We start from the raw sequence: 72,089 nt of genomic DNA on the forward strand, positions 1-72,089 counted from the left end.
AACAGAACAAAACAAAACAAAAACCCTGGGCAGTATCCTGGTTTGGATGAACTCAGAGACATTCTCTAGAGCTCTAAACATGATTGAAAACCAGCATGGGTAAGACAGAGTGTTTTAAACTTTCTACTGAAAGGCATCATGAATTGCTTGACTAAGCAGAGACCTCTCTGAGATTGCATAAATCAGAGTTAAAAATGGTTAAAACTGTCAAAAATGAGTCAAAGGGGTATAAAATGACATCCTTAATAGGAAGGAGTGGGAGTCAACATTACAAGAATGCGCATATTTAAACAATCTTTAGTGACTGTGTGAGGAAATCGATCAGGTGTTTAAACATGAGGCCGCGTAGTGAATTAATGATGGACAGAAAGATGCCGAATGGAAATGTCTGCTTTGCAGTTTTTGTCTGATTCTTTCTCAGACTTTGAGTAATTTGCTCATTCTTAAAAGATTATTCATGTTCCTAATTTATCCCAGGACTAGGCAAATGTAAATTGGTCAGGATCTTTGTAAGGTTTAAGGATTAGCAGGGGGGATAGACAGATAATTACAGTGTGGTTAAGTGCTATAAGAGTCGTTTGCATAAGGATTATCGGAGTCTACAAGATAACTCACACAGGGTCTCAAAGATTTCTCCAAGGATGAACAGGATATAGAAGAGACTTCCAGAATTCCCCAACCTAGTTCTTTCTTTGGTTTTCACTCAGTTATACCACCTTTTCTAACTACCCTTCCTTAACTCATCTGTATCAAAGTGACATATAGAATTGAGTTCTGGCCAATTCAATGAGGGTAAGAAACACGGGACTCCAAGGCCTGAGATGAACAGTTGGAAAACTACATACAGTCTGGAAACCAAATCTATCCCATGTCTCTTGTTTTGTAAATAAATTTTTATTCATACACAGCTGTATCCATTTGCTTACATGTTGTTTTTGGCTGCCTGAGTGCTGCAGTGGTAGAGGAGTTGTAACAGACCCCATGGTTTGGAAAGTCCCCAATACTTACCACCTGGCCCTTCAAAGAGGAGAGTTTGTGAAACCTGCCTAAGAAGATGGTAGATCCAGAAAGAGGAGGGATCTGGATAGACAGTGATCCAGAAGAGCAGCTTGACTGATAACAGATGTTTTCTCACATTAAACTTGGCAAAAAAGAAAAAAACTTCTAGCGTGCTATGCAATTGTTATACTCACATTTTAAATAGCAGCTAGCATTGCTTGCTTTAGTAAAAGAAAGCAATTTAATTAAGGCATGAGGAAGGAAAGGACTTTCCACGTAGGTGATTAGCATGATCAATATGACACATGTCTTTGAAACTAGTGTGAATGGAAGCCCATAAACAAAGTGGTATCACCGATCTTAAGTGGAACAGTGGGGGCTGGCGGCAGCTGAGCCTAGAGAGGGAGGAAGAGGCCAGGGCTACTGTAGAAGCAGCCAAAGACGGCATCGAACACATCTCTCCTAACACGGCATTCCAAGGTCAATGCTGGAGACCAGCAGCCAAAGAGCTAAAGTACCTGTGCTTCTGTAACTAAGGATTTGCACACTTAAGAGTTTGAATCATGTACTGGTATTGATAGGAATTATTCTGTTAGGCAACAAATGTTAGAAAACTATGTTCAGAACAACACAAGAAGAAGTCTAGCACTCCTCTTTTAAGTGTAAATTATCAACTTTTTGCATTCAACTTTGATTCCTTTTTATATGTAAAAATCAGTCTCTAAGTTTCTGCAATTCAGTTTCGTTTGTAGTCTTCAGCATCTAGGACATGTGTCAATAATTTTGGAGAAAGTTGATAGATTTGGGTCCACTCGTATTCATGATTGGATTATTAGTCAAATTTAGTCTCAGTAGCCCAAGCAATCAGTAAAGATTTTTGAGCACCCAGTGAACACACTTAAATATTGTTTTAAGTGTATGAGGAATAAAAATGTTGAGTCAGGTTTGTATCCTGTTATTGATAAATTTCCAAACCACTTGGAAGTAGCCATGAAATTCAAAGAAAACAATGTCAGACAGTATAACTTAAGGATTTATTTATTTATTTATTCTGTATGGAGTTTTAAATACTCATGTAGTTTGGAGAAAGAAACATTCAAGATATCCTAATTGGGTTACTGTGTTAGCTTCCTATTTGGTGTTGTAACAAATTACCACAAACTTGGTTTAAACACAAATGTATTATTCTAGTTCCTTAGGTAAGAAGTCTGACTTAGGTCTCACTGGGCAAAAATCAAGATGTTAACAGGGCTGTGTTCCTTTATGGAGACCCTGAGGGGAAGCTGTGTCCTTACCTTTCCCTATTTCTAGTTGCCATCTTGGCTTACGGCCCCTTTTCTCCATCTTCACCAATGTCAAGGTCTAGACCTTATATCACTCTAACCACCTTTTCTGGCTCCCTCTTTGCTTTTAAGAACCTTTGTGAATACGTGGGGTCAGGGGATCATCCAGATAATCCAGGATAATCTCTATATTCTATGATCAATTGATTAGCAAGCGTGATGCCTTCTACAGCTTTAAATCCATGTTTCCATGTAAATCGGCATGTTTATGGTTCCAGGGATTAACATGTAGGCATCTTTGAGGGCATGAATCGCTCTTAAGCAATTAAGGTTCATAGCTATGTTTACTGCAGGTGGGAAAGAAAGTGTCATTCTTAAATTACTTGAAACCGTCTGTGAACTCTCTGACTGTAAAAACCAGAACAGAAAATGCTAGCATTCTTTTAGTATGGGCTAGACAGTCAATTTTCCACTCCATGCTTGTCTGCTTCCTTTTAAGAATATTATTTAACCTCCTAATAAAAGGAAAGAGAAACATGCTATTTCCTTAGATTTGGTGGCTTTTGGCTTCTCTTTGGAACGAAGATTTAGATTATTTACAAAAGTATAGATTTAGATTATTTTAATAACAGGGTCAGTAGGCTTGGATATAGACCCTTTTTTATTTAGAAGAAATAAAGCCTTATTGCATGGGGGTCATATCTTTTTGAAGCAGAAGAATTTGGTCACATAGGAGATGAAAAAGTAATCAGATAAAATATTTTCACATTAGGGGAAGATTAATGCCATTCTTTCTATTAATAGTAGGTGGAAAGTAAGATGAATTTTGAGGAAGCCTCCAAATTTTGTGTAGCTATCTTCTGGAATACTTTACACCTGTTCTATATTGGATTACTGAGCCATGGCTTTGATAGCTTTTTGGCTAGGAGAGACTTCAATAATTAAATAGATGATTACTCTAATATGGGCCTAATCTTTATGTCTACTTCTGGATCCTACTTAACAGCAATAGAAAGTCCTACTACTCTGGGCAAAATATATTTTCTTTCTGTTTAACAAAATATTTTCTAATTATTTCTCTGGAAATTATGCGTTTACAGTCTCCTTGGTGATGGAATGCCTATTACATTAAATATGACTTTGCTTTTCACCTTATGCAGTTCATCTACCCTGCCGAGGCCCATCCTCTATTGCTTTACTTTTCGTTATTGTTTTTCATAGAGTCCCCATTTGTATTCTTGAAGGACAATATTATTTGAAACAATTGAAGCAGATATCATTGCAGTCTGAAAGATCACTTTGATCTTTCAATTCCTGCCTAACTAATTCTGTGGCAGGTAATTTAGGGATCCAGAATAGGCATGGAAACCACGATGAGGCTTCCTCTGCTACCTCTCCAGATCTGAAACAGCCCCTGCACATGCTGATTACTTGCAAATGCAACTGTCTAGGTTACGTACAAAATGAACATAATAAGTTTTTATTTCCCTTGGTGATACACCAACAGCTACATTCGGCTTCTAATAGCCTGCAATTCAGTAATAATAGCTTGGTTCAGTTTAGTTTATTGAAGACATAAAAATACTTGGCAGCCAGAGGCTAGACTGCGTGGTTCAAAAGAATAAGATTCCAGCAGGGACCACAGGACCTGAACGTGGAACATGGGTATACATAGCATTTAGCAACTATGATTTATTCATTTCGTGAAAAGCAGCATCCCGTCAACATGATTTATGTAATTACCAAGGGGGAACTTCAATCTCTAGATATGGAGGAAGGTACCTCCGAATTTTGTTGCACACATTTCACCTTTTTAATAACATTTCTTTTGGCAGAAAACATCTCAGCTTCTTTCTTTTCTCAGGAGAAAACTCTTCATTTTTATCCTCTCAAAAAAAAAAAAAAAAAAAAAAAAGAAATAGAAAAACACCAACTCACTAACTGGCTCAGGAGCTTGGGCATTACAGCTGTCTGCTGTGGAAATGAAGAATTTTCCTGAATTCAGTTCAAATATCTTAAAACAAGCAGAGCTACTAGGGAATGATTTTTTTTAAAATCAAAAAAATGTTTTTTCTAGAAGTAACAATTGAAAACTTCACATTGAATGATATTCATTGAACATGAGATTCCATTATTAGGCATTAGGAAGTTTAGATAATGTTGGCAAGGAAATTATATTTTTATTCATCCTTCATATCAGTGGAGTAAAATAACTCAGATTTTATAAGAAGAAGACCTAGGCACCATTAGCACTATCTTCCAACTAAACTGTAGCCACACTTGACTATATGAACTTTGGAAATTTGTTGGTTTCTCTCAGCTTAGTTTTCTCCATCTACCAAATAAATGACCCTGTTAACGTTTGCTCATCTGTTACAGCACAGGTACAATTTAAAGGATCAAATGGGGTGATGCACGTAAAAGTGTTAGCTATGATGTAGAAAACTCTGTGACCCTTTAGTGTGTGCAATGTATGCCAATGGCCACCAGTGAAACACGTTCCTCTATTGTTAATGGTGGAATTGCACAATTCCTTATGCTTGTTCTGTCAGCCTGGTTGTAAAAAGAGATAACTGGAGATTAAGGTTCAAAGCTATGGGAGAGAGTGTCAGGGTGGTATGAAGAATCCTGGCTCAAGATGGAGGTCCTTTAGTGTAAGATCCTGGGTAATACGTTGCAATTCTTTAAATCTCCGTGATGTCATCTGTAAAATATAAGAATGAAGTCCACTGATATTATGTTACAGGGTTGCCTTCAACAAAAGATTGAATGCATATAGAAACTTTGGAGACTTAAAACCTACAAATAAATATTAGCATCACTCTGAGACATTGTAACCTTTAGCATTGTCTCCTACATAACTTCATTTATCAATTATTTCTTGATAAATGTCTAATGCTGTACTGGCAAAGGAAACAATCCTGTTTATTTTCTGTGAGAAATAGTTTTTAATTTTGTTGTAGTAAATCAAATTTGTAATGCTTTTATAAATCGTTAGTCAGAACCATGACTATTTCATATAGTGACCTTTTCTTTTCAAAATGATGACTTCCTTGTGAATAGAGTTTACAAACTGACAATTAAATCCTCACTTTTAAGAAATCTCAAACAAGATGTTTTAGTAACACAGGTGCTTATTTAAGAAAATTTGTATTTGCAAAATAGTTGGGTTAGGAGGTAATGGGATAATGACTATACTAAGTATTCATTGCTTCTTCCTAACTTTAAGTATGTTTAAAAATAGCTACATTATGCAATAAAATATGAAATTAACACATTGATATAATATAGAATTAAGACAAAAAGGAAAGGGAGTAGATTTTTGTAAGTTCTTATTTTAGTAAGATTGAGTTTTTACATCATACGAAGTTAAAGTCTACATAGATAAATTTTTAATATTCAAGATTTCAATATATCATTTAACCATCTTTAAGTATACAGTTTAGTGGCATTTAGTACGTTTATATCATTTTGTAATATTACCATTTTTCATCTCGAGCATTTTATCATTAGAGACTAAAACTCTGTACCCATTAATTTTATATATATACATAAAAATTATAAATATATATATATATATATTTATAATTTTTATTTATTGTTGTTTGTTCAAAACATTACATAGTTCTTGATATATCATATTTCACATTTTGATTCAAGTGGGTTTTGAACTCCCATTTTTACCCTGTATACAGATTGCAGAATCACATGGGTCACACATCTACTGATTTACATATTGCCATACTAGTGTCTGTTGTATTCTGCTGCCTTTCCTATCCTCTACTATCCCCCCTCCCCTCCCCTCCCCTCCCCTCCCCTCCCCTCTTCTCTCTCTACCCCATCTACTGTAATTCATTTCTCCCCCTTGTTTTTTTTCCCTTTCCCCTCACTTTCTCTTGTATGTAATTTTGTATAACCCTGAGGGTCTCCTTCCATTTCCATGTAATTTCCTTTCTCTCTCCCTTTCCCTCCCACCTCTCATCCCTGTTTAATGTTAATCTTCTTCTCATGCTCTTCTTCCGTACTCTGTTCTTAGTTACTTTCCTTATATCAAAGAAGATATTTGGCATTTGTTTTTTGGGATTGGCTAGCTTCACTTAGCATAATCTGCTCTAATGCCATCCATTTCCCTGCAAATTCTATGATTTTGTCATTTTAAATGCAGAGTAATACTCCATTGTGTATGAATGCCACATTTTTTTTTTAATCTATTCGTCTATTGAAGGGCATCTAGGTTGGTTCCACAGTCTTGCTATTGTGAATTGTGCTGCTATGAACATCCATGTAGCAGTGTCCCTGTAGTATGCTCTTTTTAGGTCTTTAGGGAATAGAATGAGAAGGGGAATAGCTGGGTCAAATGGTGGTTCCATTCCCAGCTTTCCAAGAAATCTCCATACTGCTTTCCAAATTGGCTGCACCAATTTGCAGTCCCACCAGCAATGTACAAGTGTACTCTTTTCCCCACATCCTCACCAGCACTTGTTGTTATTTGACTTCATAATGGCTGCGAATCTTACTGGAGTGAGATGGTATCTGAGGGTGGTTTTCATTTGCATTTCTCTGACTGCTAGAGATGGTGAGCATTTTTTCATGTACTTGTTGATTGATTGTATGTCCTCCTCTGAGAAGTGTCTGTTCAGGTCCTTGGCCCATTTGTTGATTGGGTTGTTTGTTTTCTTATTGTTTAATTTTTTGAGTTCTTTGTATACTCTGGATATTAGGGCTCTATCTGAAGTGTGAGGAGTAAAAATTTGTTCCCATGATGTAGGCTCCCTTATTGTTTCTTTTGCTGAGAAAAAAACTTTTTAGTTTGAGTAAGTCCCATTTGTTGATTCTAGTTATTAACTCTTGTGCTATGGGTGTCCTATTGAGGAATTTGGAGCCCGACCCCACAGTATGTATATCGTAGCCAAATTTTTCTTGTATCAGACGCCGTGTCTCTGATTTGATATCTAGCTCCTTGATCCACTTTGAGTTAACTTTTGTGCATGGCGAGAGAAAGGGATTCAGTTTCATTTTGTGGCATATGGATTTCCAGTTTTCCCAGCACCATTTGTTGAAGATGCTATCCTTCCTCCATTGCATGCTTTTAACCCCTTTATCAAATATAAGATAGTTGTAATATTGTGGATTGGTGTCTGTGTCCTCTATTCTGTACCATTGGTCCACCCGCCTGTTTTGGTACCAGTACCATGCTGTTTTTGTTACTATTGCTCTGTAGTATAGTTTGAAATCTGGTATCGCTATACTGCCTGATTCACACTTCCTGCTTAGCGTTGTTTTTGCTATTCTGGGTCTTTTATTTTTCCATATGAATTTCATGATTGCTTTCTCTATTTCTACAAGAAATGCCGTTGGGATTTTGATTGGCATTGCATTAAACCTATAGAGAACTTTTGGTAATATCGCCATTTTGATGATGTTAGTTCTGCCTATCCATGAACAGGGTATATTTTTCCATCTTCTAAGATCTTCTTCTATTTCTCTCTTTAGGGTTCTGTAGTTTGCATTGTATAAGTCTTTCACCTCTTTTGTTAGGTTGATTCCCAAGTATTTTATTTTTTTTGAAGATATTGTGAATGGAGTGGTTGTCCTCATTTCCATTTCAGAGGATTTGTCGCTGATATACAGGAATGCCTTTGATTTATGCGTGTTGATTTTATATCCTGCCACTTTGCTGAATTCATTTATTAGCTCTAATAGTTTCTTTGTAGACCCTTTTGGGTCTGCTAGGTATAGAATCATGTCATCTGCAAATAGTAATAATTTAAGTTCTTTTACTATTTTTATGCCTTTAATTTCTTTCATCTGTCTAATTGCTCTGGCCAGTGTTTCGAGAACTATGTTGAACAGAAGTGGTGAGAGAGGGCATCCCTGTCTTGTTCCCGATTTTAGAGGGAATACCTTCAATTTGTCTCCGTTCAGAATGATGCTTGCCTGAGGCTTAGCATAGATAGCTTTTACAATATTGAGGTATGTTCCTGTTATCCCTAGTTTTTCTAGAGTTTTGAACATAAAGGGATGCTGTACTTTGTCGAATGCTTTTTCTGCATCTATCGAGATGATCATATGGTTCTTATCTTTAAGTCTATTGATGTGGTGAATAACATTTATTGATTTCCGTATATTGAACCAGCCTTGCATCCCAGGGATGGATCCTACTTGATCATGGTGCACAATTTTTTTGATATGTTTTTGTATCTGATTCACCAGAATGTTATTGAGGATTTTTGCATCTAGATTCATTAGAGATATTGGTCTGTAGTTTTCTTTCTTTGAAGTATCTTTGTTTGGTTTAGGAATCAGGGTGATTTTGGCCTCGTAGAATGAATTCGGAAGTTTTCCCTCTTTTTCTATTTCCTGAAATAGCTTGAAAAGTATTGGTATTAGTTCTTCTTTAAAGGTTTTGTAAAACTCTGCTGTATACCCATCCAGTCCTGGGCTTTTCTTAGTTGGTAGTCTTTTGATGGCTTCTTCTATTTCCTCAATTGATATTGGTCTGTTTATGTTGTCTATATCCTCCTGACTCAATCTGGGTAGATTATATAACTTAAGAAATTTATCGATGCCTTCACTATCTTCTATTTTATTGGAGTATAAGGATTCAAAATAATTTCTAATTATCTTCTGTATTTCTGAAGTGTCTGTTGTGATATTGCCTTTTTCATCCCGTATGCTAGTAATTTGAGTTCTCTCTCTTCTTCTCTTCGTTAGCATGGCTAAGGGTCTGTTGATCTTATTTTTTTCAAAGAACCAACTTTTAGTTTTGTCAATTTTTTCAAAGGTTCTTTTGTTTCGATTTCATTAATTTCAGCTCTGATTTTATTTATTTCTTGCCTTCTACTTCTTTTGCTCTTCTTTTTCTAGGATTTGGAGATGAAGTGTGAGATCATTTATTTTTTGGTTTTTTCTTTTTTTAAGGAATGAACTCCAGGCAATGAATTTTCCTCTTAGAACTGCTTTCATTGTGTCCCATAGATTCTGATATGTTGTGTCTGTGTTTTCATTTATCTCTAAGAATTTTTTAATTTCCTCCTTGATGTCTTCTATAATCCATTGATCATTCAGTAACCTATTGTTCATTCTCCAAGTGATGCATGATTTTTCCTTCCTTCTTTTATCGTTGATTTCTAGTTTCATTCCATTATGATCAGATAAGATGCATGGTATTATCTCTACTCCTTTATAATGTCTAAGAGTTGCCCTGTGACATAATATATGATCTACTTTTGAGAAGGATCCATGTGCTGCTGAGAAAAAAGTATAACTGCTTGATGTTGGGTGGTATATTCTATATATGTCAATTAAGTCTAGGTTATTAATTGTATTATTGAGTTCTATAGTTTCTTTATTCAACTTTTGTTTGGAAGATCTGTCCAGTGGTGAGAGAGGTGTGTTGAAGTCTCCCATAATTATTGTATGGTGGTCTATTAGACTCTGGAACTTGAGAAGAGTTTGTTTGATGAACATAGCTGCACCATTTTTTGGAGCATATGTATTTATGATTGTTATGTCTTGTTAGTGTATGGTTCCCTTGAGCAGTATGTAGTGTCCCTCTTTATCCCTTTTGATTAACTTTGGCTTGAAATGTATTTTATTTGACTATGGACACTCCTGCTTGTTTCCGAAGTCCATATGAGTGATATGATTTTTCCCAACTTTTCACCTTCAGTCTATGTATGTCTTTTCCTATCAAATGCATCTCTTGTAGGCAGCATATTGTTGGATCTTGTTTTTTTTTTTTTTTTTTTGATCCACTCTACTAGCCTGTGTCTCTTAATTGGTGAGTTTAAGCCATTAACATTTAGGGTTATTATTGAGATATGGATTGTTCTTCCAGCCATATTTGTTACTAAGCATGGTTTGTTTTTCCTCTTTGATTATTTTTTTCCCGTTTACTGTCCTACCTCACACTGTTGGTTTTCATTATTTTCTATTTCCTCTTCCTGTAACATTTTGCCGAGGATGTTTTGAAGAGATGGTTTTCTAGCTGCAAATTCTTTTAGCTTTTGTTTATCGTGGAAGGTTTTAATTTCATCTTCCATCCTGAAGCTTAATTTTGCTGGATACACAATTCTTGGTTGGAATCCATTTTCTTTCAGCATTTGAAATATGTTGTTCCAGGATCTTCTAGCTTTTAGAGTCTGTGTTGAAAGATCAGCTGTTATCCTGATTGGTTTACCCCTAAATGTAATCTGCTTCCTTTCTCTTGAAGCTTTTAAAATTCTCTCCTTATTCTGTATGTTGGGCATCTTCATTATAATGTGTCTAGGTGTGGATCTCTTATGATTTTGCACGTTTGGTGTCCTTTAGGCTTCTAGGATTTGGGATTCTGTCTCATTCTTCAAGTCTGGGAAGTTTTCTCCTATTATATCATTGAACAGATTGCTCATTCCTTTGGTTTTGACCTCTTTACCTTCCTGTATCCCAATGATTCTTAAGTTTGGTCTCTTTATGTTATCCCATATTTCTTGGATGTTCTGCTCATGGTTTCTTAACAGTCTCGCTGAGCTGTCTGTTTTTTTCAAGTTGAAATACTTTGTCTTCATTGTCTGATGTTCTATCTTCTAAGTGTTCTACTCTGCTGGTAGTATTCTCAATTGAGTTTTTAAGTTGGTTTATTGCTTCCTGCATTTCTAGGATTTCTGTTTGTTTGTTTTTTATAACCTCTATCTCCCTGTATAGTTGATCCTTTGCTTCTTAGATTTGTTTATGTAATTCATTGTCGAAGTGATCTTTCATTGTCTGATTTTGCTGTCTAATGTTTTCCTTGAGACTCCGGATCATCTGAAGCATGTAAATCCTGAATTCTTTATCTGACATTCCATCTGCTGCAGCTATTACCTCTTCTAATGTTGAGTTGACCTGCATTGCTTGTGGTCCTTTCTTTCCTTGTCTTTTCATACTGCTCGCGTTTCTTTCTGCTTGGTGAAACTGTTGTGTTATTGAATTTTGCCCCTATATATTTATATTGCTCTTGTATAGTTGCAAAGTCTCCCTTGCAAGGGTGGGCGGCGGCTGTGCTCCTCCTCCAATTGGGGTGATCTGTCTTTGACGCCGGCGGGCCGCTGGCCCCTTCTCCAGGACGCACGGTCTGCCTACGTTGCGGGCGGCAGTTGGGCCCTTCCTCCAATTGGGGTGATGTGTCTACCATGCCGGCGGGCCGCTGGGCCTGTCCTACCGGTCGGTCACAGGTCTGCCTACCTTGCAGCACGGGCAGTGGCTCTGCTCTGCCCCTCCTCCAATTGGGCTGTTGTGTCTACCATGATGGCAGGCAGCTGGGCCTGTTCTGCCGGTCGGTCGCAGGTCTGCCTACCTTGCAGGTGCGGGCAGCAGCTCTGCCCTGCCCCTCCTCCAAATGGGGTGACGTGTCTGCCACGCCGGCGGTCCGCTGGGTCTGTTCTGCCGGTCAGTCGCAGGTCTCTTAATTATATTTTTAATAACACTATCATGTTGATCTATTTTCTATTTACCCTTGGTGTTCATAGACATGCTTCTTTTTTTCCCCAAATATTTATTGTTTAGTTTTAGGTGGACAAAATATCTTTATTTTACATTTATATGGTGCTGAGGATTGAACCCAGTGCCTTGTACATGCTAGGCAAGCACTCTACCACTGAGCCACAATCCCAGACCCCACAGACATGCTTCTTAAATACTTTTAGAAACATTTTGAAGGAGGAGGAGTTTTCACAAATAATATAATGTTAATTAGGTAAGCTGAATACATACACTTGGATGTGAAGATCCTGGATTAGTCAGCTTTCTATCACTATGACAAAATACCTGAAATAATCAGCCTACAAAGAGGAAAGGTTTATTTTGGTTCATGGTTTCAGATGTTTCAGTCCATAACTGGTTGGTCTCATTATTTTTTGGCCTGTGGTAAGGTAGCATATTATCGTAGGGAGTATGTGGTAGTGTGAGCTGCTCATCTCATGACAGTAGAGCATCAAAGGGAGAAAAGAAGACCAGGGTCCCAATACCCCCCCTTCAAGGGTTCACCTCCAGTGGCCTAACTACCTTCTACTAGGCCCCACCAGCTCCCAACAGCACCATAGGATGGGGACCAACCCTTTGACATACAGGCCTTTAGGGAATACTTACCCAAACCAGAGCAGACATGTTATTGTTGTAAGCTCATAATTTTTGTTTTTGACTATTTCATACCAGAAACTTGCCAAAGCAATAATAGTTTCTTCATTAATTTTTTGTCCTGAAAAATGTTCCAGTAGCTTACTACATTTCTTCATTTCAACATAGATAAAATCACTGAAATAAAGAATGTGAGAGGAATCCTACTCCAAGTTTGTTGTATCTACATTTTTTAGAAACACAGCAAGTAGAGATAATATAATATTTAAAAAGTAACTTGATCTGTATAACATTGGTATTTTGCTGTCCTACAGTGTTAAGTAATTATATATTGGTACAGTCACTATAGAGACTAATAGAGGACTAATTAGTAATCTATCAAAAGTTTAAGTATATTCTTCAATCTGGCAACTATCGATGTAAGGATTTATCTTTTATTTATACAAATATAAACTCACCACAGTATGTATATGAAGAACCTGTAAAATGCAGTATTTAAAAAGGCATATAACCCAACAAGGTTGGGCAAAAATCATATAAAGATTTCAAAAAAGTGTGCAAATGACCAAAATGTCCAAGAAAAGATGCTCAACATCGTTACTTATCAGAGAAATTCAAATTAAAGCCATAATGAGATATACTACACACTCACCAAGAATGGTGACAGTTCTAATTGTTTATGAGGCTGTGGGGCAACTGGAACTTATGCTGATGGGCATAACAAATGTTATAGCTTCTTTGTAAAACAATTTGACACTGTCTTATAAAGTTTGATAAGCACTTACTGAACAAAACATAAGTATATACAACTTTATTCTAAGTAGCTTCCAAGTAGGACAATGTCCATCTACAGGAGAGTAGATAAATCACAGTAATCCATACTTAGAAATAGTAAGCAACCATGAAGAATGACAGATTGATGTATGCAATAACATGGGCAAATCTAAGAAATATTTTATGATTCTTCTTATAAAATTCTAGAAGGTACAAAATTAATGTATTTTGAAAGAAAACAGATCTCTGGTTAAGTAAGGCAAAGTTGACTGCAAATGAATACAAGAAAAACTTTTAAGGTGATGAAAACTATATCTTCATCGGAGTGGTACGCACATTCTTAAAAGTCCATCCACTGTATGTTTAAAATAACAACCTTTTATTATATGTAATTAGATCTTAATAAAATTGATATAAAATTATATCCATGCATAGCTCATGGAAACAAAGCCATGAAACCACACTTTGTGCTCTTTGGGCGGTTTATTTGGCACACTGATAGAAAAAAGACATCAACATTTAGGAGAGGAGTAGAAATCTTACAGAGTTTCAAAGCACTTCCACACAAAATGCTTATTAATTACCAAGGGGGAAAAGTACACTTTTTACCTTGGAAAAGCCTGACCAACACCACTTTAATCAACTGGTCAGGCAGGTGTGGGGGTGTATACCTGTAATCCTAGCTACTCCAAAGGCTGAGGCAGGAGGATTGCAAATCTGAGGCCAGCCTGGGCAACTTAGCAAGATCGTGTCTTAAAAATAAAATGAAAAAATAAAAAGGGTGTGGGATGGAGCTCAGGGGAAGAGTGTTCCTGGGTTCAACACTCAGAAACATCCTATTAATCAACTGACTAATGCAAACATCAGAAGTTAATGGAATAAATAAAAATCCTGATGAGATGCAATGAGGAAAACATCCTTTCTCTTATATCCCTGACAAAGATAGATTATGAGTGTTGAATCATGAGGAAACAACAAGCAAACATAAATTACATAACAGTACGCAAAACAATAAGTCTATGATTTTCTAGATGGTTATAAAATTTTTCATTGTCATGAAAACTTTCAGACTAATGGACTTAGTGTAAAGAGACGCTGTGGTAGACATAACACACACTCTGAACCCTACCCTTCTGTAATAAAGAACGCTATGGGAGTAACTGGTGAAATATTGAAATATGAATTACAGTAGATGGGGTAGAGAGAGAAGATGGGAGGGGAGGGGGGATAGTAGGGGATAGGAAAGGCAGCAAAATACAACAGACACTAGTATCGCAGTATGTATAAACATGGATGTGTAACCAATGTGATTCTGCAATCTGTACACGTGGTAAAAATGGGAGTTCATAACCCACTTGAAAAAAATGTATGAAATATGATATGTCAAGAGCATTGTAATGTTCTGAACAACCAATAAAAAAAGAAATATTGAAATATGAGTGGTCTCTGAGGATGAGATGTTCACATGGCATCGATGTTAACTTTTTGCTTTCCATTAGTTATGCTGTGGCTGGGAAGGGGCTGATTTTTGTTGGCAGGAACTTTGTGCTCTTTGGGCGGCTGATTTGGCATTAGGTTGACAATGCATTTTCAATTAGTTAAAGAAAAAAGCTCTCGGTACTGTTCTGGACAATTTTTCTATACATTTAAGATGATTTCAAAATAAAAACAAATGTAAAGAATAAAATAAAAATCTCCTTCATTTTTCTTAATGTTATAGAAAATACATGATGTGGTGAGTCAAATGATTTAAAATGCTTCTTGAAATCATTTGTTCTTGTAAAAAATTAAATACCTTTTCTTCCTTCCTAAGAATTTTTACATTTTGTCTGGACTTATGTTTTCTATTTGAGGGCCACAATGGTTTTTGTGACTTTTGTTGGTCAGAATTATACACTGCCACAATTTCAGCTATGTGTGTAAATTAACCAAAACCTGAAAAATTAGAGTATTTTCAAGTGTTGTAAGAAAGAGCATTGTCCGCTTCTAATCTATAATAGAAAACTGCCCTTTATACTATTAGTGAGCCAAAACTTCAAGAGTTATAAGATGATAGATATTATTAGTTCCTCAGGTTAGTACCTAAATGTCCAAGCACTTGTTAAAGCATTTGAAATTTGACTAAAAAGAAGAAAGCCAAGAATATATAAAGAGATATAGATGTAGATATGTATATGATTTATTTTAAGATTTCCAGTATAAGCCCCACAGTTTATATTTAATAGTATATTTGCAATTGTTTACTTGAGTGATGTACTAAAAAAATTGACTTGAATTTTTAGAACAATTCTAGATTTTAGAAAATTGCACAGTACAGAGTTGGCTTAAATACCTTCTTCCCTTACTCCCTATTTCCCTTATTAATGTTGCTGGGGCACACTAGTTATAGTTGATGAACCAACATGATATATTAACTAAAGTCCATAGTAGATATTAGGAATGAGTCAGTCTTTATATATTGTGGGTTTTGACAAATGTATAATGTCATGTATATCCACAATATTAATATAAAATAGAACTTGTCTACTGCCTTAAAAATCCCATCTTCCCCAACTTATCCCATCCTCCTTCTCCCCTTGGCTACACTGATCTCCATAGTTTTGCCTTTTCAAAATGTTATGTGGTCTTTTAAGATTAACTTCTTTGTCTTAGTAATGCCCTTTTAACATTTCTCCATGTGCCAGCACAGTGGCACATGCCTGTAATCCCAGTGGCTTGGGAGGCTGAGGCAGGAGGATCTTGAGTTCAAAGCCAGCCTCCAAAGTGAGCTGCTACTGTTTCTAAATAAAATAAAATAAAATAAAATAAATCTTCCATGTCTTTTTTGTGTGGCTTGGAAATCCAGTTTTTAAATATATTTCATTGTATGGATCTTTCACACATTGTTTTTCCCTTTGTCTATTGAAAGACATCTTGATTGCTTAGTCATTGGTAATTACAGAGGAAAAAAACAGTTTTGAGCATTTATGTGCAGGTTTCTGTGTGGACATAAAGTTTTCAGTGCATTTGGATGAATACCTAAAAGCATAATTGCTGGATCATATGGTAAGGTAGTTTAGTTTTATACAAACTGCCTTCTGAAGTAGATAGAACATTTTGTATCCATACCCACAATGAATGAGAGTTGCTTTCATTCTATGTCTAAGCCAGAATTTGATAATTCCAGTTTTATGGGGGTGTAGTGGGATCTCATTTAGTTTTAATTTGCATTTCCCTAGTAATTGAGAATGAACATCTTTGCCATCTGTATGATTTTCCATATGTATATCTTTGGTGAGGTATCTATTTAGATATGTGACCATATTTAAAATTGAGGGATTTCTTTCCTTACTTTTTAGTTCTTTGTAAATTTTGGCTATCTATCAGATATATGTTTTGCAAATATTTCTCCCACTCTGTTTCATATCTTTTCATCATCTCACCAATGTCTTGAGCGAGCAGAATTTTTTCATCTGAACGACGACCAAATTCTTAACTTTTCGTTTCATGGGTCACCTTTTCAATGTTGTATTTAAAAAATCATTGCCAAACCCAAGACCATCTAGATTTTCTTCTTTGTTATCTCCTAGGAGTTTGCATTTTATATTTAGGTCTACATTCTGACTTAATGTTTTGGGAAGTGTGTAAAGTCTGTGTCTGTATTTCTGCATATGCTGAGATTCTGGCACCAGTTGAAGAACCTTTATCTCCACCTCTATCAAACTTTGCTTCTTGTCAAAGATCTGTTGACTATACTTATGTGGGTCTATCTCTGGGTTCTCTATTTTATTCCATTGATTAATTTCTCTTTTCTTTCACCAATATCCTATTGTCTTGATTATTATAATTTTATAGTAAATCTTGAAGTTGAGTAGTGTTAGTCCTTTAACTTTGTAATTTGCTATGTGGTAGCTCTTCTGGTTCCTTTGCTCTCCCTTTAAAACTTTAGAATTATTCCATGCATGTCTATAAAATAATTTGCTAAGGTATTGATTGGAATTATGTTGATTTGAAAGATTAAGATAGAAAAGTTACAATAATATTTTGATACACAAATATGGAATAATTCTCCATTTGATTTAGAGATTCTCTGATTTTCTTCAATAAAGTTGTATAATTTTCCCATATAGATCTTGAATGTGCTTTGTTAGATTAATATTTTTGTTTTCATTTTGGTGCTAATGTAAGTAATGTTTGTTTTTTTTGAATGTCAAATTCCAATTGTTCACTGTCTATATATAGGAAAGCAACTTTGTATTCTGAAATTTTGCTATGTTCACATATTAGTTTCAGGAAATTTTTCTTGGGATTTTCTGGAGATAAAATTTTATTTCTTAATATGTGTAAGTTCTTAGATAGGACTTTCAGTAAGATGTTAAATAGGGGTTATAAAGGACACATTCTGGCCTTCTTTTCAACCTTAGGGGCAAACTTTTTCATCATTAAGTACTGATGTTAGCTGTAGGATTTTTTCCTTATTTTTTTTTTACTATTTTAAATAACTTCTATTTTTTATTTTATAAGCAAGGCATTACATTGTTAACATTTATGTAAATTTACTTTTAATGTAAACACATATTATTTATGTGAACAATTTTATGTTTTGATATGTATTTGTATATTTTCCTTATTGTTAAGAAATAATATTGTCCTTTCTCCTAATTTGCTGAAAGATTATCATTAATATTTGATTTTTCTATTAATTTTTAATTTGTCCTAATTAGTTACACATGTAACATTACACATGTAAAATAGCAGAATGCATTTCAATTCATTCACAAATGGAACTCGACTTTTCATTTCTCTGGTTGTACATGATACAGAATTGTACCACATGTGCAGTCTACCAGTACCTAGGGTAATGATGTTTGTCTCATTCCACCATTCTCCTGCCCCCCTACTCAATTCCCACCCACATATCATAATATGGGTCAGCATCCACTTATCAGAACATTTGGCCTTTGTTTTTTTGGGATTGGTTTACTTCACTTAGCCTGATATTCTGCAACTCCATCCACTTGCCTGCCAATGCCATGATTTTCTTCTCTTTTATTGCTGAGTAATATTCCCTTGTGTGTGTATGTACCACAGATTCTTTATCCATTCATCTATTGAAGGGCATCTAGGTTGCTTCGACAGTTTAGCAATTGTAAATTGTGTTGCTATAAACATTGAAGTGGCTATGTTACTGTAATATGCTGTTTTTTAAGTCTTTAGGGTGTAGACCGAGGAGTGGGATAGCTGGATCAAGTGGTGGGTCCATTCCAAGTTTTCTAAGGAGTTTCCAGACTGCTTTCCATATTGACTGCACCAATTTGCATTCCCACCAGCAATGTGTGTGTTTTCCTCCATATCCTCACTGACACTTATTGTTGCTTGTGTTCTTGACAATGGCCATTCTGACAGGAATGAGATGAAATCTTAGAGTAGTTTTGATTTGCATTTCTCTAATTACTGGAGCTGAACATTTTTTCATATATTTGTTGATGGATTGTTTCATCTTCTGAGAAGTGTCTGTTTAGCTTCTTAGCATATTTATTAATTGGATGGTTTGTTTTTTAGGTGTTTTGAGTTTTTTAAATATATCCCAGAGATTAGTGCTCTGATATGCATGTGACAGAAATTTGCTTTCAAAATGTAGGCCTTCTCTGGCTGGGGTTGTGGCTCAGCAGTAGAGAGCTCATCTAGCTCATGTGAGGCTCTGGGTTCCATCCTCAGCACCACATAAAAATAAAGGTATTGTGTCTAATTACAACTAAAAAAAATGAAATATTAAAAAATATATAGTCCTTCTCTCCACTTCATTGATTGTTTCTTATGCTGAGAAGCTTTTTAGTTTGAATCCATCCTATTTGTTAATTCTTGATTTATTTCTTGCACTTTAGGAGTCTCGTCAAGGAAGTTGGGGCCTAATCTGATGTGATGAAGATTTGGGCCTACTTCTTCCTCTATTAGGTGAAGGATCTGTGGTCTAATTCCTAGGTCCTTGATCCACTTTGAGTAGAGTTTTGTGCATGGTGACAGATAAGGGGTTAGTTTCATTTTGCTGTATATGTGTTTCTAGTTCTGCCAGCACCATTTGTTGAAGAGGCTATTTTTTCTCCAATGTGTGTTTTGGGCTCCTTTGTCTAGTATAAGATAACTGTATTTATGTGGGTTTGTCTCTTTGTCTTCTATTCTGTACCATTGGTCTACATGTCTATTTTGGTGACAATACCATGCCATTTTTGTTACTATAGCTTTGTAGTATAGTTTAAGGTCTGGTACTGTGATGCCTCCTGTTTTACTTTTCCTGCTAAGGATTGCTTTGACTCTTCAGGATCTCTTACTTTTCCAAGTGAATTTCATTTCTATTTCTATGAAGAATAACATTGGGATTTTGACTAGAATTGCATTAAATCTGTATAATGCTTTTGGTAGTATGGCCATTTTGATAATATTAATTCTGCCTATCCAAGAGCATGGGAGATCTTTCCATATTCTAAGGTCTTCTTCAATTTCTTTCTTTAGTGTACTTTAGTTTTCATTGTAGAGGTCTTTCACCTCTTTTGTTAATGCCCAAGTATTTTCTTTTGAGGCTATTGTGAATGAGGTAGTTTTCCTAATTCCTCTTCAGAGGATTCATGACTGATGTACACTGCATTTGATTTATGAGTATTGATTTTATATCCAGCTACTTTGCTGAATTAATTAATTCTAGAAGTTTTCTGGTGGAATTTTTTGGATCTTCCAAGTATAGAATAATGTTATCTCAATAATGGTAGTTTGAGTTCTTCTTTTCCTAGTTGTATTCCTTTAATTTCTTTAGTCTAATTGCTCTGGTTAGAGTGTCAAGGACTATGTTGAATAGAAGTGGTGAAAGAGGGCATCCCTGTCTTGTTTACATTTTTAGAAGCAATGCTTCTGATTTTTCTCCATTTAGAATGATGTTGGCCTTGGGTTTAGCATAGATTGCTTTTACAATGTTGAGGAATGTTCCTACTATCTCTAGTTTTTCTAGTATTTTGTCAAATGCTTTCTCTGTATCAATTGATACAATCATATGGTTTTTTAAGTATTGGCATGATGATTACATTTATTGATTTTAGTATGTTGAACCAACCTTGCATCCCTGGAATAAATCCCACTTGATCATGGCACACTATTTTTTAAATATATTTTTGTATGTGATTTGCCAAAATTTTATTGAATTTTCGCATCTGTGTTCATCAGGGATATTGGTCTGAAATTTTCTTTGTGTCTGTTTGGTTTCAGTCTTGTAGAATGAGTTTGGTTGTGTTCCTTCATTTTCTATTTCATGGAATAATTTGAGGAATATTGGTATTAATTCTTCTTTGTACATCTTGTAGAACTTGGCTGAGATTCCATCTGATCCTGCACTTTTCTTGGTGTCTTTTATTTCCTTGCTTGAAATTCATCTTTTTAAGTTGTATATGTCCTCCTAGTTCAGTTTGGGAAAGTGTCTTTGAGGTTTTCTATTTTACTGGAGCATAAATTTTCAAAATAGTTTCTAATTGTCTTCTGTATTTCAATAGTGTTTGTTGTGACATTTCCTTTTTCATCACGAATTTTAGTAATCTGAGTTTTCTCTCTCCTTTTCATTAGGGTAGCTAAGGGTTTGTCAATTTTATTTATTCAAAGAAATGGCTTTTTGTTTAGTCATTCTTTTTGAATTGTTTCTATTTCATTTTCACTGATTTTAGGCCTAATTTTAGGCCTAATTTATTTCCAGTCTTCTGCTTCTTTTGGTATTGGTTAGTTCTTTTTTTAGGGCTTTGAGATATAAAGTCAGGTTGTTTGTAGATTTTTCTTTTAATGAATGAGCTTAATGCAATGAACTTTCCTCTTAGCACTGCTGTCATAGTGTTCTAGAGATTTTGATAAGTTGTATCAGAGTTCTTATTTACCTCTAAGATTTTTTTTAATCTCCTCCCTAATGTCTTCTCTTATCCATCTGTTGTTCAATAGTGTTTAGTTTGCAGGTGCTGGAGTAGCTTCTACTTTTTATTTTATAATTTATTTCTAATTTTATTCCATTATTATCTGATAAAATGCAGGGTAGTATCTTTTTTTGTATTTGCTAAGATGAATATTTGATTTTCTTAAGAGTCTTCTATATTGATAAAATTAAATGGAATTTTTTTGTCCTTAACCTATTGATGTGACAGATTGCATTAATTGTCAAATGTTGAACCAGTCTAATATACCTGGATTTAAACCCACTTGGTTGCGGTATGTCCAATTTGCTAATATTATGCTGAGGATTTTTGTATCAATATTCATGAGAGATTGGCCTGTAGTTTTCATTTCATATAATATCTTTATCTGATTTTGATATTAGTGTTATTAGTGTTATTCTGAGCTCATAGAATGAGTTTGAAAGTGTTTCCTCTGACTTAATTTTTTCAAAGATTGTAGATAATTGGTAGAATTATTCATTCTTCTTCTAATTATTACTGCTTTCAAGGAATAGACCTTGAGTTTACAAGACACATTTATGCCTAATCCTCTTTCAATCAATACCATATCACTTCATGGGGAGTATAAATATAGCTTATAACATTACTGCTACTAATTTCACTACTATTATTTTGAACAACTCATTAGATCAAATAAAAATAAGTATTTTACCTTCATTCTTTTTTAACACTTTTAATTTCTTTATGTAGATTCAAGTTTCTGATCTGTAATTATCCTGCTATCTTTCTGAAAGCTGACTCAACACAGAATTTTGGATTGGTAGCTTTTTTTTTTTCTTTTAGCACTTTATTTTACTCCATTTCTTATTTGTATGGTTTCTGAGGAAAATTCTTATGGTCATTTTTCTATAAGTGAGGTTTCTCCTTTTACTTTGAAGAACTTTTTTAAAAAAAATACTTAATGTGATATACTTAGATGTAGATTTCTAGAAGTTGTGGTTTGGTGTCTGATTAAACCATTAATTTTGTGAAATTATCATTTCAAATATTTATTCTGGTGTTCTGTTATATATGTGTTATAACCTTTGTAGTTGTCTCAGTGCTTGGGTATTGTAACTTTTTAATTCATTTCTTCATTTCAATTTTAGAGGTTCCTATTGATGTTTCTTCAAACTCATAATTTCTTTGGGCATAACCAGTCTATGAAGTCACTATTGATTCTGTTGTAGTGCTTTATTTCCCTCCCCTTAGTCTTTCCTTTTGATTTAGTTTCTTTTATTGCATGATCCTTTTGTTCTTGCATGTTGTCCATACTTTCTATTAGCACATTAATGATAGTTTGAAGTTCTTGGTCCCTTCATACTTTTCTTCTTTTAGCATGATACATTTATGCCTAATCCTTGTAATTTTTTGTTAGAATTCTGATGTAGTATACTGGGTAAAAAGAACAGTAGTAAATAGGCCTTCAGCATTTCTGAGTGTTTTAAGCATGAATGGGTTTGTGTAATATAAATTTATCTGGCTAGGGGTTAATCTGTATTTACTGTTTGCTGTTGCTTTAGGTATTAGAAACTAAGATTGTCTGATGTTCTTGTTTTTCCTTACCTGCTAATCATTTTTGGATTCCCTAGAAACTTAAGGTCAGATATGCAGTTCTTCCATTATTATTGACATGTCATTACACAGAAGCCCTTTTGATGTGGTAAGGTGTGAAGGAAGAGAAGCATTCTTTAGTTTATGATGAGGTTTCTGGACTTACAGATACTTCTGTACTTGGTGGTGACCTACACAGGTGCTTCTCAGTTCCCACTCTTCCTTAGGTGAGACAGGAAGGGTAGACATGCTGAAGGTGGACATATTGCTTTCCCCAAGTGAGAGGCCAGGGTAGGCCAAGGCTAGATATTTCTCTTTAAGAGGCTCTCTTAAAAACAGGATAGGCTTATTCCTGACTTATTTCAAAGTGGCTATTTTCCCCTGTGCTTGTCAGAATCATGGGAATTTTTCTCGAATCATTACTTTAAAAGCCTGGTAGGACTCCTACAGGTAAAACTCACCGTGGGCTGTCCCCCACCCTCAGTGTTGGCACTAGTGGAGTTTTTAATTCAGACATCTCCATATTAATCCTTTAGCAATTTTTAAGTTGTAATTTAAATTTTCCCATTCCAGTACTGGTTGTCTCTACTCTAGAAAGTTGTGATTCTCTGAATCTACCTGTTGCATCAGTTATCTGAAGAGAAGTATACCTCATATCTCAATTCTCTGGATGTAAGAAGGGGTGTTGAATTTGTTTATTTAGGGGTTTTTTTTTTTGTGTGTGTGAATATGATGACATCTAAGCTTCTTGCATGTCAAATCAGAAGTTGGAAGTTGAGTTCCTGTATATTTTAAATACACATTACTTATTTCAAAATTCTTTCATATAACAGTCGTTGTAAATTATGAAGGATCCAGATGAAATTATAAACCAAAGAGGTCTCTCATATTCCTCTGATAGGCATGTAGGATTAGGAATTGTATTTGGTTTGAATGTCATGGAAACCTAATCCTCAGATTCGTATGTTAAAGGGGCATTGGAAAGTAATCAGGGTTAAATGATGTCAAGAAGGGGAGGCCCCTATGATATAGCATTAATGACTTATAAGAAAAGGGAGAGAGATGGTAGTTTAACCATGTGACACTCTTTGCCATCAAAACAAGATGGTACTCACCAGATGTTGGCATCATGCTCTGGTGTTACGAGAGCCAGGAATCAATTAAACCTCTGTTCTTCATATGTAGACTGTTGTCAGGTATTTTGTTACAGCAAAAGGAAAAAACCTAAGGAGTTCATAATTTTAAGCCTATCAAAAACTGAAGACAAGTAATGATTTCAGTAAGTAATTTTGAGTTTACCTCTATTTTTTAGAGGGAACTCCAGGCTTTTAATAAATTGCCTTAAAAATGTCTGCCTACTTAAAAGATCATTGAAAATTAATCTGAGTTCTGATTTTCATAAGCTCGAGCTCCAGATTTATACCCCAAGCACTTAAAATCTTGACATAGGAATGCGGAAGTCCCCCTCACCACCACCCCTTAGTCTTCTGTAATGGACCAAGTAAAATTGTAGGTAGAAAAATTGTTAGTATATGTTCAAAACCTTAATATCCTCCAGTGCTATGAGAGTATTATAGACTTGATAGGGTCTTTAAAAGCTTTTTTCCTAACACCCTGGACTCTAACACTGCTTTAAAATTTAGCAAATGTCCTTTGGAAAAATCAGACAGTCGAGGTCCCTAAAGTATGGAATTTATTATTCCAGTTCCACACAGCTTTTCAAATGTCTATGCTTTTCTCTCGCTGCCATCTATCCCACAGAGACTTTTGCCTGGGCTGAAGATGACACTCAGTTCACTTGCGGAATTGATAAATGCCCCTAGGTGATTGTAAGTTTACCTAAGGAAAGCTGTCTCTTTTCTAGTTTATCAGTGTTGTAGTTGTCTTTGCAAGGATACTAATAGGATCTGACTTCTGACATGGAACTAGCTGTGGAAATATCCAACCCCCTGGCATTAGGCTTGTGGAATATATTGGCCAAGATAAGATGTGTCCTTTTTGAACAATTCCATTTTTCTTACTACATCTTTTAGGGATAGTAATCTCTGAATCATGGCACTCCTACCAAAATTCCATACAATAGGAAGAGGTCTGTAAAGTTTCATAATTGGAAAAAAATTCAGTGTTTATAGACAAGGTGATGGAAGATGCATTATCAAAAACAAACAAAACACATTTCCACCATTTTGAAGTGGTCAGAGTACTATCATTTTAACATTTTGATTGCAGTGTGGTATTGTATATTTTACTGAATAATTTCAACTGTGTGTGCATACACATCTTAGATTGTTGATTATCAGTGTAACACAATAACGACCCATTACTCTGTTAGAATGCTATTTAATATATAGGCTCCTTCTGTAGATGATAACAGCTGACACAAGGTAAGAGATTTATTCTGGCTTTTTGTCTTAGTCCCTGCTAAGCAGCAGTGAGGTGGATGATAACTGTAAGAACAAAATAATCATACTCTTTTGGAAACTATCTGCTGCTGTGCTTTCAGTTATTTTGTGGACATACTTGCTAAATTTCATTGCCTACATTTTGGGTCATAGTATTCTGCTGTACAGTCTTCTTGACCTGAGTGTTGCACTTGATTACGTTGTGCACATCTGTATGTTTTGCATACACTGAGTATTTCTAAGAAACTCATTGTATTGGGGGACTATATTGTGGACTTGAAAATGGTGCTTGTAAAATTGTCTGCTATAGGGAAGACTCCTAGGTATTATTGACCCAAGTAAACATTATAACATTAGGTTTCTTTCCAAAGTATAATATTAAAAGCTGAGTCCCCAAAAGGTTGGATATTTTTGACTCAAAAGTTATAGGAAAGATGAAAATTTTCATTTTTTTAATTGTACCAGTGAGTCATTGCTATATTTAATGATACTTGCCTCCTCAATGATTTCAATCAGATTTATTGCAGGAAACAAATTGCTCCAATTTCATATACAGAAATAAAAAGATAGGTCATAGTTGTGTACCAAGTGGACAGAATTCTGTCAGCTACTGTTGCTTTCATGGTAACAGATGCAGTTGTCACAACTACCTTTCGTATTCATAAAACCAGTGGCTGGACATCAGTCACCTAAACTGCCTTGTCTATCATCGTGTTACAATTACCTTGCTTTCTGAGAGGAGCTTCTATTTTTCAGATCTCATCTGAAGACATCTAAACAGCAGAACATGATTTACATCCAGAAACGTAGCTGCAAGGGAGTCTAGGAATTGGAGTATACAGGTCCCTAGGCTTTCTTTCCTAAGGAGAAATGAAGAAATTTAAAAGAATAATCTTTGGTATTCCAAGGCCACTCTAGCCTACAAATACTTAAATAATTACTTAGATGGACTACAACCAGTTTTATCCAGCAATATGTGCAATAGCTAAGCCAGGTGGAAACACAAAGATGCAGTCTAATTCCTTTATGCAAAATGAAGGCCACATTTCTATCTTCAACTTTCTGTGCATACTACTCTCAAACCTCCCTGTAGGCCTCTCCTATAGGAAAGTGATTTTGTGACCTCTTTGTAAAAAGCAAGAACATAATTGTTTTGGCTCTTAGGGCTATAGATGGTTTTTCTCTTTTTACAAAAGCATTTTTAGCTTTGAGGATCATGCAAAAAGAGGTCACTGTCAGTAGCCTGTGAACTCTCAATCCAAAGTACATATTGCTTTACCTCTAATTCATAATTCATTGCTTAAATCTTTTCTCATCATAAAGTCCTTAAAAGAGGCTGGTGCTGTCACTGGGAGGACTAGGATTTAGGCTTCTATGGCTTTTGCAAGCTTCTTGTCATTAACTGTTCTTCCAACAGGACATAGAGAGATGCAATTATTTACTTGAATTCATATGGCTTTATACATTCTGTTTCCACAGATAGATCCTGATACATTTGTTTCAATACAAAATACTTTTTCTGAAATATAAGCCATTTAATATTGACCATTATCTTATACCCTAAATAACCAGTAATAGAAAGATTCATGAGTGGAGGTAAGATTATTGCTATAGATAGTGAAGCATCTGAACACTTAATTTGAAAGTGGATATATTAAAAAAGAGAAAATATGCACTTACTGTTAGTACAATTTTATAAATTAAGATAACATAATATTACAAAATATCTGGATTGTTATCTTCTTGAGTGTTGGAACATTACTGTCCGTGTTCAACAACAGAGTACAACGTGAAGGTTATCTAGAAAAAAAAAAAAAGCCTAGCTATAAATTAAACATTGAGATATTAGTGACTGTAAGCAGCACATAAATTCCTGAAAGTTTACAGACAAATCAATATAGCCAATTAAACCCTCATTTCTTGGCATATTGCATGCTTGTTCAAACTGACATCTTAAAGATCAATTCATACTCAGCATGATGAATCATCTTTAGGTTTAATAAGGCATTAAGACCTAGACCATCTTCAAGATGGTATCTTACCCAATATTTGAGAAACTTTTCTAATATCACAAAAAAAAATATTTACTTTTAGGCAACCCAGTCACTCTATTCTAGCGTCACATTTGCAAAACTGCAAACACTCCGTGGGAAGGGGTGTTGTTCAGTTTCTGCCTGGGGAGAGGATGGACCCCGCCCCCACACTGTGAGGAGTTTTTGTTCTCTCTAAACACTTTCAGAGGGTCCTTTGGGATAGCACACATCTCTCCTGTCTATCTTAGGTCTGAAATAAGTTTTCCTCTTAAAAATAACACACTAAACCAATTAGCTTTTCGAAATTGAATTAACCTAATAGCATTCAAAAGCTGACAAACATAATCTGCTTGTTTTAAGACAGAAGTGGATTAGTCAACGGAATCATATCTTTAGTCGGTTCCAAATCAAGTTATAAAATCTAACCAAATAGTGAGTGCTGGAATAAGTCATACATATTAGCATGCATAGTCATACTCATCTCAAATGTAAGCAACACTGGCCCTTTCAGCAGGGAGATGTAAGAGTTGAGAGTTGAAGAATGCTTTTTCATGATGGGGTGGATTGTTTGACGTACATGGCTCCCTCGAGCCTTAGCCTATTTTGTCACATTTGTTATGGTCACAGGAAGGAATAGCTCTTTATTTTTTTGTTGGATGGTACTGTTTAAGTTTTTTTTTTTTTTTTTTTTTTGGACTTCCTGCTGCTTGTTAGAATCTGCACCAAAGCAAAAGACTCAAAACTCAAGTACATTGAATTCCTTTTCTTAAACTTTTCAAAAAAATATGCAAATATATTACCTTCTTAATAGAAATATTTTTAAAATAATGAGTAGTAGTGCAAAAGGGTGTTTAAGCGAAATACACTTATTTTTAATATGAATTATCACTGAGACATTCTATAAAAATCACTCAATAGATCTTTCCATTTGTACTGTGCCAACCCTTCAAATACCACCCATTTGATATACTGTTTAAAATTAAATAAATGAAGGTGTCTCTATTGTTGAATACTATTAAAGATGAGACCATCTGTTATTCATATATAACCCAAAGTGAAGTCAGGCCTCTTATTAATGCCTTGGGTAGTTGGTCCTCTAGCATTGAATCTGAGGTGGCCCTGTTATTCTAGTCACTCTCTCCAGCTGAGGAAGGAAGATGCCTTCATGGACATTTAGGCATTTAAATGTTCAGATAGCTCCAGCCTTAGCAGTTATTGGACTGAAATCCAATGAAAGGGCCCAATGAGAGCTACCTTATTGACCAGAACATCACAGAACTGTGAAAGATGATAATAAAGTGATGGCTTAAGTCACTGAATTTTGGGGTGCTTCATTACACAGCAATATGCTACCAAAGCACAGATAAAGGATATTTGCTTTTTTCATTTTGCATGTAGAATTTTGTGAATTTGATATTCCTGCCATCTTTTGTGTGTGTATAATTCTCAGAAAATCTGAAGCAGAGTGTGTATTTCACTCATATTGGATCTTGAACAATTAGATGGACTTTCTAAGAGAAGGGGCAATGGTTCTAGATATTTTGAGTAAATATTTTCATTGGCAATAACTTGCTGTAAATTTGCTAATTGAACTGTACACTGAAAACAGTTGGTAACAAAGCTAGGCTTTCAAAGAGAAAACGAGGAAAATTTTTTTTTTCCCATGAGAAAAATATTTAAGGAGGGGAAATTCATTTAGTACTGATGTTTCTTTTGGCAACTGATGATTAATGTCACTCGAGTCAGCAGATTGTCAACTGCCATAAAATATCTATTTTATGGGAAAAAGGGGAGATACCCATGTGTCTGACAGAGGTGTGTTATAATAACATAAAGAGGTTTCTCTTTAGTTCTTTCCAGTTCTGTGAACTTTAAACATTTAACTTCAACCTCAAAAACAGTGTTCATCCAGGGGCCTGGCAGTATGCAGCAGCTATGGAGTGGGATGTATTAACTGGCTATACCGAGTTGTATCCTAGTAAATTGGAAAAAAGTTGTAGTACTTGTCAGATTTACTTTATCATTTCAAATATGTGGACACTGAATAGTGATAAAGTATCAGTACTCTCATTTCAGAGTACTTCCTTTAAAACAACCACAAAACAACAGACTTCATAATTGTGAAGCAGTGGGACTGTCGCATGGGACCCAGGGTACTAAATTTGCCTGGCGTGTGTAGCGAATGTGTCAGGAGCTCAGCATTGAGCTTAGTTCTTCAGAATTTTTAGGTTATTAGAACAACAGAGAAATATGGTAATAAAACTAGCCTTTCAAAGAGAAAAGGGGTGGAGAAGACATCTCAGAGGGAATAATCTAGACAAGGACCAAATATTTCTCCTAGTTGTTGGCATATATTGTATAGATAAGATTACATTATCTGTTTATATACCTATATATTATATGTCCAATTCACATTTTAGTCCTTATACCTAGTTTTTTTTTTTTTCCCACAAACAGGCACTGAAGAAATTTACATTAAGTGAAGAAGTTAACGAGTAAAAAATACAATACTTATTATAAATTTAGATATTTATGGACATGTTAGAGTTCCCCATTAGATTGTAAAATCTTTTAGGGAAGGGACCTTGCCTCATTTTTCTTTAAGTCGTACCCAATAGGTAGTTAGAACCCTATAAGTGCTTAGTGAGCGAATGGGAAGGAAACCAGAGTTCTTTACTTTAAAAAAAATCAACTGAAGGGCTTGAAGTATTGAAATCATTGCAATAAGTGATCCTGAAGAGAGCAGCACTTGGCAATACTCATGAGGTTGTCATAGTTCTGTCTTTCTAGTTGCCTAGAAACAAAAGTGTGAGGCTGTATGCAGCTGTGCGTTTGTACTGAGAAGATTATCTGTGCAAAGTCCAGCCTTCCTCTCTGGGTTTGGAAGTCATCAGCACTGAGTAACTTCAGGCAATAATATGGTCTTCGTAGTTTCGTTTGCTAAGTTTAATCTTGTTTCAGGGTATTATCAGCAGATACACTTACCTAAAGAGACTATTTCTTAACATAAAGTATCTGTAAGAAACTAATTATGTTGGATAACCACAATATTGGTCAATAAAAACTGTTCTGTGCTTATGCTTATAAAATGACAGAACACTGTAGTGTATGGAAACAGAAAAGAGGAAAAATTGATAATTGGTGTTTGACAAACCAGTATTTTCAAGATAAAGGCATTGAAATAATTTTGACCTCTGGATTAACAGTGTGGCAGTGCTGGATAGTGAGCTGTTTAATTTCTAGTTGGAAGTGCTCTTTTCTCCCTACTCTGGACAGATGTGGAGCAAGAGTAATGGCTGGGAGTGGGAATCCTCCCTCCTTAACTGTACCTCTGGGCTTTTCCTGGCCTCAGGCATTGATAAGCAAAAATAATTCTGTTCTCCTGGAAGGAAAGACCATTCTGCCGATTTGGTCTTGTTTTCAAGACTGCTGCAGCAGATGATGAGGCTCTAAGGAAGACTGAAGAGGGTTAAAATCAGCTTCTGAATGACAGCAGGGGAGCTGGAGGATCTGTTCTAGAGAAATCGTTGGGCATTTAGCAACATTTTGGACATAGCTGGGAGCAGTTTTTCAGCAACAGTCTGTTCTTCAAGAGCAATTTATCATGGGTCAACTTATTTTAACATTCACAACAGTGCTTGAGATTGTCAGGCCAGGTGGTATATTACTAGTGAATAATGACCTGAGGTTCAGACAGATGAAGTGACAATGTAACACAATCAGGTTTCTTGATGTCTATGCTAGGCCTGTTTCCATTGCAACATCCTCCTTTCTTGGTACTGGTGGAGAGCTTTATTCTAATTCTCATGGAGAACTTGAGTGCTGATGATCATCGTTTGGAACTTACCGTATACTGCCTGGTGTGCCTTTTGATGTATATTTCCACCGTATCATAAGAACTTGGAAACCACCATTTTCTATTTCCCAGAATGTAGTAAGCATTCATTCAAAGTACAATAATTATTTGATTATTAATGTGGGCAGTAATGCTACACAGTCATGGAGTCTATTAAATAGTAAACAAGGGTTGTTATGAAGCCACACATTTACAATGCCTTTGGTAAGCCAGGGTTGAGTTGTACATACTTTTTTTTTTTTTTTTAAGATGGACACAATACCTTTATTTTTATGTGGTGCTGAGGATCAAACCCAGGGCCTCACATTTACTAGGTGATATTTCTAACATTGAGCCACAGACTTTTTGTTGTCTTCACAAATTCTGTTTTTGGGCTAATGTAGATGAGTGAGCCTCAGGTTCTAGCTCTGTATTATCACTGAAGAAGACTATTGTTTGTTTGGATTTATGGTGCCAGAAACTATACATAAAAAGCCTAATATTCATTTAATTCTGACAATAGTGTCATATCGTGAAAATTATGCCTGATTTATTTTACTGTCTTTCCTATTGTCATCCCTTCTCCCTTCCCTTTATCTAAACCAATGAAATTCTATTCTCTGCCCCATTGTGTGTTAGCATCCACATATCATTATTTTGGTTTTGGGGGATTGGCTTACTTCACATAGCATTATATATTCCATCCACTTATGCCACGATTTTATTCTCTTTTTAATGCTGAGTAAAGTTCCATTGTGTATATATATCACAGTTTCTTTATCCATTCATCTAGTGAAGGGCATCTAGGTTGGTTCCCACAGTTTATCTATTGTGAGTTGTGCTGCGTCCCTATAGTATGCTGTTCTTAAGTCCTTTGGGTATATGCTGAGGATGGGATAGCCCGGACAAATGGTTGTTCCATTCCAAGTTTTCTGAGAAATCTCCACACTGCTTTTCAGAGTGGTTGCACCAATTTGCAGTTCAACCAGCAAAGTATGAGTGTGCCTTTCCCTCCACATCCTCACCAACATTTCTTATTTGTATTCTTGATAATTGCCATTCTCACAAGAGAGAGATGGAATCTATCTTCATAGCAGATAAAGTAGACTTCAAGCCAAAGTGAATTAGAAGATCAAACAAAATAAGTCTAAATTATTAATTTTCTATAGCTTAATGGACATATATAGAATATTTTATCCATCAATGACTGAATACACTTCTCAGCGGCACAGGGTTTCTTTTCAATAATAGGCCACAAAGTAACACCTAGCAAATACAAAAAAAAAAAAAAAAATGGAGATAAGACAGTATATACTATCAGACCCTAGAATAAAAAAATAGAAGCTACTGTAATAACTGGAGAATAGATAATATGCTATTGAATGATCAATGGATAGCCCAAGAAATAAGGGATGAGGAAAAAAATGAGAATAGTGGTACAACATATCAAAATCTCTGGGACACTATTAAGGCAGTTCTTAGAGGAAAGTGCATTGAACTCATTCAAAGAATAGAAAGTCATCAAATAACTTAACGTTACATTTCAAAGACCTAGAAAAAGAACAAATCATCAGGAAATTCAGTAGAAGGGAGAAAATAGTTAATTTCATTGATTTCAGCTCTGATTTTAAAACAATCCAAAAAGTTGGTTCTTTGAAAAAAAATAAATAAAATCAGTAAACTCTTAGACAAGCTAATGAAGGGGAAAACTCAAATTACTAAAATTTACTATGAAAAAGGAGATATCACAATGGAACTACTGAAATACAATCAAACTATTTTGACAATTTAGAAATTTGTCAATGTCTTCAAGATTTTCTATTTTATTATAGAGATATGACTTACCCAAATTGAATCAGAAGGACCTTGAAAATTTAAACAGATCAAGCAATGAAATTGAAGATGCCGTGAAAAGCCTAGTGCCAGATGGGTTCTCATCCAAGTTCTCCCACACCTTTAAAAAGGAACTAACACCAATCTTCCTCAAATTATTCCATAAAATAGAAAAGAAGAGAACCCTTTCAAACTCATTGTGATAACAAAAGACACATCAAGGAAAGAAAACTCCAGACCCATATCCCTGATGAACATAGATGCAAAAATTCTTAATAAAATATTGGCAAGCCAACATATAAAAACATTAAAAAGACAGTGTACCATGATCAAGCGGGGTTCATCCCAGGGGTGCAAGGTTGGTAATACATAAATGTAATTCATCACATTAATAGACAAGAATCATGATTATCTTAACAGATGTAGAAAAAACATTTAACAAAATACAGCATGTGTTCATGTTTAAAACACTAGGGAGAGTAGGAACATACCTCAACATTGTAAAAGCTATATATGCTAAACTTGAAGCCAACATCATTGTAAAAGGAGAAAAATTGAAAGCATTGCCTCAAAATCCAGAATAAATAGGAATTCCTTCTTTTACCATTCCTAGTCAACCTAGTCCTGGAAACTCTGGCCAGAGCAATTAGGCGAAAGAAAGAAATTAAAGGAATACAAAAAGGGATAAATGATTCCACATTTACAAAAAACTTCCAGGAAAGTTCTAGAACTCAAACAAATTAAGCAAAATAGCAGGATATAAAATTTACACCCATGAATCAATTGTGTTGCTATATACTAGTGATGAATCACCTGAAAGAGAAATTAGGAAAAATATTCCATTTACAGTAGCCTAAAAAAACGAAAAAAAACTTGGGAATCAATCTAACATAATACATAAAAGACCTCTACAATGAAAACTACAAAACACTAAAGAAAGAAATTATAGAAGACGGAAAGACCTCCCATGCTCTTGGATAGGCCAAAGTAATATTGTGAAAATGGCCATACTACCAAAAGCACTATACAGATTTAATCCCTATTAAAATTCTGATGACAGTCTTCATAGAAGTAGCATTTGTTTTAACCTGAAAGGGGATGAAGTATTACACTGTTTTCTCAAGATGTCTAAATGCCAAGACTACTCTGGGTACCAGCATCTAACCAAATTGCTCTAGTTCTCTCCAAAAAGTTTATTTAGTTTTTCATCTTTTAAAAAAGAAGTGTTGTTCTTTGGAAACTGGACATAAACATCAGGTTGGACATAATTCTTAATCTAGAAGTAAAGAGGTGCTTAAGTGAGCAATGTTGAGACCTTCAGTGAATGGTCTTTTTAGCCCTATGATCTCTCCATTTTTCTGCCCATCACTTGCATTTCCTTTCACAGTACCAGTTCCTCCCATACATTTCTTGTCCTTTGATAACCCTATTTGCTTACTTGTTAGTTTTATAACTGTTAAAATTTATATTTAATGGGAATTTAGAAAAGAAATGTTTCCAATTTTGTGTTAATGTATTGGTGCGGTAACAGATTATCAAAAATTTTGTGTCTTAGAACAATGGGAAATGTATTCTTCCATAGAGAGGACAGACATGCAAAAATCAGGATAATGTAGCTGAAATCAAGGTAGCAACAGGGTCATGGTCCCTCCAGAGGATAAAGGTGAAACTCTAGAACTGCATTCACTGTATTCCTTGACCAGTGGTCCCTTCCTGAATCTTTGACAGTGACATCTCTCTGACTCAGAGTTCATCACATAGTATTTTTCCATTTGGTATCAAATCTGCATCTACTCTCTATTGTGAGGATATGTGTGATTGCCCTGGATTATTCAGTTGCTCTATTACAATCTCTTCATTTCAACATCATGAACTTAATTACATCTGCAAAATCTTTTTTTTTGTTGTTGTTGTTTTTTGGCTGTATGATACAACATTTACAAATTCCAGGGATTAGGACATAAGATATCTTTTTTGAGGGCAACTATTCAAGTTGTCATCGTTTCTACACACTTACCATTTTCAATCTAACATATACTAATTAACTTTGAAATTACAGGGAGACAGAGGTTAGAGATCTTTCGGTATGCACTTATCAAGAATACATAAATGGATGGCATTAAAGCAGAATATGCTAAGAGAAGTTAGCCAATCCCCCCAAAAAACAAATGCCGAATGTCTTCTCTGATATAAGGGGGGGGGGGTGACTCAAAATTAGGGAAGAGGGGTGGGAGGGATAAAGGGAATTGCATGGATGTTGGAAGGAGACTCTCATTATTATACAAAATACATGTATGAAGATGTGAGAAAAAAATAAAGAATAGTGTTACCCTAGATTAGGTAGAGAGAAGGGAGGGGAGGGGTTGGGGAGATAGGAAGGATAGTAGAATGAAATTGACATTATTATTACTATGTGCATATATGTGAATACATGACCAATATGATTCTGCAACCTATATATTCAGAAAAATGAGAAATTATATCCCATCTGATTCAAATGTATGATATGTCAAGGTCATTATACTGTCAAGTGTAACTAATTTTTAAAAAAGAATAATTATAAGCCCAAAAATGGGCTTATCATTTTAATATCAAACATGATTCTCCCATATCCCATGGCCAAAGAATCTTTCTGTTGCCATTTACCTCTATAAAACCTTCCCAGAAGGGCTGGAGTTGTAGCTCAGTGGTAAATTGCTTGCTTAGCATGTTTGAGGCCCTGGGTTTGATCCTCAGCACATTAAAATAAAGGTATGTGTCCATCTACAACTAAAAATATGTTAAAAAAAAAAAAACCTTCCCAGAGAAAATATCCACCTTTTCACTAAATAAAGCACTGATATTTTAATATTATGAACAATTACTCCTATGCACCCCCTACCTATTTCATTCATTCAGTTCTGATGTATTCCTTTGTGATACCACCTATATTGTTTATATTTGGGGTCTCTAAAATTGTCTATACTTTCTCAGTATCCCCGCATTTTTTATATTCACTGAATCACCACCAATTTCCTTTGCTAATCAAATACATAATTAAGTTTTGGGTTATAGCTCAGTGGTAGAGCACTTGCCTAGTATATGTGAAGCACTGGGTTTGATCCTCAGCAACACATAAAGGTACTGTGTCTATCTACAACAGCAACAAGAAAAAAAGAAAAAAAAATACAATTAATGAGCTCGTTTCAAGTTCCAGTCAGAATTCAATGTGACTCTTAAAAACTCTTTGTGGCCATCATTTATAATTTTCCCCATTGTGGGGATTGGGAAATAAACCCTGGCATGAGAAATGACAAAAAAAAAAAAATACAGCTAATGAATGGAAGACTCGGAGTTTAAACCATCCATATAGTGCCAGAATGTGTAGTCCCATTACACACAACTATTTGGACCATTTGTGATCTACAAATCACATGCTTGAGCCGTTCAAAAAAATCTGCTTATTCGTGGCTGCATTTTAATAATACGATTCTAAAGAAAGCTTGCAGCAGCAAAATTCCAAAGATGAAACATAAAAAAGCCAAAGAGAATTTGTGAACTCTTGGAAAGGCAGGTTTGGCAACCCCTTTCACGTGTTAGGTAATTAATAAAAAAAGTCTATATTTGGAGAGATTTCATTCTTTCCAAACATGTTGCAAGCTTCTCTCAGAAAGACTCCATTGCTTTGGCAAAATAAGTTAGAGAAAAATTTTGTCTAAAAACATGTTCATCCTGCTGTAGGAAGTAAAATTTTAGAAGTTTGACAGTTGGGCAGCCAGATTTGAAGAAGAAGAAAAAAAAAGATAGTAAGCATGCCAACATTTCATTTTGAAATAGAAAATATAATCCAAAATTAGGAAAAGGTGACAATTTGGAAAATTGCTTATGAACTGATTTATAACAACATGCTTTGAATTCCATTTTGAATATGCAACATTTCACAGGATTCTAAGTAACGATCTGAAATAGATACAGTGGTCCAAATAGTCTCCACCCTTCTTGCCAAAAAATTTTTTTGAACTGGCACATACTCAGCAAATAGTTCCAGAGAAAATATTTCTGATATAAGTGAGAAATTAATGCATTAGTGATTTAAACTGGCAAAACTATCAGGGCTTTTGAAATACTTTAACCTGAGAGAATAGATACGGAACAACTGTTCATATCCAAGCTAATACTTTAAAGTATTAAACTCATATATAAACTCATTCAACAGATTCATAAAAATTTATAAATTAACAAGGTATCCTATAATACTTAAATCAGTTTAAACAGAATTGTCTTCTCAAGCATCATGTCTTTGTGGTAAAAACTTTCAAAATCCTTCTAGCTTTTTGAAATGCACAGTACACCAATACTTCCTCCTAGAGTATTCACTCATTACCCTTTCTCTCCCCCAACTCTGGTAATCACCATCCCACTCTCAACATGAGATGTTTTTAGACTCTACATATGAAAGAGATAATGTGATACTTGGCTATTTCACTTAATGATCTCAAGTTCCATCCCTACTGTTACAAATGACAGAATTTCATTCTTTTTTATATCTGAATAGTGTTTGTGTATATGCAACACATTTTCTTGATCTGTTCACCAGTTAGTGGACACTTAGGTTGTTTACATTTCTTGGCTATTATAAATACTTCTGCAAAAAATGTGGAAATGTAGATCTCTTTAATATATTGATTTCATTTCGTTTGCATATGTACCCAGTAGCAGAATACCTGTATCATAGGGTAGTTCTACTTTCTTGAGGCTCCTCTATACTGTACTAATTGACATTTCTACCAGTGTTCAAGGGGTTCCTTTTCTCCACATCCTTGTTAGCACTTATCAAAAATATAAAAGATGTCATTCTTACTGAAGTGAGCTGATATCTCACTGTAGTTTCTACTTGTATTTCCCTATTACAGCATTTTTTTAATGTGTAACTGTTATTTATGTCTTCTTTTGAGAAATATTTACCATCTACAGTAGTTGCCTTCTTTTTAATTGGGTTGTTTCTTACATATTCTGAATTTCAAATGTTTTCTACATATTGTCTCTTCACTCTGTTGATTGTTTCCTTTGCTTTGGAGATCATGTCCAGAAAAATTCTCATCCATTCTAATGTCCTGAAGTATTTCCCCTAGGTTTTCTTCTAGTAGATTCATAGCTTTAAAGACTCCACTGTAAGTCCTGATCTATTTTGAATTGATATTTGTAACTGGTGAGAGAGGATTGCTCTAGTTTAAGTCTGTGTGTATGAATATCAGGACATGTATTGAAAAGACTCATTTCTCCAATGCTTGTTTTTAGCACCTTTGTCAAAAACAATTTGACTGTATGTGTGTATATGTATGGTTTACTTCTAGGCTCTCTATTCTGTTCCATGTGTATCTGTTTCATGCCAATACCGTGCTGTTTCCATCACTGGATCTTTGTAGAATGTTTTGAAGTCAGGTAGTCTAATGCCTCCTACTTTGTTCTTTTTGCTCCAAATAACTTGGGCCATGTTTTTTGTGTATGTTCCATATGAATTTTAGAAGTGTTTTCTAGCTCTATGAAGATGTCTTTGGTATTTTGATAAATACTGTAGTAAACTTGAGAATTGCTTTGGGGAGTATGAACATTGTAATATTGATTCTTCCCATCTATGAAAATGGGATGTCTTTTCAATTTTTTTGTCCCCTTCCAGTTTTTATTGTACAGAACTTTCAACTACTTTGGCTAAATTTATTTTATTATAAGTGAAATTGCTTCCTTGATTCCTATTTTGGATTATTTGCTATTAGTATATAGTGATATGGATATTCCCTATGTAGATTTTGGATCCTGCAGATTTGCTAAATTCATTTATTCTAAGTTTTTGGTGGAAAATTTTTTGTGATGAATTTCACTTGATCATGGTAAATGAACTTTTTAATGCACCGTTGCTAAAGTCTTCAACCAAATTCTAGCAAACGAAATGCATCTGTATTTATGTATGTTTACCAAGGGTATCAGGAATGAAGGATGATTACTTCCAACACAAGCAAAAACTGAGGGTATTCATGACTATCAAAACAGCCTTTCAAAAAGTGCTTAAAGGAATCCTACATCCAGATGTGAAAGACACATAAATATCATGAAAACTTGTGAAAGTATAAATCCCACTAGAAAAGACACACAATATAGAAATAGTATTGAACAGTATCATTGCAGTAAACCATCATGTCAGAGATTAATGAAGAGGAACAATAATTAGATTAAAATCAACAAAATGGGTAATATCTTGCCTGTTCCTAATTACCTTGAATGTAAATAGAATACATTGTCAGAAGAATGAAAATACAAGATCCAATGATATGTTCAATGACAAAGTAAATATAAAAAAAATAAACTCCAAGCAAATAGAAACCTAGAGTGAGTGGGAATAGTTATGCTCATATCTGAATATATAGAAATTCTACAATGATCAGTGAATCAATTCCATAAAATATAAAAAAGGTGTATATGAATTTATAATCATTATAAGACACTGTCAGACCTAGAGGGAGCAATGATATAGTGGGGGACTTCAATACCTCAGTTCTGTCAATGATCACATAATCCAGAAAATTCAAAGAAACAAAACACAGGGCAGATTAAATTGACTTAGCAGATATTTACAAACATACCATCCAACTGCACAGGATACACATACTACATAGTATGCCACAAAAATTATTAAATTCAAAAAGATGAATCATATCCTGTATCTTTGCTGTACACAATGGAATAAAATTAGAACAACAGACTTTTGAATGAGCAATGGCCATTGAAGAAATCAAAAGGGAAATTAAAAAAAATTCTCAAAATAATTCAGAATGGAAACACAACATGCCAAACTTATGGGATATAGCAAAAGCAGAACTAGAGGGGAAGTTTATAACAATAATGCTTACATCAAGAAAATAGATTGGAGAATGGAAAGATGGTGGATTAGAATAAATACTTTCCAGTTGCTCTATGCAAGTGTTGCTTCTCAGCAAGGTGGGTGAAAGAGGGACTTCACTAAAATTGAATAATGGATTGTAAGAGAATAATAAACAAACATGCTTTGAAGAGTGAACAAGATGAATCCATTGGAGTCAGTGGCACCAATTCAGTAGAGGGGAGGGGTGACACAAGATAACCTGTGGAAAAGAGAATCATTCTGAACTTAAGCAGCTTCTGAATTGTGAGCTAGTGTTTGAGAAGTGCTCTGTGTTTCAAGATGGCTCTCAGCTGAGAAACAGCCACACTGAAGTTCCCTGCTGCAGAGGACTGGGAGATCATGGCAAGCATCTGTTGTGTGGCCCAGAATGTGCCTGGCAGGGCATGACTGAAATGGGGATGAAGAAGATTGTGTCTCATTTCCCCCTTGGGGCTGGTGGCTTATGGGACCAGCTGGGGGAGATTCCATAAACTGCACAGGTGCAATTGTACTTAGTGTGATTCTAGGAAGTCCACATTCTTGGGAAGTGGAGTGTGTGAGACCCCATCTTTTAAGAGCAATTCACAGCAATTCATTGATCTAGTTTGTCCAGACAAAACCCCAATTGTCAGTGCTTCTCATTCCATCCTGTCTTATACTGTTTAGAAGGGAAGCTGAGAGATTGTACAGCTACCTTTTGATCCAGATCACTCAAGCTGTGAGACAAGAGGACCAACCCCCCAGTCCTTGTTCCAAGGGCTTCCTAGCCCAAGAAGAAATGGAAGGAAGGGCATTCTGCATAGGCTATGAACATCAATTCTTGACAGTTTTGACAATCCCTTCATTTTCCAGTAAGATTTAATTTTTTTGCATAAGTTCTTGCTCTGCTTACTGACTCATGGAATATATAGAAATGGGGACACTCCAACTTCATGGGGTAGAGACTGCTGTTGAGCTACCTCCACAACAGAGCCAAATGGTAGCACCCCTTATTCTATACACAAACTAACCAGACTCAAACATATTTTAACACATAGAATAGGGGAGAGAACATTGCACGTAGGAATGGCTAGGGTGGCCCTCAGTTCCTACACTTGGACACCTCCTATAGTAAAAACAGGTTCCAAGATGATGACTTGGAAAAATTGACAGGATTGCAGAAGCTCTCAAATAGTGAATTAAAACAGCAGTTTTTAAGAGGCACTGGTGGTTGAAATTAAGCATATAGCTTAACATTTGGATTATGCTGAGCATACTGATAACATAGGACTTACTACAAGAGATTAATGAACAACAAAGGACCCCATATCAACTGATGCACAAGTCTAAGAGCTCTGAAGGCAGAATGAAACAAGTCCCCTAAGATTTTCAATCTATAGATATTGGAAAAGAAAATGCTAAAGACTACAAAAATTATTAAATGATCAAGGAACCAATTAAGAGAGCAGATAGAATAGATAAATGACCCATTTCAGTAACAAGATACTCTGTCAAGAAACCCAATTAGAGCTCCAAGAAATGAAAGACAAAAATTTAACTTGAAAGTCTCGCCAAATAGACTATCTACTGCCTTTCAAGCCTGAAGCTCTGTCTCCTAAATAATCTAAACTTGAACAGTAAATGGTAAAGGAAACAAAGACCATGGTAAGAATATAGGAACTCGGAGACAAGAAGCCTTAAAGTCATTGGTATTGAACAAGGTATGGTCATTCAGGTCAATGGCATTGAGAACATTTCCAATGAAATAGAAAAAAATTGAACCTTAAGAATGTGATGATCTATATACATAAAGCATATGAAGTCCCAATTAGACAAAAAAGAACCTTCCCAAGATATAATCAAGAATCAATAAATGGGATGGAATCAAACTGAAAACTTCTTCACAGTAAACAATGTGAAGAGAGAGTCTACAGAATGGGAGAAAACCTTTACCACATGCACTTCAGATAAAGCATTAATCTCTAGGATATGAACCCAATCAATAAATGGGCTTAGGAACTGAACAGACACTTCTCAGAAAATACACTAGATCAACAACTACATAAAAAAAAGTTCAACCTCTAACAATTAGAGAAATGTCAATCAAAACTACACAGATTCCATCTCCAGTCAGAATGGCAATTATCAAGAATGCAAACAACAATAAATGTTAGTAAGGATGTGAGGAAAAAGGTACACTTATACATTTCTAGTGGGACTGCAAATTGGTACAACAACTATTGAAAGTAGTATGGAGATTCCTCAGAAAACTTGGAATGGAACCACCCTTTGTCCCACTCCTCAGTCTTCACCCAAACGACTTAAAATCAGCATACTACAGTGATACAACTACATCAATGTTTAGAGCAGCTCAATTCACAATAGTTAAACTCTGGGCTGGGCACATTGGTGCACACCTTAATCCCAGTGACTTGGGAGGCTGAGAGAGGAAGTTCATGAGTTCAGAGGCAGCCTCAGCAAGGCGCTAAGCTATATACTATCTCCAAGAAAAAATATTTTAGATTAAAAAACATAAAAATTAGAAGGATAAATATTCAGCCATCCTAAGAAACCCAGAGTTTATCATGTATAACACTTAAGGGATTAATTCACTGATTTAATAGGGATTTCCTGAGTGGTGATTATAGGCAGATAGAGTTGCCTGGAGGGGCTGGGTCACTGGGGGCTTGCCTTTAGGGTATATATTTTACTCCTAATGAGTGAAGTCTCTCTCTGCTTCCTGGTGTCATGCTCCCAGCTGCTTTCCTCTGCCACAGATTTTTGCTAGAATATTCTGCCTCATTCTAGGAATGGAGTCAGCCATCAATGCACTGTGAGACTTGAATACATTTTTCCTCCTTAATATTGTTCTTGTTCTTGTTGTGTCTCTTGGCTTTACTCAGCTTTTTCACCACTGTGACCATCACCAAGAAAACAAACCTTGAAAGACACCACAAACTAATTAAACCCAACACCCATCTACAGACAGTTCACACAATAAAGCAGATCATACATTCTTATCAAGAGCGTGTGAAGAATCCACCAGTGAAGGCCATAGTCTAGGTTATAAAACAATCTTAAATAAATTTTAAAGGACACAAATGATACAAAAGTCGTCTTTAACCACAACTGAATAGAATAAAATTTAGGAAATTCACACTGTTAATGTTTAAATTGCTAATAGGCCAAATGAAAATAAAAACAAGCACATCAAAACTTATGGGATGCAGTCAAAATAGTGGTGTCTACATCAAAAACAAAGCAACCCCCCAACACCAAAAAATTAACAATCTTCCATATTAAGAATAAGAAAATCTTTTTTTTTCTTAGGAGAAGAAAAATCTGTGGCTAGCAATAAAAATAAAATGACAACTAATTAAATGGAAAAGAGAAAAAGCATTGACTAAAATCAATGAAAAAACCAAAGTTTGTTCCTTGAAAAGATCAACAAAATTTAAAAAATCCTTAGCCAAACCAACCAAATTAAAAAGATAGAAAAAAGACTCATATTACTAAAATCTGAAATGAAGACATTACTACCACCTTTTAGAAAAAATATTGTATGACTATAAAGTATGAACAAATGTATGTCAAAAATTAGATAGAAACATTCCTAAAAAGACAAAGACTCATAAAACTTGGAAAAATAGAAAATATTAATGCACCTTCACCAAAGTAGTTAGTCCTTAAAATCTTCCCCAAAAGAAAGGTTAAACCCATATTTAACAGTAAATCCTACTGAATATTTAAAGAAATAATTTTTCAAAAACTCTTCAAAAATAAAAGGAGAGTGAGGAACATATTTGACTCAATGAGGCTTATGTTACTCTGTTATAATTTACATATTTTATTTTTTTTTATAAGAACAGAAATTAAAGACAAGGAACTTTTTTTCTATATCCATAAAATATACTTAACAATTATTAGCCAAACTTAACAACATTATAAAAAATATACGCCACAACCAAGTGGGATTTATCCCAGGCATATAAGCTTGGTTTAGTAGCTGAAAATCAATCTAATACATTAAGATGGTCTTGTGATTTTGTTTTCTATATCTAATGTACATAGAAATAGCATTTAACATAACCCAGCAGCCTTTGTGGAAAAAAAAATCAGATAAAAAGTGGATGAATAACTCCTTAAGCCTGAAAACATACTCACAAAAGTTCAATAGGTTATATCACACCTAAGTGAAACTGAATGCTTTCCCCACAAAATCAGAAACAATATACCATGTCTACTCAATATTGCAGTGGAGATTCTAGCCAAAGAAATTAGACAAGAGAAACAATGCCATCCCAATTGGGAAGAAAGAAGTAGAACTATCACCATTTGCAGATGACATGAACTAAGGCACTGAAAATACAAAAAGAAAATACACTAATGCCTTTACAAACAATACAGCAACGTTTCAAGGTGCAAGTCAATGTACAAAAATCAGTTGCTTCTTTGTACATTAACAATAGCATCAAAAGAATAAGATACTTAGAAATAAATGTAACCAAGGAGGTCCAAACCTTGTACAGGGATGACTGGAAAATATTGCTAAAAGAAATTCAAGAATACTTAACCTAAGTATAAAACTTTTAACATAGTTATAACAAAATTTCCAAAAATTGATCCATGGATTCCAGATTTGGGAAGTCACCTGGCTTTTTAAGAAATTGTCTACAAAGTAAAATCAACTTTTCAATCAGATATGAAAAATTGTGCTCTATATGTATAATTTGTAATGCATTCTGCTGTCACATACAAATTAGAAAAAAAAAACTCTTTCATAATTTATAATGTGTATAAAATATTCATATAGAATAGGATGCAGCAAAAAACCATAGTACTAAAAGGGAAGTTTATGTTTAGCCAGCATTGCCTTATTATCAGAACTTAATAAGGACAGACAGACACAATAACAATGATGCACCTCAGGGTCATAGATAAACAGGAAACGAAGCCCAAAATTCATGGAAGTAAAGTAGTAATTATGATTAGAAACTAAAAGTATGACACAAAGGATCAATGAAATAACTAGTTGGTCCTTTGAAAAGATGATAAAATTGACAAACCTTTACCTAAACTAAACAAAAGTAGAGATAGAAGAGCCATTATAACTGATACCATGGAAATTCAAAGGATCATTAGGGAATATTAAAACAATTATATGCCAATAAATTTAAAAATATGGAAGTAGACAAATTTATGGACACCTATGACCACCAAAACTCAACCAGAAGAACACAAAAGTCTTAAATAGATCAATAACAAGTAATTGAAGCTGTAATAAAAATTTTCCCAAGAAAGAAAAATGCAAGATGACCTTGCAGCTGAATGTTACCAAACTTTTTAATAAGAACTAACACCAGTGCTCCTCAAACTATTCCATAAAATAGAAAGGGAAGAAACACTTCCAAACTCATTCTACAAAGCCAGCATTGCCTTATTACCAGAACTTAATAAGGACAGACAGACACAGACTAATATCCCTGATGGATCAATAAGTGAGATGGCCTTAAATTAAAAATAATTCTGCAAAGCAAAGAAGGGCATGATGAGAAAGCCTACAGAATGGGAGTAAATTTTAGCAAGTTATCTTTTAAGCAGGGTATTGATATCCAGGTTATATAAAGAACCCCAAAACACTAAAAAACCAATAACCAAATTAATACATGGGTGAATATTCTAAACAGATATTTCTCATATGCAGAAACTAGAGAGAAACAAGGGAAATCTCATGAAAATAGACGGAAAACCAACAGATTAGAGGAAGGGGATTGAGGAGGAGGTAGGAGAAATGGGTAATGAGAGGAACTGTGAAATGAAATAGATTAAATTATGCCATGTACATTTATTACTTTTATGTAGAATTCTTTGTAACACATTCATACATGCATAACTAAAGGGGAATTATTGGGGATTGAAATGAAGCAAATCATGTTATATCCATTTATAAATATGTCAAAACGAATGTCACCATTATGTATAAATAACTAAAATGCTTTAATAAAAACATTAAAAAACTTGCAAACAAAATTCAATAGCACATTTAAAAGATCATCAAGTTGGTTTTATTCCAGGGATGCAAGGATGGCTTAAAATATGCAAATCAATAAATGCAACACAACACATGTATGGAATCAAGGATAAAAATCACATGACCATCTCAATAGATGCAACCCCCCCCAACACCCACTTTTGATAAAATTTAAATCTTCATGATGAGCCCTGAATAAATTAGGTGTAGAAGGGTCAGACCTGAATATAATAAACGACAAAAATCTGACAAATCCATAGCCAACATCATACTACATGAGGAAAAATAAAGTATTGCATATATGATCAGAAACAAAATAAGGATGGCCACTCTCACCATTCTTATTCCATACATTATTAAGCATTTCAACATGAGCAACTGGGCAAGAGAAAAAAATGGAAAGAAGGAAGTTAAATTATTCATGTTTCCAGATTATATCATTATACATAGAAAATCCTGACTCTACCAACAGTTTATTAGGATTGATAAGTAGCAGTATATAGAAAAGTAACATATAGGAATGCTAGCTTTTCTATACATCAATAATGAACTTTCTGAAAAAGAAATCAGTAAAATAATCTTATTTAAAATAGTCACTAAATAGTCACTAAATAAGCAAAATCCCTGGGAATAAATCTAAGGATGGGCAAAGACCTTTTACAATGAAAAATTACAGAACACTGAAAAAAGAAATCTAAGGAGACACTAGAAGATGGAAAGAACTTCCCTGTTCACGATTGAATTAATATTGTTAAAATGTCCATATTACCCAAAGTGATTGACAGATTCAATGCAATCCCCCAAATACCAATGACATTCTTTATAGATCTAGAAAAATGGTCCTAAAATTTATATGAAAGCACCCCTAAGAGCTCAAACCATCTGCAGCAAAAAGAGTAATGCTGAAGGCATCACAATACTTGATTTCAAAATATACCAGAGACATAGGAACAAAAACAGAAAGGTATTGGCATGAAAAAAAATTTAGACTAATTGAACAGAATAGAAAATGCGGAAATAAATCTGTGCATCTACAGTCAGTTGAGTTGACAAAGGTGACAAAAACATGTTGGAGAAGGGACGGCCTCTTGAACAAATGGTGTTGTGAAAAATACATATCCACATGTAAAAGATTGAAACTCAAATCCTGTCTCTCACTCTATACAAAAATCAACCCAAAATGAGTCAAAGACTTTAATAATCAGAAACTATTAGAGGAAAATAAGAAACCAAAACATTGGCACAGACCATGATGTCCTGCACAGGATTCCAAATGCACAGTAAAGAAGAGCAACAATTGACATCTGTGGTTACATCAAATTGAAAAGCTTCTGCCCAGCAAAGGAAATAATCAATAAAGAGACCACCTACAAAGCAGGAAAAAACTTTTACAGCTATTCATCTGACAAAGAGTTAATATCTAGAATTTAAAAAATTTTGATCAAAAAATGGGCAAATGATCTGTTTGGAAGTGTCTACTCAGAAGAAATAAAAATGGACAATGTGGTAAGAAATGCTCAATATTTTTAGCCATTAGGGAAACAAATTAAAACTATGATTCCATTTTACCTCCATTAAGATGGCTATTATAAAGTAATCAATGTGGGGAGGTTGTGGTTCAAGTGTACATTATTATATCCATATGGAAAACGTTATGGAGTTCACTCAAAAATCATATATACTAGTTCTGTTTTTAGATTTTTACACCATATCCAGAAATTAACTTTAGTCATAGACCTAAATATAATAATTAAAACCATAAAAACTCTTTGAAGAAAAGAGAGGAGTGACTATCAGTGATCTTAAGTTAAGCAAACCTTCTGAGATAAGACTCCAAAAGCATAAATCACAAAAGAAGAAACTGAAATTGGACTATGGTAATATTAAATATATTTGTGCTTCAAAAACTGCTATCAAGAAAGGGAAAGGACAATCACAGAATCAAAGAAAATATTTGTAAATCATATTTAATAAGAGACAGGTATCTACAAATTAAAATACTTCTTAACATTTCAACAATAAAAAGACAGAACAATAGTGGGTAAATGATTTGATAACATTTCAATAAGCATCTGAGATGGTATTCAACCTCTTAACCATAAAGGAAACTCGAGTTCATCTATTTGCTCACTGAAGGACAGTAGGGTTTTTGCCAAACTTTTTGCTATTACAAATAAAAATGCTACAAACATTTAAAAAATTGCATTGAAGTACCAAAAATAATAATAAAGGACAGATAACAAGTGACAGTATGTGAAGAAATTGCAACATTTTGCTGTTAGGAATGTAAATGGAACAGACACTTAGAAAACCGTTCAGAAATGTTGAATAGCAATTCCACTCCAGCATATGCCCACCAGAAGTGGGCATATAATCTATGAAAAAACTTGTACATGAATGTGTAGAGCAGCAGTATTCAAAGTGAAAACAACCCAAATGTCTATCAACTGATGAATGAATAGATAAAATATGCATACCTACACTATGGAATAGAGTACTTAGATGTGCTACAACATGAATGAACCTTGGAAACACTATAGTAGGTTTTAAAAAGAGCAGCCACAAAAACATGTTGTATGATTTTTATTCATATTAAAATCCAATATGGAAAAAATCTATAAAACCAAGCACATGAGTGATTACCTAGGTTGGGTAACTGGGGTGAGGAAGGGGTAGGGTTGGTGGAGAGGTGGTAGAGAATGTAGATATAGGGTTTCCTTTTGGGGGTGACAAAATTTTGAGTTAGATTGTAGTGTGCAACTCTGAACAAATTAAAGACATCAAATTCTACATTTTAGATGGACAGATTGTATCATATGTGAATATCTCAGTAATTTTTAAATAAAAGCAGTGTCCAGAGGGCAAGTTTGAAATGAAAACTTGGATTTCAATTCCAAGTAAATATTAATCTAAAAGGGTTGATTGGAGAGGTGGGAAGCCGAGGAAGACAGCATGTTGTTCAGAATGAACACTTGGTCCCTAAAGAGTACCTGGGTCACAGAGCTAAACTGAGATTCCAAAGCCCCAAACTATCAGTCAGACACACAGGAAATTACTGAGTTTTACTGTGTATGATCAGAAAAGATAAAGCATGACCAGCAGCATAGCTGGGAGGTCTGACTCTCAAAAACAGCTCTTGGAATTCCTTTTTCAGTACTAGGATGCAGTTTGGTTTGGTGATGTATAACGGTAACTGCATAGAAGCCCATTAGCAGAGGGAAGTAATTGTGTTTGGCAATCTACTTCTTGTTGTCTTGCTAGCCCATAGCTCTATCTGCTCAAATGATTAATGTCCACTATTTAGCCTAGCTGTGGCCCATAAATTACAGGATACTTTACAATAAATAATCTAGAAGACCAGATATATCCATCTAAAATCAGCCTTCGATTAAAAAAAAAAATAAAGTACAAAATTGCAAAGGAACCCCTCAGGTTTCTCATTTATCCTTTGACTAGTGAATTCCACCAGTAAAAATTTGTGCAAGGAGTTTCCAGCTGGGATTAACATTGCCTTAGGCATCCTCACGAATGACCAAGTTATGTTTATTCATGATCTATCACCATCTATCCTACCTGGTGACCTAATGCTAGGTTCACAAAACCTGACTATTCTAATAACTTAGGAAAACAACAAAGAAAGCATGCAAACACACAGAAGTACCTTTTCAATAATCCGGGATGGCTCTGAGATCTTAGGGGTCTGTGGAAAGAGAGAGAGCCATTGGAATTCTTTATTCTTATATAGGGGGCACACAAGGGGAGGTTCCATGGAAAGTTCTATCCCCAAAAGGGCAAAGGGGTAGGATTGCAAAGGAACAGGTGAGTGTAACTCAACCCCAGTGAGTGATGCCTACACCTGGAGCCTTACCTTGTTATCAGAGCTGGGATAATGCCCAAATTACTGCAATAATTGTTCAGTTCCCCCAAGTTATTGGGACTTCACGGTGTGTTCATCCAGGGCAGCTCCCAACAATGAACCGTTTCTTCCTTTGGTCAAAGGCCTATTTACTAAGGTGCCTACAACTCTCTGATTGGTGGAGAAGAGGCTTGAGCAATTCCAATAACTATTCAGGCTTTAATTTTCTATTGAATCTTCACTTAAATTTTGTTCATGCCCTTACATCCAATAATAATGAGAGGATCTCTACATTGGCTCCCTGAGAACATGGGCAAGCACAAGTGTGACTGCATTCACAACTACGTTACAATGAATTACATTACTATCATCATAATGCACAAATGAGAAAAACTTTTAAAACCTCAAAAATGAGCAGCCCTGATGAGAAAATTCAACAGCATGACATAAATCTTGAGAAGCTGAAGGGTATTAAATCTGGAAAAAAATTTGACTTAAAGGAAAAGGTAGTTGCTGATGAGAGAACACGATGTATATAAAGGTATGTTTATGGAAAAGGGGGGTTGGACTCTTATGTGTGAACAGAGAAAATAACAGAACTACTGTCTGTATTTTGTAATTGTCAAAAGATCCAAGGTGTTGTACTGGGAGACAAGAAATTTTTCATTTTGCAGGTATGAACTGAACTCTCATTGATCAAAACTCTGTAGATGTGATTAGCATTGGATATGTATGTACCAGAATGATTGTAACTCCTAGTTTGGCCACGGTAGTAGCTGTTATTAATGGGTACCCTTTTATAAAAATGCTCTAGTACATGATATTATCACTTTGGCCACTTTTTTAGAGCAGTTCTTTCTTATTCCTGGTTAAATATTACACTAACTTAGAAAGCTTGTTAAAAAAAAAAAAGTACTGATGCCTAGTCATTGCCCCACACCACATAAACTCAGAATCTTGGTGATATGACACAGGCAACAGTAATTTAAAAAACTTCCCAGGTCATTCATATGTGCAACATGGATTGAGAATCCCTTGCCTAGAGTATCTTCCTTTCCAATCCAATTTTAACTGAATCCTACTCTTCTACCTTATGATAACATGTTTCCACAAAGAAAGCAAAACATAGAACTGTGTTACTGTTATACATACAAGAAAGTACAAACAAATTTTTGTTGTTCTAAATTTTCTGGTGAGATAAGAACATACAGATAGTTTCTTTTCATCTCTCCTAAAAAAAAACCCGATGGCATTTTTAAGCTTGCATGTTCTCTTGTGTGAACATAGATCATATGAAGCTTTTATTTTCCTTGGGAAAACCTGAGTCCATGAAGATTTCTAAAGCACACTTATACTCTTCATTTAATGAGGTAATTATTTTGCCAAGTGTTGAGCTAAGAGGTTTACCATGTGTGCAACACTAAATTAAATTGGTACACAGTAGATATGGCTGTCATTAGCTTTCATTTTAGTTTATTAGATTTGATCTTTTGATATACTTTACCACTTAGCCATGAGCCCTTGATTTCACTTTAATGAGTCTAGCCCTTTATCAGCTGCTTTTTAAAACATGGTTTTACTTCTTACCCTAGCTGTCAAATGATTGTAGGCTCCATGCTAATAATGTATTTTTCTTTTGGCAATTCTAGGGAAGACAAATTTTAAAAACCCTTCAGTTATTTCCATGGAATTTCCATTGAAATAATGAAGATACATGATGAGGATTGGAAAAAAAAACAGTTATAAATCTTATTCCTGACATTTATAGAGATAAAATTCACCCAAGATTTCACAAGTGTTTAACATGCAGGAATGTCCTTTACAATGTTGATAGCATTTGATACATATTTTAAGAGATGTGCAGTGCTTCTGATTTGTTTAATTATAAAACATATGAGATAGTGGATTTAAAATATAAAGATTTATATTTGTTCCCCATAATTCTTTAACCTGCGGTCTTGGGCTGAAATTATGTTACTTACCAACATGGGCTTGAAGAATGGGTGTTCCTCCTTCAAGAGATTTATGAATAGATACTATGTTGCCTGCCATAGCTTCTAGAAATCAAAATATTGATAGAACCAACTATAATAGTAATAACCAGAAAGATGATGTGTTATTTCTAATTCATACTTACCAACATGGGCTTGAAGAATGGGTAATATAGAGAAACCTACCCTGTTTTCAATTTCAAATTGAAATATAAATTTAAGTTGAAATATAAATTATTTGTTCTGTCAGACAGGGAAGGCAGCTGATATTCCTCATTTCCTTCTCTATTAGCTCTCATGAGGTCATGTACCCCAGAGCTTCAGAAAACACATAAGCAGACTGGAAATCATATGGTATAATCATGTAATGGAACAGAACAAAATTAATCACTGAAACAACTGGCTCTAAATAACAGACTCACTTGCCTTTAAGATTGCTCATGTGATGACAGGGAGGATCTTTTTATAAAAAAGACAAAAATCATGAATAACTGTGGGGGAACTGCATCAAATAGGTTGTGTCCACATTAAAATTCTGTCTTGCTGTTTGGTCCAAATCAGTTGCTATAAGTTTTTGGGCTCAGGAGGATCATGAGTTCAAAGCCAATCTCTGCAAAAGTGAGACCCTGTCTCTAAATAAAATTCAAAATAGGGCTGGAGATGTGGCTCAGTGGTTGAGTGTCCCTGAGTTGAATCCCCAGTACCAAAAATATTAAAAATAAATCTGGGTAGAAAGGCTGAATTAGTATGACCAGAAGATGATGATGTACTCTTTCTATTGTAGTTGGTTATATCAGTATTTTGATTTCTAGATACTATGGCAGGTAACCCAGTATCTATTCAGAAATCTCTTGAAGAAGGAACACCCTTTGTGGTGAGCCGCTTCTGCTGTTTCTGCAGACTATGGTCGCCATTACGAGATGGCGCTGGCTCCGCTGTGGTATGTGACAAACAACTCCTTATCTGAGAGAGTTGGCACATGATTTTCACCACCCTGTGAGAAAGCTCCACGCGGCAGCTTTGCATTGGGGCTTGGGATGCTTTATTAAGGCTGGGAGGGCATCCGGGAGAGAGAGAAGAAGAAGAGAAGAAGAAAGAATAAGAAATATCAAGGGACCTGAATAAACTGCTGAGAGAAGATTCCTGAGTGTTGCGTCTTCCTTGCGGGCAAGGGGTCGCGACAACCCTTTCTTCTGGAATAAGTAGAACATGCCATTTCTCGTTTTCTACTGTTACTGATTTTCATATTCTTTTCTCAGAATTTTCCCTCACACAGAAACCCAGATAAGCCATCTTTAATTTTCAGAAATTTTCTTTTTTAGTCTTTCAGCTAACCCTTTTGTGCATATGTATAGGTCTCTATATAAATGCATATATTTAGTGGCTCTGATGTTTGTACCTCCATCTTATTCTGGGATGAATAACAGGTGGCTTTTGAGAAGATAGAAATATACCAAAATCAAAGAAGTTACTGAATCAGTGAAAGAATAAATAAAATATGGAAGTAGATTTGAGCATGCAGTGATTATAATATCCATAACATATATTGTGTTAATGAGTGAGCTATGTATTTCACTCTAAGGAGCCAACTAAAAAAATAAAACAGGTTAGTCATGCAATTCAGAGGAGCCATAAGATAAGGTCAAAGTAATTTCTTAGGAAATGTACAATTAATCTCAGTTCTGAGACCAGTTAGTATTTTCCCCTCTGGAATTGTGAAAAGAGTAGTTTTGATGCAACATAATAGGTAAATAATGGCCTCAGGATATTATACCCATAAATAAATCTATTTTATTTACTTTTAGAAGCAAAAAAAAAAAATGGGGGGAGTCTCAATATATTTTAAGGATACTGTCAATGTATCCATGTTTCAATGGTTTATGTATAAAGATAATGAAAAGCTCAAATTCTGTGGACATGTGAGGGCTTTTGGTGAGTCAAGTTCCTTTCTACCCTATTCATATATTAAATTATCCTGTGACATTTTATATACCATCATAAATGGCAATAGTTGAGCTTTTATCATTTGCACTGAAGTGACGTACGTGTATGAAAAATCTCTACCTTATTTAAACTTGTTTCTAAGTTTCAGTTCCTATTTAGAATGTTTAGATCAGATACCTTCCAAAGTTGATAAGACAATGCCAATCAAATTTATTGACACATGAGATGAAATTGGGAGAGAAAGAATGTAGTTGAGGATGATCCAAAATTTTTCAAGAAGGCTGGAATTAACAATCAAGAATGTGAAAAGAGAGCCTACAGAGTGGGAGAAAATCTTTGCCACCTACACCTCAGACAGAGCATTAATCTCCAGGATATAAAGAACTCAAAAACAACAAAACAAATAACTTGGTCTAATGGGCAAATGAACTGAACACTTTTCAGAAGAAATACAAATGGTCAACAAATATGAAAAAATGTTCAACATTTCTGAGAAATGCAAATTAAAACTACTCTAAGATCTCATCTCACTCTAGTCAGAATAGCAATTGTCAAGAATATAACAATAATATTGGCAACGATGTGGGGATAACATACATTCACACATTGCTGGTAGGCTGTAAATTGGTGCAACCATTATGGAAAGCAGTATGGAGATTCCTCAGAAAACTTGGAATGGAACCACCATTTGACCCAGTTATACCACTCCTAGTTATATATCCAAAGGACTTAAAATCAGCATAATCTAGCACATGGCCACATCAATGTCTATAGCGGCTTAATTCGTTGTAGGTAAGCTATGGAACCAACCTAAGTACCCTTTAACAGGTTAATGGATAAATAAAATGTGATACATATACACACTGAAATATTATTCTGCCACCAATAAATGACTATGATATTTTCCAGAAAATGGATGGACCTACAGATTATTATGCTAAGCAAAATAAGCCAAGGCCCCAAAACCAAAGGTCAACTGTTCTTTCTGACATGTATATGCAGATACACAACAAGGGGGGGGGGAGGTGAAACAAGGAAGTTCAGTAGATTAGATAAAGGGGAATGAAGGGAAGGGAGGGGGACAGGAATAGGAAAGACAGTGGAATGAATCTGATTTAACTTTCCTGTGTACATATATAAATAGACCACAATAAGTCTCCTATCATGTACAACCACAAGCCTGGGATCATAATTAGAATAAGATGTATTCCATGTTTACATAAATATGTATAACTAAAAAAAAGGAAAAAAGCAAACAGAAAAACCCCAAAACAAAACAATTTTTTGGCAAATCAACTTTTATCTAAATGATAATTTGACTATTTGTGTCACATGTATCATAAATATAAAAATATATAATTCATACTGGACCATTTTATTTTACCTTTTAAAATTTAATTGAGTGTTTTGTACATTATAATACTTTGATTGTATATATTACATTTTAAGTGGAATTTAGTATGAGAAGATGTTTAAAAACCCTAATGATAATTTTATAATTTATAATGATCTTGTTTTAGTGTGCTTGAAATTCTGGGTTTCAAAATGACATTCTTTTTTGAGATTAAAGTCATAGTAATAAAAAATATAAAATAGTAACATGGGGAAAAAATAGCTGGAATTGCTAGTACTGGAGATGTGGGAGACAGTGGTGAACAGATTTTGGAAGGAAGGTAGTCTGGGATAAGTTTAATATGTCTTCATGACATCCAAGTGGAATATTTGCAGAGGCAGTTGGATATGAGTGTGTGGGGTTAAGGAGAATATCCTTGTTAGGAATCCTAAATATAAGTTCTAAGCAGTAAATAATAGTTGAAACCCCAAACTAAATAAGCGACAAAGTATAATATGAAGGTCTGAAATCTGAAGCATTTCACTTTTAGGAGGTTAGAAAAATGAGGACAAATCAGCCCATGAGACTGAGAAATGACTAGTGATGCAGAAAGTAAGGCGTCTTGACGGACAAATGCTGAAGGTGTTTCAGAGAGAATAAGTGTACAACTTCGTAGACATGGCTGAAAGGTCAGGTAAGAGGAGAGTGGAGAATTAGATTTTACACAGGTCATCCGTGGTATTGGCAAATAGTCAGGGGGATAGCCTGACTGGAGTGAGGTTAAGAGAAAATGCAAAGAAAGGAATAGAATTAAAGTGATAAATAGAAACCCTGTAGAAGTTCCACTGTAGAGGAAGCAGAAGGTAGAATTATAGCTAGATTGGGAAATGGGACCAAGAGAAAAGAAAATTTAAGACAGAAGAAATCTCAGCATTAGTGTTGAAAAGCATTGACTGGTAACTTGTTTCTTTTTTAGGGGGTGTTATTTTACCTTATTTTTCATCTAGTATGCTTCTTAAAAAATAGAATTGGTAAAATTTAAGAGAATCTGGAATTCAGGTATTCCAGCTCTTCATTGTTCAACCCTGGAAACTGAGGTCTAACGAAGTGACAATCTATGGTCTTTAATGATGGTTAGGGATAGCTATGTGCTTTAAAATAAATGTGGAAAACCAATAAATCAAGTTTTCCAAATAGTGACATGCAACTTGCATAAAAATTTGGTACTTTACACAATTGATTTAGCATTCAGAGATGACCAACTATCCATTCTAAAACAACTAATTTTTTGTTCGACCACATTATCCCCTTTCTAATTATCCAGGAGACAGCTGCTTAGAGAGAGGCTGAAGATCTAAGGAGATTAATAAACTGTTCTTAGATTTTTCTTTGTAATCTCAAGTCCATTTACGTCATGGTGACACTGGTAAATTATGTCACTAGTTTCAAGAATGTCAAAGTCAAGAAGAAAAGACTAGAAAGTTACTGCAGAGTTTTCTAAACACATTTTCTTTACTATGATAATAAATACATCTTTGGCAACAAATTTTTACTGGGTGGCACTTGAGGCTTCTGTAGACTGTCACTATCCACTGAGCACTTTAATTACCCAACAAATCCCAATTGCATCTTTAAAAGAAATGCAAATTCAATATGTGTCACTACCCAGTGCTAAAAGCAGTTGATATATTCTGTTTTACTTCTCCACCCCCTAACATATTTCAAGAGTGTGTCTGGGAAGAGAAGCCAATATTATCTACTGTTAGAATGGACATTCATCATTCAGCATATATTTTATAGTGGAGATAATGTATACTTAACAACTAGATGGAAATCTAAGCCTAAAAATAAGACTCTCAGCAAAAAACAAGGTGAGCATGTTTTCAATACCCTTTTCCAAAATTTTGTAATAGAATTTTTCTCATTTTAAGGGGAGCTGTCATGAAAAAGAAATGTTCAACTGCGCTCAACCCTTTTCAACCTTGAGCACCTTGGCTTCTTCCAAGGTATAACAGAGTAACCTAGCTCATTAAATGGCAACCTTCACCAAGGTTATAAGCTTTCCTTAAAATTAAAGGTGAAAGTTGTAGGGTAATGAAACATTTACTGAACTCTTAGAAAAGCTTCATAGAACAAGCAAAATTCATTCAACACTTAAGTATCTAGTACAGTGATTTTGAATCCCAGATGCAATTTAATACCCCTAGAAAAGATTTTTAAAGATCATCAAACCTTTGGCTGCATCCCAGATAAATTGGGAAAAGCAGAATTATTAAACGAAATACTGACTAAGTTTCTACAACTGCTCTCCTAGCTAAATATGAGTAAAATATGGTCCTTATCTTTAGGGACTAGTATGGAAGGCAAATGTAGAAAATTTCAGTGTCAAATGAGATGTGTATTTCCAAGCTGTTATATGTATGTGAAATTTCCAGGGAATAGCATCTTAGTCCATAAAAGTCTGTAAATTTGTCATTATTATAATTTTATAGATGTTGAAATTAGAGTTCTCAGTTATTAAATTGGCCAAGAACACATTGGTACATGGCACAATAGGTGTTCAGCCTGTATCTTTCTGAGTCCAAAGCTTGGAATCTTTCTACTGTGGGGCACTGACTTTGTGAAGTCTTCTCAGAGGAAATAACACTTGAGACTAAGTGTTATTTAACTAAGGATGAGTTGACTTGGGTGATTAGGCACGTGAGAAGTAGATTCCATAATGTGCTAAGGACACAGAAGTGTTCAAGAACATGGACTGTTTGGAAATTACTCATAGTTCCAACGTAGCTACCTAGAGTGATCGTTAGTATATTTGAGGGATGATGTGTGTGTAGGAGAAACTTTCAAAATCAGCAAGGATCATACCATGGATATTAACTACTTGGTTGTCTTGAAATTTTGATGTTTATATCAAAGTAAATTTATAGGGGCTTTCAGTAAGTGCGGATTTTTTTTTTCTGCTTAGCAACCCATTTTGTGCTGGAAAGGTTACTCTGCTATTTTGGGGAGTATGCCCAATTCTCTTCCCAGCCATCAGGTTACATGATTCTTACATGCTCTTTTCTGTCATTTCCTAACTCTGATCACTGATCTCTTTTAGTTTGCTCAGACATCTACTCCTTGGCAATCAATGTCCTTCACTGAGGTGTCCGACCTAAAAATGAGAATAAGTATCCTTGGGCTGAAAGATGCTGTGGGATGTCAAGGCCAGGAGCTGTTGGCAACAATGTTGCTACTAAATAGAGGGAAAGGGAGCAATACCCACATTCACTGAAAAGGAGATGGAAACTGGGTCTTTGAGTCTGCCTGTCTTTTAGGTTCAGCTGATTCCTAATTGTATGAGGATGGTTCAGTTCCCCAAATCCCCGTGGTTTAAACACAGGTTCATTTCTTTTGCATTCCCATGGCCATCATAGATCAGTGGAGGGCTTCACTCATTATGGTCAGGTAGGGACCTCTACAACGAAGACCCTTCTCAAATGTTGATCACCATGGCAGAAGGAAATGAGCATGCTCCAGAGTCTCTCACCAATAATTAAATGCTGAAGGCCCCACGTGCCACGTATTACTCCTCTTCATGAGTCGTCAGTGGAGATAGTTTTGGTTGCCCTACCTCACTCCAGGGAGTACATATTATAGAGCCAGACTGGGGATAATCAGAAAGAGTCACCCAATAGCATTAATGATCATCACATTAAACTTCCCACAGCTTTGTTTTCAACCCTTCGAGTTCCGTGGAAATGCTATTATCTTTCCTATAAATTCTCCTTTTAATTTTAGTTTAATACATTCAATTTTAACTTTCACTAGGTAATAAATGTATATAAAGTAAATGAGGCTAAAAGGCTTTTAAGAGAAGCAGGAGTCCTTACTGTCACTCCCTGACTTGATCCCAAGAAACAGTCACTTCTAACTCTTGGGGGTGCTTGTACCTTCTGCTGTGTTAATCACCACCCCACTAGCTACCTTCATTCTGCCCCAACAGTATCAACTTCTCCTACGTAAAACATCCTCACAGGCCAGGATTTTAGGTGTGGATATGCCTGGCAACTATTTTGATATCTTTGGTCTTGTCTTATTCCCCACTTATATTTAGGTATTCCTTTTCTTAGAAATCTTGGGGCTTAGGGGTGTAGTTTAGTGGTGGGGTACTTTCCTAGTATGTGCAATGTCCTGGGTTGGGTCCTTAGCATAAACAATTTTATTTTTTGATGGAGTTTCAGGAGAAAACAAATACGCCACGTCACAGGAGTTCAAAACCCCCAACCCTGATCTCCCTTAAGTTCTAATTGGGATTCACAACTGAGATTTAAGGAGTCATTTCCAACAAATGTGAATTCTTTTAATCCTCAGGGTCTTCAAATTGCAGTAGTAACATGAGGAATGCTACAAAGAGTATATCCTTTGGTAAAATAAAGTGTATTTCAAAGTGAATATTACAAATAAAAACTCTTCCCACGAACTCTGGTATACTTTGTTCTTAAACTAGAAAAGTCAACCTCAAATTTATAGGTAGAATACTTGGTTACAAGACCTGTGAGGTATTCTGAAATTACATTCATTTGTATTTTAGCACTTCTTGGATCTTTTCCACCTAGCTCAGGAATTATAGTACAAAAGCTAACCTAGCGTTGGGGCTCAATGGAGAAAAATAAAATTTTTAGTCTTGTCAAGTCATTGATTTTCTGACACCGACTTTCCCCCCTAGGCTTCAGAAATCTTTTATTCGTCCTCTTCTCTGTTTTGTTTTGAGAATCCCTCTGGGGATCTATTATAGACTTTTTTCCCCCAATAAAGGTTAGAAACCACTTGGGAGTCTTTCAAGAATGCATGAGAACGACAGAGTAAAGGACAGAGTTTGTTTTCAGAGCAGTGTATATACTATGTACCTACAGAAACTTATTCATTATAGGTATTTGTGGATATTTCACAGATGACAATTAGGACAAATGCTATCATTTCATTATCGACGCTTGACTCAGAAGCTTGCATGATTGTTATCTAAAACAGTAAATTCTATAGTTAAAAAATACTTTTATATTTTAACTGAGGAGTTTAGTTATGCTAATATGGTACATCCTTTCTCCTTCCTTTAGAAATGTTGTATTAATAGTGGATGTAGGGCCCCTAGTATATAAATATTTATTGCATTTGGAATGCTTCTAGCTTAAAAAAAGTTTCTAACATCCAACAATAAATGTATGCACACTTACAATTGGACATAAAACTTTTATTGAAGTAATTTTTGGGACTATAGCTCATGGATAAAGTGCTTGCATAGAATGCACCAAGTTCTGGGTTCAATTCCCAGCACAGGATAAAAAGAAGTTTGAGACAATACTCTCTTTAAAAATTAAACTAAAATGAATTTAGATACAAGAATTTGTTCTATTATTAGACTAAACTTACTCCAAGTCTTGCTCCATTAAAACATTCACTGGGTGCTACTAACCTGTTTGTAATAACTAGATAAAAAAGTTTTCTAAGTTCTGTTCTGTTTTTTAAATCTAGTTATCCCATACTAGATACAGGTGCCCAAAACATTCACTGAAGATAGCCTACTCAACAAAAGGTGCTGACAAAACTGGAAATCCATATGTAGCAAAATGAAATAAAACCTCTGAATCTCACCCTGCACAAAAATAAATTTAAATTAGATCTAAGACTTGGGCATTAGAACAGAGACCCTGTGCCTAATAGAAGAAAAAGTGGGCACAAATCTTCACCATGTCAGCCTTGGATCTGACTTCCTTAACAAGATCCTTAAAGCACAAGAAGTAAAATCAATAATTGGGCCAGCCATTGTGGTGCACGCCTATAATCCCAGTGGCTCAGGAGGATCACAGGTTCAAAGCCAACCTCAGCGATACCTAGGCACTAAGCATAAAATAAATTTTATTTAGACCCTATCTCTAAATAAAATTTAAGAAAAGTTTGAGGATGTGGCTCAGTGGTTGAGTGTCCCTGAGTAAAATCCCCTCACACACCATAAATAAATAAAATAAATGAGTTGGATTCAAACTAAAAAGCTTCTTAGAAAAGGAAACAATCATGTGAGGAGAGAGCCTACAGATTTGGAGAACATGTGCTTCAGAGAAATCATTCATCTTTAGGATATAAGGAACTCAAAAAATTAACACTAAACAAACACTTCACAGAAAAATACAATTGATCAACAAATATATGAAAAAATGTTGAACATTTCTAACAATTAGAGAAATGCAAATCAAAACTAACATTTCATCTCACTTCTGTCAGAATGGCAATCATCAAGAATACGGGCAACAATAAATGTTGGCAAGAATATGGGGAAAAAAAATACATTGCTGGTGGGACTGCAAATTGGTGCAAACATTATGGAAAGCAGTATGAAGATAAGCAAACTGGGAATGGAACCCTCATTTGACCCACCTATCCCATTCCTCGGTCTATACCTAAAGGACTTCAAATCATCCTACCACAGTGACACAGTCTTGTCAACGTTTATAGCAGCTCAATTCACAATAGCTAAGCTATGGAACCAACCTAGGTGTCCTAGATGAATGGATAAAGAAAACGTGATATATGTGTGTGTGTGTGTATTTTCATTCAATGGAATATTACTCAGATTTAAAGAAGAGTAAAATTATGGCATTTGGTGGTAGATGGATGGAGTTGGAGAATATCATGCTAGGTGAAGTGTTTATTTTTTAGATGGGATTATAAAACCTTTGCAAAGGCAAGTGAGAATAGAAGGATATATTGTTATTTCAAGGCAAAGAAGCAGTGATTTCTAGAGCTATCTTATAACTAGGTAAATGGAGTTCAGTGACCCAACTGAGGGTAGAGGGGTTTGTTTGAAGAGCTAGGAGAGCACAGGAGCATAAATGTATCATATATACCTATATGTGTACAGGTAGATCAGTAGATGTGCAGTTGGAGAAAATTGATAGCTCTTAGATACTTGAAACTAGATCAATATATCTTCTAGAATTCTTAGATGTTCACAAGGGAAGAGATTTTATAGACTATACAATCTACCATTGCCATAAGCTGAATTACTCAATGCCCATGTTTTAAAGAACATGAGATGGTATAAAGTTAGGGAGTGGGCAAAATTATGGAAGAGGTGTGAGCCTGAAAAAGTTGGACTTTGGACAGATTTCCCCTTACAGAGTGTATTCCAGTTTTAGATCACATGGTCCAGGGACTGAAATAATGAACATAGCTTTTGGTAACTTCATGGGTCTGGGATAGAGGAATGGAGCTAGAGGTCGATTAACTGACTCCATTGCCTAATCTAATTTTGGGGTTGGGATTAAAAACTACACACAACTAAATAAGGAAACTAGAGGTGGTCTTGCTCTCATGGGAACTTATGTACAGCTTCAAATGACTCAATTTCAATATCTATTATTTTCTTAAGATGCTCTGGGATGGCCAATTCTAGCAATAGAGTATAAATTCTTTGTGGAAAAGATAAATTATAGGAATAATCTAAGCACAGTATATTATCATATAAAAGTCTGATTCTCCCATATGATCATCTCAATAGATGCAGAAAAAGCATTTGACAAATATAGCACCCCTTTATGTTCAAAACACTAGAAAAACTAGGGAGAACAGGAACTTACCTCAACATTGTAAAGGCTATCTACGCTAAGCCTCAGGCCAACATCATTCTAAACAGAGAGAAACTGAAGGCATTCCCTCTAAAATTGGGAACAAGATAGGGATGCCCTCTCTCACCACTTCTATTCAACATAGTTCTGGAAACAATGGCCAGAGCAATTAGGCAAAAGAAATTAAAAGTATAACTATAGGAAAAGAAGAACTTAAACTAGCACTATATGCTGATGATATGATTAAATACCTAGAAGACCCAAAAAACTCCACCAGAAAACTTCTAGAACTAGTAAATGAATTAGGCAAAGTGGCAGGATATAAAATCAACACCCATAAATCAAAGGCATTTCTGTATATCAGTGACAAATACTCTGAAAAGGAAATGAGGAAAACTACCCCATTTACAATATCCTCAAAAAAATACTGGGGATTCAACAAAAGAGGTAAAAGATCTATACAATGAAAACTACAGAACCCTAAAGAGAGAAATCGAAGAAGAGCTTAGAAGATGGAAAGATCTACTTTGTTCATGGATAGGCAGAATTAATATTATCAAGCACTATACAAACTTAATGCAATTCTGATCAAAATCCCAATGGTATTCCTCATAGAAAATAGAAAAAGCAATCATGAAATTCATCTGGAAAAATAAGAGACCCAGAAGAGCTAAAGCAATTCTAAGCAGGAAGAGTGAAACAGGTGATATTGCTATACCAGATCTTAAACTATACTGCAGAGCAATAGTAACAAAAACAGCATGGTACTGGCACCAAAACAGGCTGGTAGACCAATGGTACATAATAGAGGACACAGAGACTAACCCACAAAATTACAACTACCTTATATTAGAAAAAGGTGCCAAAAGCAAGCACTGGAGAAAAGATAGCATGTTCTACAAATGGTGCTGGGAAAACTGAAAATCCATATGCAACAAAATGAAACTGAATCCCTTTCTCTCACCATGCACAAAAGTTAACTCAAAATAGATCAAGGATCTAGGAATTAAACCAGAGACTCTGCTTCTAATAGAAGAAAAACTAGGCCCTAATCTTCATCACGTGGGGCTAGGCCCCAACTTCCTTAATAAGACATCTATAGCACAAGAATTAAAACCATGAATCAACAAATGGGATAAATTCAAACTATTTATTTTCCTGAGAAAATCTGTGAGGTGAACAGGGAGCCTACATCCTGGGAGCAAATTTTTACCCCTCACATATCAGATAGAGCTCTAATATCTAGATTATATAAAGAACTCAAAAAGCTAAGCACCCAAAAGACAAATAATCCAATCAATAAATGGGCCAAGGACCTGAACAGACACTTCTCAGAAGAGGATATACAATCTACCAACAAATACACGAAAAAATGCTCATCATCTCTAGCAATCAGAGAAATGCAAATCAAAACTACTCTAAGATACCATCTCGCTGCAGTAAGATTGGCAGCCATTATGAAGACTAACAACAAGTGTTGGCGAGGATGTGGGAAAAAAAGTTATACATTGCTGGTGGGATTGCAAATTGGTGCAGCCAATTTGGAAAGCAGTATGGAGATTCCTTGGAAATCTGGGAATGGAACCACCATTTAACTCAGCTATTCCTTTTCTCAGATTATACCCAAAAGACCTAAAAAGAGCATACTACAGGGACACAGACACATCAATGTTTATACGAGCACAATTCACGATAGCTAAACTGTGGAGCCAAGCTAGATGTCCTTCAGTGGATAAATGGATAAAAAAATGTGGCATTTATATGCAATGGAATATTACTCAGCACTAAAAAAGAACAAAATCATGGCATTTGCAGGTAAATGGATGGCGTTAGCATAATCTTTTTCTAAGTGAAGTTAGCCAATCCCCAAAAAACAAATGCCAAATGTTTTCTCTGATATAAGGGTGGAGACTCAAAGTGGGATAGGGAGGGAGAGCATGGGAGGATGATTATTTTTAGATAGGGAAGAGGGGGAAAGGGGAATAGCAAGGATGGGGGAATGTGATGGTCATCATTATACAAAATATATATAAGAAGATTTGAAGTTGGTGTCAACATAATTTATATATAAACAGATGAAAAATTGTGGTATCTATGTGTATTGAGAATTGTAATGCAAAAAAGAGTACATGTATAATGGCATAATTTGGCATGAACATACTTTATATACAGAGTTACGAACACTTGTGCTGTAAATGGGTAATAACGAGTGTAATACATTCCACTATTGTCATGTATGTAAAATAGATTTAAAAAAATCTGATTCTCAATCAAAGTACTCGGGTATATGAAGAGAGAGATTTAGCGGTGATCCAGATGACAATGTTATCATACGTATAGTTTAAAACAGTCTTGTCAAATATAGTCGGTAAAAAAAAAGTTTGAGAACTCTTTCAGAAGACTGCAAATAATAAAGAATAAAAATAAGATTCTATTATTGTAAAAGTCATCAATTAAAATTTATAATTAAATTGATGAGTTTAACAACAGGTTAAACCTTTGCCCCAGTCATACAGACTTGTGTATTGGCCTGTTATCACCTAGCTGCATGGACTTTTCATGCATCACTGAAATTACACAAATGACTGGGACCTGCAGGTGTAATCCAGTTTAGTATCAGCCTTGGTGGCCAAGGGACTATCTCTACTGACCCCCCTTCACCCTTGGGCAGCACATCAAGGGGCAAAACTCTTCCTACTGAAGAGTAGGGCAGAAAAATGTGCACAGTACTGTGTCTTGGAACTCAGTATCTGGATGGTGAAACCTGACGCTGGGGAGATCCTAACAATCTCTATCCCCAGACCAGTGCCTACAAACAGAACCACTGGACCTGTACCAGTCTAGGTGGAGACACATGACCCTAGTCAGCAATATTTCATCCTGGCCAACATCCCCTGTGGCTGACTGCCAGGACATAAGCCCATTCCAGCAGCAAGTAACACATAACATTATTAGCCTTGGTTCTTCTCTTGTCGTCTTCTGGTTTCAGCAAGCTGTAGGTTCCAGGTGTGACCTACTGTTGTGGTTCTGGTGACCAGGGGACTTCCCACCTCATTCCTTCCCTAACCCCAGGTAGCACAACATGAAAAGAGTAATTGTTCACATCAGAGATAGACACATTTTTGTAAGCACATGAAACATGCTCCAGGATATTCTATGATAGGCCACAGATCTAATTTTTTAAATAATTGAAATCATATTATCTTTACTGACCATAATGCAATATAACTAGAAATTAGTAGTAGGAAAAACTGGTTTTCCAGGAATAAGTTACCTAATTCCCATGTATTTCATAGATTAACCAATGAATCCAGGAAGAAATTATGAAGAAAATTTAAAAATTTCTTGAAACTAAAGAACTCAGTATACCAGATCCCATGAATATAGCAAAAGTCGGACTATGAGGAATGTGTATAGCAACCAGCAGTTACCTCAGAAAAGCAGAAAGACCTCAACAAATAATCTATCCCTGCACTTTATAAGACTAGAAAAGTATGAACAATCCTAACCCCTGATTAGTAGAAGGAAAGAAACACTAAAGATCAGAGTAGAAATGAATAAAATAGAATCTAAAATGCCAACACAAAAGGCAGTCAAACAAAGGCCTGGCACCTCAAGAATATTTTTTAAAAATTAATAAGACCTTAGCTTCATTGGGGAAAAAAAGTCTATGCTTAAATAAAAATCAGAGAGGGAAAGAAATACTTTCCATCTATACTACAGAAACGGAGGATCATTAAAGATTATTATGAACAACTATATGTCAACAAATTTGAAAACCTGGAAGAAATGTACAAGTTCCTGAAAACATGTACCTAATCAAGGTTGAATCATAAAGAAATAGAAAATATGTACATACCAAGGATACGTAATAAAATTAAAGTGGTTGTAAAAATCTTTTCATTAATAAAAGCCCAGGATCATGGGGCTTCAATTCTGAGATGTATGAAACATTTAAAGAGGAACTAATACCATCTCTCCTTACATTATTTCAAAGAATAGAAGAGGAAGAAATTCTTCCAAAAACATTCTCCAAGGCCAAATATTACCCTGACACTAAAACCAGGTGAGGGCTCAACAACAAAAGAAAATTACAGGTCAATATCCTTGATAAATGTAGATGTAAAAATTATTAACACCACCACCAAAAAAAGAGTAAATGGAATCCAAGAGCTCAAAATTATTAACCATGATCAAGATGGTTCAGTATATACAAATCAATAAATATGATGCACTGTCTCAACAAAATTTAGCACAAAACCCACAAGATCATCAATACATGCAGAAAAGTCATTTGACAAAATTCAATATCCCTTCAAAATAAAAACTCTTCACAAATCAGGTTAAGAAGAAGCATACCTCAATGTAATAAAGGTCACATAATCAAGCCAATGTCTAATATCATACTAATTGGAAAAAAGCTGAAGGTTTTCTAAGATCTCCAACAAGAATGTCCACTTTTATTCGACATGATACTGAAATCTCAGAACAGTCAAGAAATAAATAGAAATACATAGCATCTAAAGTAAAAAGGAGGAATTCAAATTGTCACTGTTAGCAAGTGACATGACTTTATTGGAAAACTCCATAAAAAACGATGAGATTCTAAGAAATAAATTCAACAATGTTGCAGGATACATAATTAACATACAAAAATCAGTAGCACTGCTATACATATCAATAGCAAGTTATGTGAAATTGATTTTTAAAATTTTGTATCATTAAAAACAGAGAACAAATTACCTAGAAGTAAATTTAACCAGAGAGGTAAAAGATCTAACAGTAACAATCACAAAAGATTGAGAAAATTGAATTGGACAAAAAGAAATTGAAAGACATTCCATGTTCATGGAATGAAAATAATCAATATGGTTAAAATGTCCATACTACTCAAAGAAATCTCAAGATTCAATGCAATCTTTATCAAAATACCAATGACATTTTCCCCAGGAACAGGAATCTAAAAATTTGTATGAAACCACAAAATAAAACCCAAACAAAATAAACTAGATAGCCAAAGTTATCTTGAGAAAAAGAACAAAGCAGGAGATATTATACAACCTCACGTCAAAACAAATGTCAAAGATTTAAAACCCATTTCAAAAGAGCATGTTATTGGCATAAAAACAGACAGATCAGTGATCTAGATCAGAGATCCTAGAAGTAAACCCATCGGTATATAGTCAAATGGTTTTTGACAAAGGTGCTAAAAGCATGTAGTGGAGAAAGGAGACTGTTTTTAATATATGCTATTGAAAAATTGGATAGCTCTATGCAGATGAATAAAACTAGAACCCAATATCTCACTTGTTACAACAATCAACTTAAAATCGACATAGACCTAAACTTGTGAAACTATTAGAAGAAAACAGAGGAAATGTTTCAGGACATTGGAATGGGCAAAGCTTTTTTTTTGAATACCTAAAACAAAACCAAAAATAGACAAATGGGTTTTTAATCAAACTAAAAAGCTTCTGCATAACAGAGGAAACAAGATTAAAGAGACAACCTATATAATTAGAAAAAAAAGTATTTGCAAACCCAAACCATACTTCTGACATGGTATTAAAATCTAAAATACATGAGGAACTCAAGAGCAAAAAAATAAAAATTAAAAATGAGTCATACATTTAAATAGACATTTCTCAAAGGAAGATATACAAATGGGCAGCAAGTATATGAAATAATGCCCAACGCTACTAACCATTAGGTAAATGCAAATCAAAACCACAATGGGATCACTTCACTTTGGGTACAACAGCTATTATCAGAAAGAAAAATAGCATGTTCTGGTGAGTTTCTGAAGAAAAGGGAACCCTTGCACACTCTTGCTGGAAATGTAAATTAGTGCATCCCATGTGAAAAGTAGTATGGAAGTTCCTCAAAACACTAAAAATAAATTAACCATATGATCCAGCAATTGCACTGCTGGGTTTATAATCAAAAGGAAATTAGGTAAAGAGACATCTCCTCTGCCATGTTTACTATAACTTCTATAGTTATGTAGCAAAGATATTGAATCCACTTAGACACCCGTCAAAGGATGAATACATCAAGAACATATGGTATATATACTCAATGAAATACTGCTTAGCTATAAAAAGGGATACATTTCTGTTTTTTGAGACAATATGGATGGAACTGGAGGTCATATTTTAAGTGAAATAAGTCAGGCATGGAAAGACAAGTACCAGTCATAGTCATATGGAATATAAAAAAGTTGATCTCATAGAAGTTGAGTGTAGAATGGTGGTAATAAGAGGCTGGAGAGATTAGTGGGGAAGGAAAAGATGAGGTAAGGCTGATAAATGGTTAATAAATTAGATATGGGTAAGAAATTGTGAGGTTCTATTGCACAGAAAGGTGACTGTAGATAATGATAATGTATATATTTTTTAAAAAAGCTAGAAGAAAGAAATTTTGAATGGTTTTACCATCAATAAATGAAAAATCTTTGAGGAGACATACACTTGACCTTAATTTTAACATTAAACCATATATCCATGTTTTCAAATATCACCTGTTACTCCATAAATATGTTTTGATTTTATGTATCAGTTAAAATTCTATATTAAAAAAGAGGGCTGGGTTGTGGCTCGGTGGTAGAGTACTCACCTAGTATGGGTGAGGCACTGGGTTCAATCGTCAGCACCACATAAGAAATGAATAAATAATAAGGGCATTATGTTCACCTACAACTAAAAAAAAAAAAAACACAACTTAGCAAGAGTAACCAAAGTCTGGGTCATAAAGAAGCTCTCAGCAAATTTCAAAAGATTGAAAATGTAGAACACATGTCCTCTCATTACAGTGGAATTAGGCTAGAAGCCAATCCCATTGTGATAACTACAAAGTCACCATATGTCGGGGAAATAAAGAAATATTTCACTTTACTAAATAATTCATGGATCTTGAAACCATCAAATCACAGACTGAACTAGGTGATAAAAACAATTCATTGACTCTTGTGGATGAAACCTCAGTGCCTGTAAGGAAACATGTCAGCAAAGAGCCAGACAACTTCAGTGACCCACTGATGTAACTGGAGTGCCAGTAACATTAGGGAAAGATTGGAGCATGATGGTAGCCACCTAAGTGGCCACCACACCCATACATCTTCTTCCCCAATCATAAGACCATGAATACAAAGAAGCCACCCATGCAGTGTTAACAGGAGACAGAGACTACCATGCCTTTATACTGGTGGAAAGTAGAGAAGTCAACAGGTTCCCACCCGGCTGGCATTATTACTGTAAGCCCATGGGTATGTAGAGTGGGGAAAGGAGGTTTAGGGATCTGCAAGTGAAAAAGGAGACAAAGCCACTGTCACAACACTGGGGCCAAATGCTCAGTGCAGATCTGGGACTTGATATTTCACAGGAGCAGCTGCAGAGAAGGGGTTTGAAAGGGACCAGATGTAGTATACCTAGTTGCTTCTGGGAGCAATTACATATGTACAAAAAGTGTGATGACCTTTAGCTGATACATGATTGACGGCCTCTCTGTCTCTACCTAGGGAGGGGGAAGAGGGAATCAAGGGGTAGGGAATTAAAATGTCTTGTCCTCATGAACCCTTCTTGAAAAATTTAATGGATGAGTTTTCTCCAACTTGGAGATTAGGAGAGAAACATCATTAAAATGACAGATAGCTGTGCAATTAAATACAGTACAAGACTAAAATAAAGGGTGGGGACATTGTATGTCCTGACAGAGTGGGAAAATGCAACTAAATAACGAGGTGGTAAATGCAGAAAGGACAAAGTAGATCATCATTGACTATTAAATAGGTAATAGGAGTCAAATAATACAAATTAAATTGGCAGCCCAGATAATAAAAAGTTGAAAAAAGGAGGCTTTGGAGCACAATAAAATGTATGCCCATAAAATAGCCAATAGATTAAAACCTTCTCAATACCAGAACAATTTTAATACAAACATCAAATAGAGAAATGTAGTGTCATCTAATTCACTGGAACACAAAGTGAGATAAAATGACTGAGTTGAGACCAAGTGCATCAGTTCTATCAGTAAAGGTATAAGGCTTTAGCTTGATTAAAAGAATAAGATCATGAAATTGGCTTCTGAGGTGAAAACTAATGCTAAGCTGTATATAAGAAATATAACTCAAACAGTCATTTAAAAGAAATAAAAAAAGATGGACAAAGAGAAGCAGACAGATAGAAATAATAAGAAAGCAGATGTTCTGATTCTTTTATTAGATAAAGTAGATTTCAGGCCAACAAATATTAAAGGAGACACAGAAGGACAGTTTCTAATATATATTGAAAGCTGCAATTCACTATGAAGATGTCAGTAATAAATATCTATGCACCAAAAACCGCAGTCTTATGTAAAGGATAAAAAAAAAAGTTTCCAACTCAAAAAAGTTAGAAAAAGAATGAAGGAAACCCAAAGAAAGCACAAGGAGGCAAATACTAAAGATAAAATAATAGAAATGAGATAAGATAGATTAAATCGATAAGCCAAAATACTGAGTCCTTGGAAAAATCAGTAACAAATTCCTAGCTAATTTAATCAAGAAGACAGATTTATGAATTAGCAAGTGGCAAGTGTAAAATGAGTGACCAAGAGAGATTTTTTTTTAAGTCACAAGATACTACTCTGCATACCTCTATGTAAATATAATAAAAACTTAGATGAAATGTTTATTTCTTAGGAAAAGACAGTTAACCAAAATTGATCTCAGTAAAAATAGAAAGCTTACATAGACTCATGTGTGTTGGAGAAATAGAGGAGTTGAGTAACCCCCTCCATAAAAATAGGACCAGATGGTTTTATAGCATAATTCTATAAACTTTAGAGACTAATTAGTGCCAATGCTATGTAAATTACTTAAAAAGAGAAACTACAGAAGCATGCATTCATTTTACAAAGCAAGCATACATGGCTAAATTTGTTAAATGTAACAAAAATCACTAATATAATTTACCAACTGCTAATACAATTTTCCATTTTTATTGGATAAAGAAGATTATTTTGGTTTTCTCATGTATGCTAAAAAGCATCTGATAAAAATCAACCCGTTTTCATAATAGAATCCTCAAGAAGAGAGGGATGGATATATTCTTCCTTAACAGGATAAAATGTAGATATTATACCCTAAGCCTGCTCTAGTGAGAAATTGAAAAAAGGCTTTAACCCATCCCCCCGCGCCTGCAAGGTAGGCGGACCTGCGACCACCAACAGAACAGGCCAGACCTGCAACCAACAGACAGAACAGGCCCAGCGGCCTGCAGAGGGGCAGTGCCGCTGCCCGCGCCTGCAAAGTAGGCAGAACTGCGACCACTGACAGAACAAGCCCAGCGGCCCCCAGAGGGGCAGAGCCGCCGACCGTGCCTGCAAGGTAGGCGGACCTGCTACCGACCGGCAAAACAGGCCCAGCGGCCTGCCGGCGTGGTAGGCACATTGCCCCAATTGGAGGAGGGGCAGAGCTGCCGCCAGCGACTGCGAGGGAGACTTTGCAACTATACAAGAGCAATATAAATATATAGGGGGAAAATTCAATAGCACAACAGTTTCACCAAGCAGAAAGAAACGCGAACAGTATGATGAGACAAGGAAAGAAAGGACCACAAGCAATGCAGGTCAACTCAATGTTAGAAGAGGTAATATCTGCAGCAGATGGACTGTCAGATAAAGAATTCAGGATATACATGCTTCAGATGATCTGGAGTCTCAAGGAAGACATCAGAC

The sequence above is a fragment of the Marmota flaviventris genome, chromosome 16 (genome assembly GCF_047511675.1).
Source record: "Marmota flaviventris isolate mMarFla1 chromosome 16, mMarFla1.hap1, whole genome shotgun sequence".
Classification (NCBI taxonomy): Eukaryota; Metazoa; Chordata; class Mammalia; order Rodentia; family Sciuridae; genus Marmota; species Marmota flaviventris.